This window comes from Lathyrus oleraceus, chromosome 7 (assembly GCF_024323335.1).
Source record: "Lathyrus oleraceus cultivar Zhongwan6 chromosome 7, CAAS_Psat_ZW6_1.0, whole genome shotgun sequence".
Classification (NCBI taxonomy): Eukaryota; Viridiplantae; Streptophyta; class Magnoliopsida; order Fabales; family Fabaceae; genus Lathyrus; species Lathyrus oleraceus.
This window is the reverse complement of record NC_066585.1, coordinates 32573736-32645824: the sequence shown is the minus strand read 5'-3', so window position 1 is coordinate 32645824 and position 72089 is coordinate 32573736. Positions and strand designations below refer to the sequence as shown.

Sequence of the window (72089 nt, the reverse complement as noted above, 5' to 3'; positions counted from 1 at the left end):
CAAATGCATATTCACGCGACATTTAATCATATTAAATCATTTTAACATTAAATCATCATTAAGTAAACACAACGATTCACGAAAATCATCCATACATCTCATCACATATATTTCTACAGTGAACATACGTCTATACATCAATTATTTCACCAAGCCCTACCATGAGATAACTATGCGTGTTAGCTCTCTAACACTTCAAACGACATCTCATTTGGATCTACAGAACTAAAGTTATGGTCAAAATCGTCGGGCAATGCAACATAGTTCAAAACATAAATTTTCAAATTTTGGTCTAAGTCAATCGATTGACATCAAAATTGTTTACATTTTGGCTTTCTCAAAATTTGCTTCAAGAGGCTGCACAATCGATTAATTGGGAATGACAATCGATTCTAATGTTATTATTTTTCAAAAATTGAACGTGTGCAATCGATTGACATATAGTGTCAATCGATTGACATAGTATTTTTTCTTCTTCTAGAAAACCCATTTTTTTACATGATCTTCATCTCTCTCCTTCACTAACCTCATCCATCATTCCAACTTATACTTTCCATATTCAATTGATCCAAAATACAAATTGCACACTACACCACATAATTACAACAACCAAACATCTTATAATACATACATCAATCATGGTTCATGGAAATTTATCATACAATTAAATCATCAATTTCACCAACATTCATACTCATGATCAAAACTTCATACATTCATCAATGATAAAAAGTTACATATGCATAAACATGATGATTCAAACATGGATTCAATCACAATAATCATAAAATCAACATAATCAACCATCAATCTTAGATTTTTAACACAACAAAAACACATCAACACAAAAATTACACAATCCTAATGAGAGCAATGACCTCTCTTCTCCACCCTATCATGCAATATATCCATAGAGAAAACCCTTTCTCCCCCTTACGTTAGATTCCTTGCAAAACTCAGATCAAGTATCTCATTCCTCCTTCAAGCCCTAGCCTTGACTTGCCTCTTTCTCCCAAAAATTTGTTTTCACGTATTGACAATTTTAGGCTTCTCTCTAATCCTTTTTATTCCAAACCTAATTATTCCAACTTTTCAGTAATTCTATTTTCCTCCCTCATATTATTGTTTCTCTCTCCTTGTTCCCTCTATTTTCTCATTATGCCAAAACAACTTCAACTCCTCTAATTCTCATTATTTCTCCTTTTATTTGATTGATTAAATCAAATAAGTATAATTCTAATTATTTTATTTAATCTAATTCTTCTACTACCCCACCACTGCTCCCACTACACCCAACTAATGCCCCACATACACACCTAATTCAATATATAATACACCATATACAAAGTCAATTGAATAAAAATCTAAATAATTTGATTAAATAAATTAATCAAATTCCAGGGTGTTACAACTCTCCCCCACTTACATAATTTTCGCCCTCGAAAATTACCTGAAGGAAACAGAGTCGGATACAAATCTCTCATCTGACTCTCAAACTCCTAAGTTATGTTTCCACCTGCTACTCCTCCCCACACTATCATCACCGGGGCAAACTCCTTACCTCATAACTGTTTCACTTTCCAATCCTCTACCCGCATGGGTGATGCCTCAACAGTCATGTTCTCTCTCGCCTGTACATCATCCACTTGAATCACATGAGAGGAATCTAGAATGTATCTCTTCAATTGAGACGCATGAAATACATCATAAAGATTAACAAGCGGAGGTGGCAAGGCAATCCGATAAGCCACCTCTCATATCCTCTACAAGATCTGATATGGACCAACAAAACGTGGTGTGAGCTGTAACACCCCGATAATAATAAAATAATTATTTGAATTGAGTTAATAATTTAATTACATAATTGGAAATTTTATTATTATTATTATTATTTTGAATTATTATTATTTTGGAATAATAATTATTGTTTGGAAAATATATATAAGTTGGAATTAAGGAAAAGTCCCATGGGGAGTAAAAACATTTCACGTGAAAACAGAGAAAATCGTGAAAAAGGGAAAAGGGCAGAGAAGAGGAGAAAGGAGCTGAAGAGCAAAGGTTGAAGAACGGAAAGGCTTGAAGCTCAAAGATTCGCCAGATTGTTAAGGTAAGGGGGGTTTATCGTCGATTAATGGGTATTTTGGGATAATATGTCATGGGTAGTGATAAGCCGTTAATTTGACCCTAATTGGGATTTGTAAAGGTTGAAATGTTGTGGGATGAACTGTGCTGAAAGTTGAAATTAAATCGGTATTTGTGTGAGTAATGTTTTCCCGATCGTATGGCTTTTTACGGAATCGGAATCGGAGGTCCGGAAGTCCTCCAACGGCGGAATTCTGCATTCTGCCGTGTGTTAGCGCAGGAATTGTTGTTTGGTCTGCGTTAACCGGTTAACCCAGGGTGTTAACCGGTTAACACTGTATTGAAATGTGAAAATACTGAGTTTTGCCTGCGTTAACCGGTTAACCCAGGGCGTTAACCGGTTAACGCTGTTGCGTTTTGCCAGAAAGTGAGTTTTGCCTGCGTTAACCGGTTAACCCAGGGCGTTAACCGGTTAACACTGTTGCAGAGTGAAAAATTATTGTTTTTAAATGTGGTGTACCTAATTGAGGGTTGGCCTATGTTGCCTATGGTGTAATAGGGATAAATTCCCGCTGTTTTGAGCAGTATATGCAATATTGAAATGTACTAATATTGTGGTTGTTGTTTGGCATAATCTGACATGCTTATGTGATGAAAGATTGATGATGTATAATGATGTACATGATGCTGTGAATGTATATATGATGCATGTATGTGTGAATGGACTGTTGTATGGCTCAGAGTGTGAGCATATGTTTATTCTTGAATTATTGTTGATGTTGCATTGCTAGATGATTAGCATGCATGGCATAGCCTTCGGGGCTGTAGCTAATTCCCATAGTGAGGAATTAGTGAGTGAACCATTGTGGGTTTGTTGTTGATGTTTGCATACCAGATGATTAGTGTGCATAGTCTAGCCTTCGGGGCTGTAGCTAATTCCCATGGTGAGGAATTAGTGAGTGAGTCACTAGGTCTCAAATGAGTGGGACTAGTGAGCTTAGTAGCCGTATCTGGAGGGATCGGTGAGCTTGAACTATATGTTCGAGAATAGTCGGTACCGCATGTGTAGAGTCTCATTGCATAAAATATGTATGGCGTATAATATGAATGGATGTGTTCCAATATTATACGTGTGTTGTGTTGTTGTTAAGTATGATTTGAGATTATACTGGTATTGTATATTGATGTTGAGTATGATGTTTAAGCCAATGAGCTATTACTGAATGTGTATTGCAATTAGGGTGATTGATGTGTTAATTACTTGGCATCACATGTTGTTTTATAATGCTTATTATATTGATTGAGGAACTCACCCTTACAACTGTTTTTCAGGTAACGAGAAATGAGTTGAGTAGAAGCAAATGCTTGGAGTCTAGTGTAGTCTCCCTAGTGGGTCATGCTCTGATAGATGTAACATCGGGCGGGAACACTTTGATTATTATTGTTGTTGTTATTGAACTAAATTACATGTGATGTTACATGTTTTGCATGATTGAGTTGATCTCTATCCGCTGCGTAATTGTGCAAATACTTTATATTTAAATTAAATAAAAGAGCATGATTGTTATATTGTTTAAATGGTGTGGAATGTTTGTGTGACACCCTTGGTGCACTATTACTCTGATTATATGTTTATTATTTAATAAATTTTTGGGGTATTTTAGAAGGGTGTTACATTAGTGGTATCAGAGCATAGTCGGTCGTGTCGAGTCGTAATTATTCTGTTTTCCCTGTACGGGATAGGTGTTGCGTAACCCTATCAGTACTTATTGTTTTAGTTTGTTGGGTTTTAAGAATAGAGATGGCTGGAAGAGGCAGAGATGATGCTGCGATTGCTGAGGCTCTGGGTATGCTGGCTGGAGTACTTGGAGGGAATCCAAATGTTGTAGGAATGGGAGCTGTTCGTCAACTGAGTGAGTTCCAGAAGAACAATCCTCCAATGTTCAAGGGAGCATACGATCCAGATGGTGCTCAGAAGTGGTTGAAGGAGATCGAGAGGATCTTCAGAGTAACTGAGTGTGCTGATAACCAGAAGGTCAGGTTCGGTACACATATGCTGTCAGAGGAAGCTGATGATTGGTGGGTTGCTACCCGCACTGAGTTGGAATCTGCTGGGAATACTGAGATCACTTGGGCTGTGTTCAGGGAAAGGTTCCTGAGAAAGTATTTTCCAGAAGATGTCAGAGGAAAGAAAGAGATAGAGTTTTTGGAATTGAAGCAGGGTAACAGGTCGGTTACGGAGTATGCTGCGAAGTTCACCGAGCTGTCAAAGTACTATACTCCCTATAATGAGGCTGCTGGAGAATTTTCGAAATGTGTGAAGTTTGAGAACGGGTTGCGTCCTAAGATCAAACAAGCTATTGGATATCAGAGGATCAGAGTGTTTTCTGACTTGGTTGACTGTTGCAGAATTTTTGAACAGGATTCCAAGGCTAGAGCAGAGAGCTATCAGCAGAGGGTTGATAGGAAGGGTAAGAATCAGATGGATCGTGGAAAACCGTATGCAGCTGGCAAAGGTTTTCAGAAGCAGAGTGGGATGAAGAGGCCTAGTGGGGGAGACTCTAGTGCTCCTGCTAAGTGTTATAGATGTGGTCGGGCTGGACATCGTGTTCATGAGTGTACCAGTGCTGAGATGAAGTGTTTCAAGTGTGGGAAAGGTGGTCACTTGGCTGCAGAGTGCCGATTGAAGACTGTAACTTGTTTCAACTGTGGAGAGTTGGGTCATATCAGTCCCCAGTGTCCTAAGCCGAAGAAGGAGAATCAGTCAGGAGGCAAGGTTTTTGCTCTATCAGGTTCTGAGACTTCTGCAGATGATCGTTTGATCAGAGGTACGTGTTATATTAATGGCTTTCCTCTTATAGCTATTATTGACACAGGTGCTACTCATTCTTTTATATCTGTGGATTGTGCTGTGAAGCTTAAGTTAGAGATATCTGAGATGCGTGGAAGTATGGTGATTGATACTCCTGCAAAGGGTTCAGTGACTACTACTTCGGTTTGTTTGAGTTGTCCTTTGAATATTTTTGGTAGAGATTTTGGGATAGACCTTGTGTGTCTTCCATTAGTGCAGATTGACGTTATCTTGGGTATGAACTGGTTGGTGTTTAACCGAGTTTATATCAACTGTTTTGATAAGACGGTGATATTTCCTGAGATTGAGGAAGGGCAGAGTCTGTTTCTATCAGCCAGGCAGGTGAATGAGGAAGTGGCAGATGGGGCAGAGTTGTTTATGCTGTTGGCAACTTTAGAGGCTAAAGATAAACTGGTGATTCGTGATCTAGCAGTGGTGTGTGACTTTCCTGATGTGTTTCCGGAAGAAGTGAATGAGTTACCGCCAGAGCGTGAAGTTGAGTTCTCGATTGAATTGGTACCTGGTACTAGACCGATATCGATGGCTCCGTACCGTATGTCTGCTGTTGAGTTAGCTGAATTGAAAAGTCAGTTGGAAGATTTGTTGGATAAGAGGTTTATTCGTCCAAGTGTGTCACCGTGGGGTGCACCAGTGTTGTTGGTTAAGAAGAAGGAAGGTACTATGAGGTTGTGTGTGGACTACAGGCAACTGAATAAAGTGACGATCAAGAATCGGTATCCTTTGCCGAGGATTGATGATTTGATGGATCAGTTGGTTGGTGCGAGTGTATTCAGCAAGATAGATTTGAGATCTGGGTATCATCAGATACGTGTGAAAACTGAGGATATTCAGAAGACTGCTTTCAGAACGAGGTATGGACATTATGAGTATTCTGTAATGCCTTTTGGTGTGACTAATGCGCCTGGAGTATTTATGGAGTACATGAATAGGATTTTCCATCCGTACTTGGATCAGTTTGTTGTGGTGTTTATTGATGACATTTTGGTGTATTCGAAATTTGAAGAAGAGCATGCTGAGCATTTGAGAGTGGTTTTAGGAGTGCTGCGAGAAAAGCAGTTATTTGCTAAACTGTCTAAGTGTGAATTTTGGTTAGAAGAAGTTAGTTTTCTTGGTCATGTGATTTCAAGAGGTGGTGTTGCTGTTGATCCTTCTAAGATAGAAGCGGTATCTAAGTGGGAGGCTCCGAAGTCTGTTGCTGAGATTCGAAGTTTCCTTGGTTTGGCTGGTTATTATAGGAAGTTCATTGAGGGATTTTCTAAGTTGGCGTTACCGTTGACGATGTTGACTAGAAAGGGGCAAGCGTTTGTTTGGGACTCAAAATGTGAAGAAGGGTTCCAAGAGCTAAAGAGAAGGTTGACTACTGCTCCTATTCTGATATTACCGAGTTCGTCGGAATCATTTGAAGTTTATTGCGATGCTTCATTGTTGGGTTTGGGTGGCGTGTTGATGCAGAATAAGCAGGTTATAGCTTATGCTTCAAGACAGCTGAGGGTTCATGAGAGGAACTATCCGACGCACGATTTAGAGTTGGCAGCTGTAGTGTTTGTTTTGAAGTTGTGGAGGCATTACTTGTATGGATCAAGATTTGAGGTTTTCAGTGACCATAAGAGTTTAAAGTATTTGTTTGATCAGAAAGAGCTGAATATGAGACAGAGGAGATGGTTAGAGTTTCTGAAGGATTATGATTTTGGTTTGAATTACCATCCGGGTAAAGCAAATGTAGTGGCTGATGCATTGAGTCGGAAATCATTACATATGTCTATGTTAATGGTTAAGGAATTGGATTTAATTGAGCAGTTTAGAGACTTGAGTTTGGTGTGTGAGAGTACTCACAATAGTGTTAAATTGGGAATGTTGAAGTTAACGAGTGGTATTCTGGAGGAGATCAGAGAGGGTCAGAAATCCGATATGCTTTTGGTTGATAAGTTGACTTTAGTGAATCAAGGTCGAGGTGGTGAATTCAGAGTTGATGAGAATGGTATTTTGAAATTTGGTAGTCGGGTGTGTATTCCGGATGTTACTGAGCTTAAGAAGAGTATTCTGGAGGAAGGACATCGTAGTGGCTTGAGTATTCATCCTGGAGCTACGAAGATGTATCATGATTTGAAAAAGTTATTTTGGTGGCCGGGAATGAAGAAAGAAATTGCGAGTTTTGTTTATTCCTGTTTGACTTGTCAGAAGTCAAAGATTGAGCATCAGAAGCCGTCTGGGCTAATGCAACCGTTGGCTATTCCAGAGTGGAAGTGGGACAGTATCAGTATGGATTTTGTTTCTGGTTTACCGAGGACAAGTAAGAATTTCGAAGCTATTTGGGTGATTGTGGACAGATTGACAAAGTCGGCTCATTTCATTCCGATCAGAACGGATTATCCGTTAGAGAGACTAGCCGAGTTGTATATTGAGAAGATTGTAAGTTTGCATGGTATTCCGTCTAGTATTGTTTCGGACCGAGATCCTAGATTTACATCGAAGTTCTGGGAAGGGTTGCAGAGGGCTTTGGGAACTAAGCTGAGATTGAGTTCTGCATATCATCCGCAGACTGATGGTCAGACTGAGAGGACGATTCAGTCACTAGAGGATCTTTTGAGGGCTTGTGTTTTGGAAAAAGGAGGTGCTTGGGATTGTTATTTACCTTTGATTGAGTTTACCTACAACAATAGTTTTCATTCGAGTATTGGTATGGCACCGTTTGAAGCTTTGTATGGTAGGAGATGTCGGACACCTTTATGTTGGTATGAGTCCGGTGAGAGTGCTGTGGTTGGACCGGAGATTGTTCAACAAACTACAGAAAAGATTAAGATGATTCAGGAGAAGATGAGAATTGCTCAGAGTCGTCAGAAGAATTATCACGACAAGAGGAGGAAGTCACTTGAGTTCCAAGAGGGAGATCATGTGTTTCTTCGTGTTACTCCGATAACTGGTGTTGGTCGAGCTTTGAAGTCAAAGAAGTTGACACCTCAATTTATTGGTCCTTATTAGATTTTGGAGAGGATAGGGGAGGTAGCCTATCGTGTCGCTTTACCGCCGTCGCTTGCGAATTTGCATGAGGTTTTTCATGTGTCTCAGTTGAGGAGGTACATTCATGATCCGTCGCATGTAGTCCAAATAGATGATGTACAGGTGAGAGATAACCTGACTGTTGAAACATCACCTATGAGGATCGAGGATCGAGAGTTGAAGCAGTTGCGGGGTAAAGAGATTGCCTTGGTGAAGGTAGCTTGGGGAGGACCAGCAGGTGGCAACGTGACTTGGGAACTGGAGAGTAAGATGAAGGAGTCTTATCCAGAGTTGTTCGCTTGAGGTATGTTTTCGAGGACGAAAACTCTTTTAGTGGGGGAGAGTTGTAACACCCCGATAATAATAAAATAATTATTTGAATTGAGTTAATAATTTAATTATTAATTTAATTACATAATTGGAAATTTTATTATTATTATTATTTTTTTGAATTATTATTATTTTGGAATAATAATTATTGTTTGGAAAATATATATAAGTTGGAATTAAGGAAAAGTCCCATGGGGAGTAAAAACATTTCACGTGAAAACAGAGAAAATCGTGAAAAAGGGAAAAGGGCAGAGAAGAGGAGAAAGGAGCTGAAGAGCAAAGGTTGAAGAACGGAAAGGCTTGAAGCTCAAAGATTCGCCGGATTGTTAAGGTAAGGGGGGTTTATCGTCGATTAATGGGTATTTTGGGATAATATGTCATGGGTAGTGATAAGCCGTTAATTTGACCCTAATTGGGATTTGTAAAGGTTGAAATGTTGTGGGATGAACTGTGCTGAAAGTTGAAATTAAATCGGTATTTGTGTGAGTAATGTTTTCCCGATCGTATGGCTTTTTACGGAATCGGAATCGGAGGTCCGGAAGTCCTCCAACGGCGGAATTCTGCATTCTGCCGTGTGTTAGCGCAGGAATTGTTGTTTGGTCTGCGTTAACCGGTTAACCCAGGGTGTTAACCGGTTAACACTGTATTGAAATGTGAAAATACTGAGTTTTGCCTGCGTTAACCGGTTAACCCAGGGCGTTAACCGGTTAACGCTGTTGCGTTTTGCCAGAAAGTGAGTTTTGCCTGCGTTAACCGGTTAACCCAGGGCGTTAACCGGTTAACACTGTTGCAGAGTGAAAAATTATTGTTTTTAAATGTGGTGTACCTAATTGAGGGTTGGCCTATGTTGCCTATGGTGTAATAGGGATAAATTCCCGCTGTTTTGAGCAGTATATGCAATATTGAAATGTACTAATATTGTGGTTGTTGTTTGGCATAATCTGACATGCTTATGTGATGAAAGATTGATGATGTATAATGATGTACATGATGCTGTGAATGTATATATGATGCATGTATGTGTGAATGGACTGTTGTATGGCTCAGAGTGTGAGCATATGTTTATTCTTGAATTATTGTTGATGTTGCATTGCTAGATGATTAGCATGCATGGCATAGCCTTCGGGGCTGTAGCTAATTCCCATAGTGAGGAATTAGTGAGTGAACCATTGTGGGTTTGTTGTTGATGTTTGCATACCAGATGATTAGTGTGCATAGTCTAGCCTTCGGGGCTGTAGCTAATTCCCATGGTGAGGAATTAGTGAGTGAGTCACTAGGTCTCAAATGAGTGGGACTAGTGAGCTTAGTAGCCGTATCTGGAGGGATCGGTGAGCTTGAACTATATGTTCGAGAATAGTCGGTACCGCATGTGTAGAGTCTCATTGCATAAAATATGTATGGCGTATAATATGAATGGATGTGTTCCAATATTATACGTGTGTTGTGTTGTTGTTAAGTATGATTTGAGATTATACTGGTATTGTATATTGATGTTGAGTATGATGTTTAAGCCAATGAGCTATTACTGAATGTGTATTGCAATTAGGGTGATTGATGTGTTAATTACTTGGCATCACATGTTGTTTTATAATGCTTATTATATTGATTGAGGAACTCACCCTTACAACTGTTTTTCAGGTAACGAGAAATGAGTTGAGTAGAAGCAAATGCTTGGAGTCTAGTGTAGTCTCCCTAGTGGGTCATGCTCTGATAGATGTAACATCGGGCGGGAACACTTTGATTATTATTGTTGTTGTTATTGAACTAAATTACATGTGATGTTACATGTTTTGCATGATTGAGTTGATCTCTATCCGCTGCGTAATTGTGCAAATACTTTATATTTAAATTAAATAAAAGAGCATGATTGTTATATTGTTTAAATGGTGTGGAATGTTTGTGTGACACCCTTGGTGCACTATTACTCTGATTATATGTTTATTATTTAATAAATTTTTGGGGTATTTTAGAAGGGTGTTACATGAGCTTCCAAGATTTTAAAGCTTGACAAACACCAATTGTCGAGGTAACTCGTAAGAACACTGATCACCTCCTGGAACTCAAATGATTTCCTCATCTTATCATGATAACTCTTATGGTGACTCTGCAAAAAGCTTTCATATTATTTTGGATCATCTTAATCTTCTCAGAGGTTTACTGCACAATTGCGGGTCAAGTACAACACACTCACTTGATTCATACCAACACAAAGGTGACTTACGCCCCCTACCATACAAAGCCTCAAACGGTGTCATTCCAATAATTCAATGGAAACTGTTATTGCAAGTCAATTCGATCAGCGGCAAGCACCTATTCCAAACACCTCCTTGTTCTAGCACACAAGCCCTCAACAGATCCTCCAATGATTGGATAATCCTCTCAGTATGACCATCCGCATGCAGATGATAAGCGAAGCTCATATTCAGTTTAGTACACAATGCTTCCTGCAAAATATTCCAAAACCTTGATGTAAACCTTAGGTCTCTATCCAAAATAATGCTCAATGAAATACCATGCAGACTAACAATCTTCTCAATATACAACTCAGCTAACTTCTGCAAAGGATAACTCGTCTTATAATGAGTTATATGCATATTTGTTGAGTTGTGATTGGTTGATGCGTATGGGTGTGAGAATGTATTTTGATATACTGTGTGAGATTGTGTAGAACATGTTGTGTTTGACATCCTTTCTTGCAGAATATGCCCGTTATTATTGTTTTTGATTTCTCACCCCATTGTTGTTGATGTGGTTTGTGTTCCTCTTCAGAGTACAAATAAGCAGATAACTGAGTAATTTCTTAGAGTTGGAGGATGGTGAGAGGTTGTTTCTTCTTTTTTCTTTCTGTGTTTTAGTTTACGTGCTCTAATATGTAACAATGGGGAAAATTTGTGAATTATTTTCTTGTATTTTCACTAGAGAGTTAATGTACATTCTCATGTTCAATATTTTGTGGTTTTTAGGAGATTCATTTATGAGTTTGATTATGGTATAAAGTGCATTTGAAGTTTAAATGATTTAACTAATGCATGCTTTATTATGAGAAATTCAGCTGCGATGATACCCTAAGTGAAGGTGAACATGCGATGACACCCTAAGAGAAGACGTTGATTGTTGTTTTATCTGATAAAGTGTTATAGAGGTTGTATGTTTAGAAAAGAGAATGTGTGACATCATATTTGATTGTGTGAATACTCTGATTTTAATGTATATTTATGCACGGGGAAAATATGGTGTTACATATTTTATGGAACGAAAGAGGCAACTGATGACAATAGCTGCCTTCGGTGGAATTAACCATGGGAAGAAAGAGATTTTGCGGTTGTATATCGACCATTTCATGCAGATAGTTATGAAACTAGAATTAGCTGAAGAGGGCCTCTCAAGTTCCGGATCTTCGAGAACACCCTGAGGCAGAATAGCTCTTCTAGGGAGAAATTATGATGTAGGGAGACCCATTGTGTAAAATATTTGTTGAATAGAGTGTAACCTTTCATTAACCTTGAGGAAAAGCTTATCGCCCGACTTGACAACCAGGAAGAGGAAGATGCAGGTTTTGGCCAATCATATGGAAAACATTCTAACATACGAAGGGGGGAATCCTATCGCGGCACGACAAGTGCACCCCTATGAACACTTCCCGAGAAAATATATACCAAGAGTTTGCCAACACGAAACTCCGAAAGGTTGGGATTAAAAATCCTTTTCTGTTAGGGAATCTTCTTGAACTGACAAGACGAAATATTGTCATTTTCACAAGAGCCGTGACCAAACACCAATGACTGCATCCAACTAAAGGATTCCATCGAGAGTCTGATAAAGAGGGGTCGCTTATTCAAGCATATCAAATGAGACAAGATGGGAAGAGAATAGTCGCCAAATAACAAGCCCCCTACAAAGCTATGGATGTCGTGACCAAAAGAGAGTGGACTAATAGGGAGGATAAATGAGCAAGTAAAGGGAAGCGTCAACATATTCATGTTTAAGTAAGATATTTTGATTAGTGAAATGTTGAAGTTATTATTTTTTTATTGCATGCTTTAAAAAAAAGAGAAAATGGATAATTTTGACTCAGTCAATATTTTATCAGTAGAATTTATAAATTTTAACTAAAATTTTCTAAAGCAAATGACTGTTTAGAAATATTGAAAACAAAGCCTTATGTTTACTAAAAATAACTTTGCACAAAGTTGTATCTTTGCAAGTGATGAACCCCTGTCATACCATAAGTAGTCTAATAAGTAGTTAATCTTTTAAATAGTTTTCATTATTTTCAATTATGGAATAAGTTTGGTCGTAGGATTTAGTTTAGGAGGGAAACACTAGTGATTGGAGCTATCTAAAGTGGGACTACTACATTTACTAATGCATGTGAATAAAAAAATAAAATAAAATGAAAATGCAAAAGAGTGTGATGAAACTGGATGAACGGTGGGTATTGAGCCCTAAGTAACAAGTTGGACTTTACAAGTGAGATCCCGTCAGGTGAAAACGTGGAGTACCTAGCAAAAGAAACTTAAAAAAACAATGCAAGTAGAATCCCCAAAAGCTCAAAAGAGAATAAAAAACTTGTGAAATAAAAGCTAGTAATTTCCCTTCTAAAACTGAAAGTAAAGTCTTAGACTGTAGGAGAAAATAACCAAACTAGAATTTAAAATAACTATCTTTAATGAAGACTCCTGACATGAGACTAGGCCTCAAATAAAATATGACTTGAAATGTTGAGTTTTGTTAATGTTTGAATACAGTCCATGTAAGGATTTTGAGTTAATGAATGTGTTGCGGGTAATTAGACTTTCTTAGTTATTTATCTTCTGTCTATCTATTACATCACCTGAGGACAGGTAATAGTTTAAGTTTGTGGATGTGATAACTCATTATTTGTGAGATACTCAATCCCTTAATTATTGATTTTAGTAAATATCATTAAGATAATTAGAAGTAATTAGTTAGGTTTTAATGCTTTTAGCTTGAATTGTAGCGGAGCACACTAGGTGCTCATTTTTATGTGTTTTATGTATTTTGTGCATGTGTAAGAAATCTCAGGTGACAATCTCTAGCACGTCAGGAACTTCATACCTCAAATTAGCAGGCCTTTGAGTCAGAAGATGCTGAAAGGGGTGGTTGATCTCAAAGTTAGAACCAACGTGACAAAACTATGAGGAAGGATGCAAAAGATTAGTTAAAAAGTTAAAGGGGTAAGAATGAGTACTACATGAAAAAACTATGCCAAAATTGAATAACATAATCGTTACACACTACTTATCACTCTACACAACAGACCTGTCAAGATACGAGTTGTCTCCTACGGGCAATATGTACTTCTCCCAATACTAGTACGAAATGATAAAATAAGAGAAATATTTTGAATTATATGGGTCAAACCAAAAGAAAATCAAGAGGCACATGATTCACTGTTGAGGAAAAACCTTAAATGCAATAAGTTTATAAAAGGATCATCTTGTAGAAAGAGAAAAAATGTTTAGAAGTTGAGAAAACTTGAGAAAAACATTAAGGATAATACGAAAAAAAGGTTGAACCAGAGTTTGAGACACCAAATCCTCCATTACCTTCGTTGAAGAATGTAATTCACTCAGGCGTGGCAGAACTTGCCTCTTGTTGATTGAAGATTGCAAGGAGTAGGGGTGTTACTCTTAGGTTTACATTTCTTTTTCAATATTGTTTAGAAATGTTTAACCTGAAAACTTGTGCTGTTATATTTGTTATATTTTCCTAGCTCACAATGAGTTAAACTCCATATGTTGAACAACGTGAAGTTTAATGCGAAGTAGTCTTTTGTGTGAAATATGTGATCTTTAGTGATGCTTTTTATCATGTGATTTATTGTCATATATTTATCATTTTAGCTTATCATATTAGAAATAAGTAAAATCTTGTTAATGTTGAGGAATCTTTTAACATGTGAAACTTATGATATAGTTGAAAATAGTATAATAAGAATATTTGCTAGATAGTTATTTTAGGCATGAAGAACTACAACCATAGGAGAAAGTATAGTTTAAGAAATACGTGCAATAATATAATGTGAGACATGAATTTTTGCCTTAATTAGTTGCATTTATTTGATGTTGTAGGCATACACCATTAGATAACCTGCTGATGAAAATCATTGAATGGAACGTTGCTCAACATGCCTTTTATCTTTGTTCAAACTTCTTTAATCTTATACTTTAGTGTTTATCCTTTGAAACTATGGCACAACAATCATTATTGTTTTTTGTTTATGACTATTCACAGGTTTACACTTTGAGGAATCAATTTAAGTTAATTTAATTTTTATGGGAACGATACTCTTACTCTTCTATCACTTACTACAAGTGGACCGCGTATTCCTGCACATGTGTCTAATAGAAGAATCAAAGTAAAACACAACTATCTGTCCTGCAAAAAGTGAGTGCGGGATGGGGCAGCTTCGCAGACACTGTACCTTTTAAGTTTAAAAATACAAAAAAATATATATTATTGCCCGCACCGCAAAAGCTTGTAAAAACGGGACGAGGTGGGACAAACACTTTAAAGGGTGCATGTCTAAAACCTTAATTCGTCCCGTGAAAAAGTGTGTGCAAAACGGATATGTCCGGCAGTTTGATTCTTTTTGTCACCCATAACTTAAACACTAAAAGTTAAGCAATCCGATAAATTAATGTAGGGGTGAAATTTCACCTATTTCAAAAAGGTCAAATAGAAGAGTAAAAATCGAATGGTGAATGGTTAGTGTGTAAAAAAGATAAAATTAGTTTTTTTTTTTGAAAAATTATAATTATGGAGGGATAGTAGGGCAACGTTTTGAAAGTATAACAGGTATGCAATTATAATTTTTTTTTACAATTATCTAAAATTACGTGAATGAGATGATAAAAGTCTCTTTCAATTTAATCAAAGATTTTAGGTGATAATTGAATTTTGGACACACATCAATATTAAATTTCTTAAACAAGAGTTTTGCTATCTATTACAGTTTCACGATTCGAGAAATTAATTTATCCAAAAAAAAAAATATTTGATTTATGATATACTAATATAAAACTTCATGGAAACTCATTTGAAAACAATATTAGAAAACAGACCCTAAAATTGACTGAGTTTTACATGTTGTCTAATTTCTAGAATTAGTTTACTTTTCAAACATCATGACAATTTTGAAGCCATCAACGCGTATATGACCAACGTGAAAGCATGACTTTGACTTGCGGCGACTCTAGGTCCACATAACTTATTAAATGCTTACTCTATAGTTATCTACTTCACTTGAGTCATTTTCCAAGTTCAAACAATTCCATCCCTGTCCACATTTGTGTTTCATTTTTCTAACATCTACATTGACCAAGTTATATACTTGGAAGTTAAATCTACCACTAAGTGAGTCATGGATAAGAAATTGAAACAAAAGCTCTAGTAGATGAATCAAAACTCTTTCAAATTCAAATCATTATCATAACGGACAAATCATAACAAAAGAATACATATTTCTCATGTAAGGTTGAGCTTTCCACATACATCTTATGGATGTGAAAAGGCAAAAAATAAACTAATCATGTATACATAATTTACAAGTTACTGTTACAACACAAGTTAGCAGCTAAAATGGTTAGACATAGTGATAAATACTCAACACAAAATGATTGTATGAACAATGCTCATCCTACAGATTAAATGAATCTTCCTCTTCTTTCATATTCTCTTCAACGACACTCTTAGCAATCAAAAAACTCGGTTGGTTTGTTGAAGATAAAAGCCTAGCCCACATTCGATCTGTGATCACTACCGTGTTCTGTCCTTCCGTGATTCTCTGCATTACACAGCAAAGACATTATCAAGTTTTAATAAATAATTCTTATCTATTATGCAGAAGTAGAAATAAATAATATCGCGAACTCTCACATTAAAAGGTATATAAGCTTGTCTTCCATGCACAAGCCCACTAGTAAAACCAGTGTAACCTGCCATTGCTCCATGAACGGCACTTTGACCAAGAAGTGTGCAGTACACGTTGTCAGAAGCATTGCTGGGAACAGCTCGAATCATATAGGTAGGATCTGTCAATTAGGAAAAGAAAGGGTGATTCTTGATATTTCGGTTATTGTTTCTTTCAATACATAGATATTTGTACTTATATGTGTGTGTGCCCGCATACACGCACGCAAATAAATCTATTTAGTTTTCGTTTTTACCAACCTATATATTTGAGAGTTATGCCCATTGTCTTCTGTTTAGCAAAATGATCCTGCAACATCGAAGATTCAAAATGGTTATTATAACCGGGGTAGAAAAAGCATTTATTTCAATTACAAAATATCTACAAACATGTCAGATTTCAATCTGTATTAGAGAAATAAATAATGGGAATAATACATTTTAAAGATCACATTGAGATAACCAGCACAAACAAATAAGAAATAATCAACACCTTCATTTTCTGGGATATCCATAGCCCGACATCTTGAAGAAGTTTGTTTCCGGAAGCATCTTGCTTGTGCATGGCTTGGATGCTCTCTGTAACAAGTTCCTGTCCTGCACCTTCAGCAATTACAATAACCATGTGACCGTTTTCTTTTAGTCTTCTCTCCGCAAACTCAAAAAGTCCACCCGGACCTTCAAGGTAAAAGGGTGTCTCTGGGATTAAGCAAAGGTCCACGTCCCGACTTGCAAGGGTGGCATACATTGCAATAAATCCTGCACCATGCATCCAAAATTAGCCAGCAAGATGTTAAGTGCAGGCATTAGAAGCAATCAGGAAACATACCACTGTACCGGCCCATCAACTTTACAACACCTACGCCGTTTTCAACACTTTCAGCTTCAACATGTGCTGCATTTATAGCACGCTGAGCCTCCTCAACAGCTGTGTCAAAGCCGAAGGACTTGTCAATAACCTATTAAGCCAGAGACAACAGAAAATCATCTACAAGTTAGCCATGCTAACTGTAGTAAGCAATAAACAGATTCAAACTACTTAAGTTGGAATAATAGCACGAGGAGGGGAGAGTAAAAAGATTTACCGGAATGTCATTATCTATGGTTTTAGGGATTCCTACAACTGCAACCTTGAGGCCACGCTTTCCAATTTCCTGTGTCGATAACCAGGAAAGTATTGTTAATAATTTCTATTTTGATATCACGATTGTTTAAGGAAAGTTCATTAATATTTCTAAGCCAAACAGCATCATACTAATTGTTATATGTATATACCTCAAGAATTTTATAAGCACCCCTCTGAGTTCCATCTCCTCCTATTATATAAACCTGAATTCGACCAGATTATAAGTCTGATATACTGCATAGTTAAGAACGTGATATTATACGTTCTGATAAATAGAAGGAAAGACAGACCTGGTTGATTCCCCTATCTTGAATACTATCAACTATCTTAATTGTGTCATGTCCACCTCGTGATGAACCAAGGATAGTTCCTCCACGCTTATGTATATCATTTACGGTTTTAGGAGTTAGAGGGATTGTATTGTGAGCATAGAAACCCTTGTATCCTCCCTGCACATCACAGCACCTTTTTATGTTTAGAGACTAATAAACTCAGAAAAGCTAAACTTTGAACATTTTCATTTATAATGATTGCGTTACTCTTTTTATGTTCATTTTCATGTTCATCATTGTATGAAATCCAAACAAGAAGATAAAAATGTTTTTATGAAGATTCACTTACACTGATTCCTAATACTTTCTTGACGCCGTACATATGGTATAGACCACATACTAACTCCCTAATAACGGTATTGAGACCAGGACATAAACCTCCACATGTTACGATGGCAGCCTGAACTTCATCTGATTCGAAATACACCTGAATATCCAATTTTTTACGGTCATAATTAAATAAACACGAGAAGGACCCTAAACAGATAAACTCACACGCGTGGAAACATACCTTTTGACGAGGTCCGGCCCGCCGAAAATGTATCCCTCTTGGACTATCTTTGTTAGCAATAATCTGTTAAAAATAAATTACATAAATTAAAATGCTTAAGTAAACTAGTGTATGGTTCCTTATCGCAATTGAAATTAATTAACACCTCCAAATCCAAATTTTACCACAATTCTGAGAAGTTAGATACTCTTGTCCGTCATAATAACATTTCATCGATACAATTTTCTTTATTAATGATAGATTGTGATCCGGTTGAACCTAGTGGTGTATAGTTGTTGTATATAAATTACCTTTAGTTTCGATTCTCAAACAATGTGTAACTATTTTGGTCAATCCTGAATAAATTGCTTTCATGGGAGATAATCATGTTCGAGGTAAGATCAAACACTAAACATGATCACCTTTCTCACAAGACAAACTTTACTTCCCCGCATTCATTAATACATTTTAAATGAATACAAATTCTATCTTAATGATATTAAGATTATATAGTACTTTCATTTACCTCACAACAAAAATTCTCCATATACACAGCGTTAGAGATAACATAAAGATTGCTACAACAGATAACCGAAAATTTACCCCAAAATAAAAGAAAATATAACCTTTTCAGGAACACTATCATCCACATGCACGAAATACTGCCTGGAAGAATAAAATCAAAACTAATTAAATTAAAATTATAAATTAAGTCAAAATGAAATTATAATAAAAGCAAATTATACAAACATGAAAAAGAAAAAGCTTACTTGACGACTGAATAAGCAGGATTATCTTGCAACGGATTAGAATACGTCTGGAAAACACAAATTAACAACAAAAATTTTATTATTTTTCTTTCCGAGTTGAATACAATGATGATAGAAAAATCTATACAGAGAAAAAGCATGATTTAACAGGACGCATGAGAAAAGCGTAAAGAGAAGAATTCGAAAAGGAAGTGGAACGACGACGTACTGGTAATTCAGGAATGTAATCGGACAAATGAGGGACGTCTTCGAGAACGTAACCGGCGGAGCCTCGAATGATTTTAGGCTTTGAATTTGGAGAAGAACCCATTAGTATAGTCAGTAACAACAGTAGCAGCAGGAAGAGGGAGAGAGAAAGAGATAATGGAGTTTGTATTGAATTGAAAATGTGGATTTGCGAGGATGGAAGAAGATGCGTGAATGTATCGTGTTCGAAGGTTTAACGAGTGGTTTAGAAGGGAATGGTGGTATTTATAGTAAACGTTGTTGAAGATTGCTGAACCCGAATCAAGGTTCTCGAAATTCACCGTTGCTTTGGTGTTTTCTTGCGGATTCTTTTTTTAATTTACGGTGGAAAAGAAAGTCAGGTTAGTAAATGAAACTAAAACAGGTGGCGCCAAAAATTTAATTGATATACGTATCTACACTTAATCATAAAGGTTTGAAGTTGATAAGAGTGATTTTAATTTTAATCATCTAAAATAATATAAACTAATGATGATGAAAAATTTTAGATGGATAGTGCATAATAATTAATCTCTTTTTTTTGATAAAATGCAATTGAAAACTAATTATGTTTCTTTTTATGTGGTTTTTTTTCACTTTTTATGCATATCAAAATCCTTAAAAATTAAGATTATTATAAATAAATTTACAATTAATATTTTATTGAATTTTGAAAATATTAAATTTATACTTTTTTGCCCTATCTTTACATCTACTTATTTATCATATTAGCGACAACGGTAAATTGTTTTTTCTATTTCGTGTCTGATATCTTGATGATGGGACCATCATAGGAGATTCAGAGGAGATAGCAAAAACCTTTGACATCATTCAGAACACTGGTACAGGATTATGCCTTGAATTGAATATTCATAAAAGTGAGATCTTTTATCCTTTTTGTGATGGTACTAAACTTTGCAGGGAGTTGTTTCCTTCAGGCATTGGGAGACTGATGTTGGGAATGAAGTTGCTTGGAGGGGTTGTTAGTCGATATGAAGGCTTTATCGAGGGGTTGTCCATGAAGAGAGCGACCAAGGTTGTTGAGTTAATTCATCTTCATTCACAACTAAGGGATCCTCAAAGTGAACTTCTTCTACTTCGTTCTTGCATGAGTGTCACCAAACTCTTTTTCTGGACTTAGAATGTGTCAACCTTATCATATGGAGAAAGAAACTATTTTGTTTGATAAAGAGCTACAAAAGGCAGTTGAAGACATCGTGGTTGGTGGATGTCTTTTTTTCGGGTACCTTCACTGGAGGGTGGCTTCTTTACCTATTAGAGTTGGGAGATTGAGTTTGTATTCTACAGTAAAGGCTGACAGATACGCGTTTGTGGCTTCTAGGGCCCAATCTTTTGTGTTACATGTTCATATATTGAGAGACAAAGGATATGTGGTGTGGACTTTGATCATTAAGAACAGATGAAGAAATGCTTAAGGAATTTGAATCTGAAGATCAAACTCTAGATCTGAAGATCACTTCTGAAGACTCTGCCTCTGATGGAGATCCAAACTCTGAAGAAGTCAACTCTAAAGAAAGTTAGCCTCTGGTAACCCATACTCTGAAGCTTCAGAAGCCAAGAGGAGAACTTTAATGTGATCAGCCTCTAAAGAGTGAAGTCTGAAGAAAAGTCAGCCTCTGAAGCAAAAGCTCTTCTACCAAGGAAACTCTGAAAGACTCAGAACCTTTTTTGATCACGTGAAGATTTAAGGAAATATTTATCTCTTGGTTGTCTGAGCTTCAACGGATCATTCCTCTTGCAGAAAGGTGTTTGTTTGATGTGTCTAATCAAGTACAAAGGTTAACCAACATTTTGGTAAAATTCTTTAACGTCTCTTTTCTCTCCTTTTTATATAAGGAGTTGCAGATCTAAAGAAGAAATCTACCACACATCAATATACCATACCATAAGACTCTGAACATTGACATTCAAAGAGAAGTTACTCTGCCAAATTTAGCATACCTAGAACATCATGATATTGTATATATTTTAGAAGTTCTTAAGTCTTAGAGTCTTCCTAAGTTGTATTTTGTCTACACCTCTGATTGTATATCAAGTGTAGTTGTTACCCAAATCTCTTAACAATTTATTATAGAGTCAGAAGTCTCTTGCTTTAGTGCTTGAGTATTTTAAGTCTTTAGCTTGTATGTTATAGCAAGGAAGTCTCATATTTGTGTGTTTGAGCAAGGATGTATTGAGTTTGTGGGCTTGAACAAGGATGTCTCAAACTTGTGTGTTTGAGAAAGAAAGTCTTATACATGTGTGTGTAAGCAAAAAAGTCTCTAGCTTATATGCTTTAGCATTTGTAATTAGTTTGTTATAGTGGAAATCCCTTGAAAGAACATGGGGATTGGACTACTCTCAAGTTGTGAGAGGAACCAAGATAAATTACTTGTGTTCTTGCTTTTACTTTCTTGCTTTTGTACTTACATATTCCGCTGTTGTCAACTCTAATTATCCGAATCAGATTCTGGTTTAGAATCTGATAAGGTTCATCATAAATAAAACTAGTTTTCTGAGTCAAACTCTGAACCTTGTGTTCAGACTCTAATAAAGAACCATTTGAAGCAGAAGTTAAAAAGGGTTAAAAAAAGAAAAATTCAACACAGTTCAACCCACGTTCTTGCGTTTTTCTCACCTTCAGATGGCATCAAAGCATGGTTTATTCTAAACATTTAACAATGGTGCATAAAAGATCATGGGAAAACACATTTTTTATTATGGCTGCTAGAGGTCCCACTAATCCTTTTGGTAGGGTTAATCATAATTACAGTACCTCTAAGAAAAATAATTATACAACATGACCTCATATTTTCAGTGGAGATTCCACTAAGTTTGAATGGTAGAAATACAAAATGTACACTCACATCATAGGTCTTGATGATGAGTTGTAGGACATTTTGAAAGATGGCATTGATATCCAAGTCAATGGTGTTGGAATGGCATCTGACAGAAAATCTCTCACACCTAAGCAGAAAAATATTTACAAAAAACACCATAGAGTTTGAGGCATATTGACTAATGCTCTACCTCATTATGAGTATATCAAAATAATTGGTAAATCTACTACTCAGGCCATCTTCGAATCCTTATGTGTTAACTATGAAGGAAACCAACAAGTCCAGAAAGCTAAAGCTAATCTTCTGGTTCAACAATATGAGATGTTGAGAGTGAATGAGGATGAGAACATTGAAATTATGTTCTCAAGGTTTCAATTACTTATGTATGGACTTCAAGTCTTGAACAAGAGTTACACTACCTCTGATCATGTCAAGAAGATTCTTAGGAGTCTTCCTGACAGATACAGACCCAAGGTAACAACAATCCAGAAGGCTAAATACTTAAGCATATTAAGTCTTAAATCTTATTAACAATCTCCAAAGAAATAAGATGGGGCTGAATGGAAATGAGCCTGTAAAAAAATTTAAATCATTGGCCTTGAAGTCAATGGTAGAGAAATCTAGTGATACTGTTGTTAGATCCTCAAAAGTATGTAAACCAAAAGAACCTTCTGATGAAGAAGATTTTGATGGTGACACTGATGATGAGGAAATGGCCTTTATCATCAAAAGGTTTCAACATCTGGTTAACAAGAACAAGATCTTCTCTAGCAGTGGATTTGGCCTCAGAGGAACAAGATCTAAAGTTAACAAGACTGATTAGAAATAGTGCTTCAACTGTCAGAAAAACTTCAGAAACAAGTTCAAGAAAATTCTCATGGCAACATGGGATGAACTTGATAATTAAGAAGAATCTGATGAGAATAAAGAAGAAGTCAGTCTTGCTTTGGTGGCTTCAACACTCTCAGACTCGGAATCAAAAGTTAATTCTCATTCAGATTCAGAGGATGTTGATGAGGTATTAGCTAAAATTACTAAATTTGATCTAATTATTTTTTGTCAAGATCTTATCACTATTAGAAAGATCACATTTAACACCGGACACAAAATGCATTTAACCTCGGCTAAGGAGGCGAGGTAACAAAGAGCGTCATGAAAAGTGCACACTTTACCTCTCGATTTTAAAATAATTGACGGGTATGTGAGAAGGTCATGGGTTCGATCCCCAAGGAGACCTTTTTAGAATTTTGAAATGACGAAAATATATGTCCACTCGGTTTTGTAATTTCACCGACGAATATACCATATTTTCACCTCGGTTATCTAATAAAATCGAAGGGTAAAACAGTTATGAGTTTACTATATCTAATGTGGGTTGTTTATTTCACTAAATCCTATACTGAACATATAACTTCTCAAAATTGGTTAGGAAAATAATTATATGAACCATTGTGTTATATTTGAAGAATAACTTGCATTGATTAGTGAGTTTGAAGCATCTTGCAACTCATAAATTATCTCAAGTTGTTTTATGGTTAAAATCTCTCAGATGTTTCAAGTTATTTATCCAACACTTCCTTTTCTACTAATTCATTCTTGAAAGCATAAAATTTGATGCTTTGGAAAATGAACAAATATGGAAGAAATTTGAACGAAAACTAGAAGTATTAGAGAGATTTTAGCAATAAAGCAACGTGAGATGAATGATGAGTTGCAGAATGCTAGAAAATTATTAATAAGTGTAAGATAAGTTTCAGATACAACATATTTTTTCATATGATTATTTTCAAAATCAATTTACTAGATTATATGTTCAAAGAGGAGTTAGTGAAACAAACAATCGACATTAGATATAATAAACTCAACTCGACAGAACAAGATGAGAGCTTCACAAATAATCACAAAAAACATAATCTCAATCTCAATATCAATCTCTACTGAAGCACAATAACAACGACTAAAATACAACATATATATTTAATAAAGTCAACTCAAAAACAACAACTTACATTAAACAACAGCACAAAAAATAATCAACAACATCAACAACAGTATCAAGAGCAACAACGTCAATAAACAACCTATAGGGTTTATGGTCTCAACAACATCGACAAAAACAACAACAATAATAATAAGAAAACCTTTAGGGTTTTAGATCTCAACAACACCATCGCCACCACAATAACAACAACAACAATAACAATATGACAATAATATTATTAGTGATGTGTGACGTACCAGATCTCTGAAGAATAAGTAAAAGAAAATGGTTTGGATTTCTGAAGAAGAAAGGATAGCACTAAACACATAACATATTCATATTGAAGATGATATATATTGATGGCTCTCGTTGTTTAGGGCTATTTTGTTAAGGGTTCTTCGTTAGGGTTTTGTTTGTGTTGGTTAGACAAGTGAAATTAAATGCTACAAGATAAATCTATATATATCATAGAAACATATTTACCTCGGTTGGAAAGAAAATCGAGGTGAAATATGGCATATTTTTAGATTAAAAATATAATACTCAAGAAAGTGTCACTTTTAATAAGATAAAAAACATAAACTGAGGCTGATGAGATTTGAAGCATGTATAGTGAATAGATTTACCCCTCGTTTTTCAAAATAACCGGCATAATATATTGTATTTTAAAAAAAGGGTGTGTCCAAGAATTATACCTTGTTTTTTAATACACGAGGTGAAATTGTTATCATGAAATGTATTATCTATAGTAGTGTATAGACAGATGCCAACAAAAATCCAAGCACATGAGAATATTGTACACTAGATCTTCAATGGTGCTTGGTTGCTAATTCTATTTTGTTTGTTACATTTTTTTGTCGTCATCGTCTCCATATATGGCGGGAGATGTTGTTAATTGTTATTCTGCTAGAATCCATGGGGTTGGTTCTCTAACGAGTTGTTCCACTCCGTCGATGTCATCTAAGACCCCACAACCTTATCAGGGTGGTAGTGGTTTTCTTCAGGTTTGGTTCTCCTAGGCAATGTAGCTCAGGTTTGGTTTGACCCCAAAAAACTCGTAAGGATATGTTTTAAATTGTTGGTTGTTGGTTGTATGTCTTGCCTATGATGTCTGGTTCTTTCTAGATTTGTGGATATTTGCAATTTTCAAGGTGTTTGGGTTTCTGCCACTACATTAATGCTTTTGTTTTATATCATGACCTCATCGTCATTATGCTGAGTGTTTCTCTTTTGGACTGAGTTAGGATTTCACGGGTATGGTTTGTGATGATCTAGGTTTGTTTACCTTGAATCTACTTATGCTTAATGTGATTTCTTGCAGGGATTTTTGGTACATGGTTCAGTTTGTGTTGATGACCGATTCATTTGTTGTTACTTAAATTTGTGAAGACTCGTACAACATTTTTTTCCTGTTATTTGGTTTTACGCTCAAACGTTGATTTGTGGATAATGTCTATTGTGTGCACATTTGTTTCATTTTCTTGTTAACCACTTTGTCGTAGTTTGAGTGTATCTAGTTCTTGTTTAGGCTGATTACTTTGTTTTGGTTAGGCTTGGAAATAAGTCAGGCAAGGCATTAAAAGGTCAGAGTCTAACCTATAATATACTTTTTAAGGTCTGAGTTTGTCCTATGGCCTATTATAGGCTTGTTTTTTTGCCTAAATATTAAGGAATGTAGTTTTACCTAACTCATCCTTACAAAACTGACATGTAGGTGTTGGCTCCTAATTTTGATGACCATTGTAAGAGCTAGAAAATGGGATTTTCTATGAAGATGCTTTCAACTGAATCTGATACTGGAATCTCTAGTCGAAAGTTCCTGGATGAGGAGAATCAGTATGCAGTAGGGACTTAGAAATTTTCTTTAGTGTTTGAAGACAGTTTCGACTAGAAATTCAAAATTCAAATTAAGGAGGGAACTTTCTTCTTATCTGAAATTGATAAAGGTACACGTGGAGCATAATGGATAGTTGCATCCATGCAAAACGCCATTTGTCTCAACATGATCAAGAGGCCGTTAGAAACGGTTATTTTGATTAGTATAAATATAGAGTCTTAGTGTTAGGATCATGTGTGTCAAAGTGTGTACAAAGCCTGTAAAATTTACTAAGTACCCGTGTGTAGAGAAACAATAAATTAAGAAAGGTATGTTCGTTTTACACCATTGTCATTTACTTTGAAATAATGCAATTTATCTTTATTTTCCAGAAATACTTCTTTATTTCAAATAGTCATCTTTGTTGCTAGTTATCTTCATTTTTTACAATGTTTCTCTTTAATTTGTGGTAGTCTTTTACCATCTAAGTATTTTCACTAATCACCATCATTACAATACTGTCGAAGTATTCACATTTACCAGAATTCACTTTAAACAATTAACACATGTCCTAGGATCAATCTCATTGATCCTGTAAGTGACCAAATTTGGTAATTTGGAAGATCAGCGGTTATTTACCAATTTTCACGGTAAAAAAATTGGCACACCCAGTGTGATAGTGCTAACGTTTTTAGAAAATTAAAATTGTTTTTCCTCATTATGGTTATTCATTCATCTTCTCCCTTTCGAAAAAATTTGTTGTATGTTATTAAGGAGTGGTAAAGTAGCCACAACCAACGAACACAGACCAAGGGGAAAATCCACTACGAGAATGGAAAATTTAAATGCGCCAAATAACCAAAATTCTCAAAATCCATTAACCAGCAATATACCATCCCTTTTATTCTTCGATAAGGGCGAACACGACCACAATACACGTGTCTGAACCGGTTCCATCTATGGCAAGTTCGATGCCTACGCATTCAATTCCCCATACTGAACCTATTTTAACTTACATTGGGCCTAGGGGGCCTCCTCCCCCCCCCCCCTTGCCCACACCGATTGGAAATGTTCTAAACAGGCCTTCGATACCCCCTGGTTTCTCTATACCCTTTGGTGGTCGAGAAAAGCCATATGGAATGCCAACTTCAGTGATGGCAAGTTTACATAATGCTGCTTTGACATTTTCAGAACCAGTAGTCAACATAAATTCCCCAGTACAAGGGTCAGGATTTGGGGTTAACATGGGTCAAAATAACCAATCTTCAGGTTTGAGACACCAAACACAAATACCCACCCTTACCAATAATTCTGCAGCAGTGTGGAGACAACAGATGGACGAAAGCAACCATGAGATGGTCCAAATGCTTACCCAGACATTGACCATCGTGTTGAATCCTTTGATTCAAAATATGGCTCAATCGAATCAATAGATGACAGTGCAAATAACGCGAATGTTTGATTTCCTGGGTGTACCACATCCTCATCGACACCCTCCGAGGGATTGGGTAAGGGAAAACCAGGGGGCAACCTTCGAAGAAGACCCTATTATCAACCAAATTCCACAAAATCAACTGCAACCAGAGATGGTAAATCGGGGAGTAGGAGTCGAACCCCCTAAGATCGAACCACAGATCCCCAGGGAAAGAGAGCCAAGGATAGTAATGGTAAATAGAAACCAAAATGTCGATAATGTCATACGGCAGATTCGACATGATGATATGGCAGCAGATAATAATCTAGCAGCCATGGTCGAAAGGATTATGGTTCGAAATGGGGTAAACTTTAGCCTTCGAAGGCCAGATTATACATCACCTTTGTCGGAATATATCCTACAAGCAGAAACACCCCCTGGAACAAAAATCCCCAAATTCACCAAGTTTTATAGGGATACTACTGAATCCATTGTCGAACATGTGGCTAGATATTTAATAGAGGCAGGAGACATTTCAAACAACGAAAGCCTTAGGATAAAATATTTCCCAAGATCTCTCACAAAGAATGCCTTCACGTGGTTAACCACCTTGCCATAAAATTTGATTCATACTTGGAATCAGTTTGAGAGAGTGTTCCATGAGAAGTTTTACATGGGGAAAACAAAGATAAGTCTGAAGGAATTGGCTAGTATTAAACGAAAGTTCACTGAGCTAATTGATGACTATCTAAATAGGTTTCGATTACTCAAAGTCGGATGTTTTACGCAAGTACCAGAGCATGAACTGGTCTAAATGGACGCTGGGGGCCTTGACTATTATATTAAGAAGTTAGATGCCCAATATTTGAGAGATATGGCCCAACTGAATGATAGGATTTGATAGTTAGAACGCTTGAAGGAAGAAAAGGCTAGAGCAAATAAGAATAAGAGAGTAGCTTATGTCAATTTCAGCAATGATGACGAAGGATCCTATAATGAGCCTTTAGACTTCGACGAAAATGAAATTGACCTTGTTGAGTTGAAGCAAGGGCCACCTTACGCGTGCAAGGTACTGGCCCCGTCGAATGGGAAAAACCCTATTGAACCATAAAAGAATGATAAATTTCCTAAGAAAACTTACACTTTCGACGTTACAAAATGTGACGAAATCTTCGATTTGTTAGTTAAAGATAGCCAAATGATAGTACCTTCGGGTGCTAAAGTACCTCCTTTAGAACAAATAAAGAAAAGAGGGTTTTGCAAGTACCATAGTTTTTGGGGTCATAAAACATCTCAATATTTTCTTTTCAGGGATCTTGTTCAAAATGCTATCTAAGAAGGGAGACTCAAGTTTAGAGACAAACCTAGGAGCCAGATGAAGATCGACTCTGATCCTTCGCAAATGGATGATGCCCACTATACATAACCAGAGGAATTAAACATGGTCGAAGTCACTGACGATTTCGACATGACCGACGTCACTGAGGACTTCATCAACGAACCCATCATGGTTAGGGTTTCTGAACATCTTGATCAGGAATTACTTAATGACTTCATTCAGGAAGCAGTGGGAAATACCACCAATAAAAGCACTGATGTTTTCGACACTGGAATCACTAAAGATTTCAACCTGATGATAGTGACCAAGGAAACTGTTGATGGTTTCGTGCAGATAGATAAGGCCACTGAGGGCCTTCAATTGCAATTCCAGAAGTTGGACATCACTGAAGATGTACACATGGAGGTTAATATGGTCGAAATATCCTAAGAGACCTCCATGGAAGTTGACAATGAAATGTCAACAAGAAGAGTATAATAAAATAGCCTTCCCCAAAGAAGACGAAACTTTGTTTGATTTCCTCCGGAGGTGCCAGAAGAAGCAATCAGAGGTTATGTTGTGCCCCCGATGCAACGCCGTATTCGACAAGAAAGCGGACCAAAACCTCGAGGGAGTAAGGAGGGTGAAACACCAAGGGGGTCAGAAAGCTTTTCAAGATCAGCAGGTTGTTCAACCCATAAGGGCTTTCGACCCAAGGAGGTATTATGATCCAAGAAGGCCGATGGTGAAGCTTAGTGAAGCAAAACGAAAGGGACTTGCTGCTAAACCCATCTCTTTCAAACCTAACATTGAAGCTTCAAATGGAAAGTGGGTGAAGCCAATCGATAGCAGGAAATGCGGCCAAGGAAAATGGCAGAACTACGAGGACGATAGAGGTTCGTCATTAGCATACCGTAGGGAGTTTCAGGCTGACCAAAAAACCTCCCATATCTCTGAAAACTACAAAGGAAAAAACTCCATTACAAGGTCTCAATAGAGAAGGGAAAAAAGAAGGAGGAAAGTGCAGAGGGATGCTGGCGAAAAGGAAAAAGCTAAGTCCAACTGTTCGCTGTGAAATTTGGCGAACAACCTCTGGTTTACCAAAACGTGTAGAATTGGGTTACTTGCAGGATCAACCACACAAATCCTAGGACATGTGCAAATCTAGATGGTCTTGAAGATGTCTAAAATCACTTCCATATCTTTCAGTTCTGTTTCTCTAAGTGTTTTACGTCGAAATGTGTTGATTACAATGTTACGTAGATGTAAATTTAACAAGATAGAGTAAATGGCAGAAATTAACTGACGAAATGTAAAGTGTCGAAAGGTATAAAATGCAGAAAAATAAATGACTGGAAAGCATAAAAGAGATTTGTAAAGACTTAAACTTTATAAAATAAACTTTGAAGGGATTGGTGTTTGTTTACACATACATTTTCCAAATATGACTCTTTTCTCTCACACGGGTACTTTGAGTGTTTTCAGGAATTTTGTATATAGTAATTCTTCACACACTCTTTTAGATAATAACTACCCTATATATACACAAATAACATAACTGTCATTAACGACTAAATCCTAAAACTATGACACATGGCTCTCCTCCTTTCGCCAGATGCTTCCACGCGTCTTCTGCCAAACGTCACAACCTTTTAAATTCAAATTTACTTTTAAGTCGAAGTGACGTCTTCTTTCAGGCTTTTGTCGAATTATCAACATACTGTAATGTCTTCCGTGTCTTGTCGAAAGTGTTTTTCCTAGGTGCAAACATCTTTGTCGAAATGACGAAACCTCCTCCTGGTCGAAGTGTCGAACCATACTAATCAAATCGTTTTAACCCATGTCATCATTTGTCGAAAACATCATTTCTTACACCAAATCTCATGGCGTCGAAAACGCACGTATACAAATTGCCCCCCAGCAAAGACGTTTCGACTGTTCGTTCTGGGAGAAACAGTCATTTGTTGTCAATCAGCGTTTTGATGCCACGTCACTTAAACCTCATTAAATGTAATTCTGATAATCTCAATTTCCAATGCAGATTCATCATTACACTTTCTCCAAAATGTCACGTCTTAGCCCACGTTCAGAGTTCACTTCCATCATTTCCTCACGTCATGGTTTCTTTTCAACTTCCAACTCTTCATTATTCCCATCAGAGATGGCCACGTGTCCCACTAACACCATTACCATCTAAAACTTTTCAACATCTTCTTCCTATAAATACCCATAAACCTTTTCTTTAAACCCTTTCACGTTTCAGATTTCCTTATTTCATACCCATTTCTCAAGCTTTTCATATTTTCTAAGAAATCTTCCTCAGTTGTTTTAGCAATGGCGCCTCAAAAACCCTCAAGCAGTAAACACTCCAAGAAGAAACAAGACTCATCTTTTCCTCCTGCGCATGATTTAAAAGGGCCAATGACCATTGGAAATCAACAGTATGTTCCGGAACCTCCAAACGAAAAGGAAAAAGACTGCATTTATAAATCTCAGGTACTAATCCCTGTTCTTATTTCTGGAAATTATCACGCTATGTTAGGTCCCCTTCCAAACCCAGAGATTAAACCAGAGCGTTTAAGAGAGTTTTTCCCATCTTACTTTCACACAAAACCCATAGGGGCTGGAAGAAAACCTCAGCCTAAAGAGAAAGTTGTAGAACAGAAAGATTCACCAAGTTCGACAGATGTTGGAGAGTTGGACTTAGCCTATTTGAATTTTCCCAGGATATTTAGAACCTGCCCATGGTCGAAAGATCCTTGTGACTACATATCTTGGTTAGATAAAATCGAAAAAGTTAAAGGGTCTTTTTGGAAAGAAGTAGGCATTTTCGACCTTATCCAGTTGTCAAGAGTAGGACCTAATATCTGTCCAAATATGCTTTTGGCTTCTCTCTACTTTTGGGATAGTACTTACAACACTTTTCACCTCCCTTGTGGGATGGTTACGCCTACTCTTTTCGACGCAGCAGCCATTGTTGGTCTTCACCCCAATGGTATAGATTTCGACCCTACTGTCTTAAGTGAAGATACCATCGCCTTCGAGACTAGCCTTGCACCCTACTCCTTATTTATGTCCCATTACCATGATAAGAGTACCACTGAAGTTTTAGATGTCGAACATATAGCCTTTTTGACATTATGGCTGTCCAAATATGTGTTCTGTTCTCGCTCTCTTCAAGTTGCTAAGAGATTTATCACCATAGCCAATCAGCTTCATGCAGGCACGAAACTATGTTTGAGCGAAATGATTCTGGCGAATCTCTATGAATCTTTGAGCGAGAGCGTACATTTCTTAAAGAACACTAAAACCCAAGGGAAAATCAACTTGTCAGGACCTTTTTGGCTCTTGCAACTATGGCTCAATGCCACCTTTGAAGCCAATCTGCCTGTAGCACCAGAAATAGATGAAGAAGAGGTAAGCGATAGGACTGTCGAATGGCCAAGATTAGTGCTACTAACGCCAACTGACGAAGGAATCAGCCTTCGACAAGCTTTTAAAAGCTATGTTATGATGTTTGCTAAAGGGTATCAATTTACTTCGACCATGGCACCTTTTGCTGATAGAAAGATTGGACCTAAATGGTTTACCCAACAACTGCCTCTGGAGATGCAAAAGGATGAAAATACATTTCTGAATGTTTGGGAATCATTCTTGACCCCTAGGCTCCTTTTTTCCTATCGTAACACCACAAAAAATCAGGTTGCTTTGATAGTTTATCAACCCAACCTTGTTTCTAGACAGTTTGGTCTAATCCAAATCAAACCTCAACCCATATTCCCCAAAAAGGGGTCCATCATTTTTTATAACTCCCTTCATACTGAAGACGAAGGCAAAGAACTGTCGAAGAAACTAGCTGATGCTTCTCTCGACATTCGACCAGTTATTTTTCGACCATCATTCTTATGCACTCCTGAGTTTGATGAATGGTGGAAGGAATATTATTCCAACAAATTTTTTGACGTAGCTGCTTTTGCCACGCATTTGACAAATGCTTTCGCTTTTGTGCAGGATCGGACCAAAAAAGGTATTCAACGACATATTAAGGAAATACAGAAATTTCAAAAGTATTTTGAAACTGCATATAGACCTGATGATCTTAGTCGAACCATATGTGAAGCAGCGGCTGAATTAAAACGCAAATTGACAGAGAAGTTTAAAAAACTGTCATTGCCTTCCAATCTTTCACCAGAAGCGCGCTATGACCTTGCTTTCAATTGTCATCCACCAAAGTTTCCTCCCTTGCCAACTGCTGACTTTGGGGTGGCGTTTGGTTTTCCACTTCCAGACTGGTTCCTTTGTGGGGATTTTATGAAAATTCTTCGTCAAAAGTATCAAAAGCCTGCTGAGCGTGTGGTTCCGACTAAGTATCATCTGGGCGAATATCCAGGACACCTTCATATTGGAATAGAACACGTTCGCGTGGAAGATACCATTCTTGAAGGTGTTCACAGAAAAAATATGATTTTTCTTTCTGTTATTCTAACTGTCTTATCATGTATCTCTTATATTTGTTTCTGAATTTTATTTCTTTCCTTAGCCGTGAAGATCCCTGCTAAGAAAGCTGCTGTCGAAACGTCGCCCAGTACTGCTAAAAAGCCTTCGACAAAGGTGCAAAACTTTTTCTCTTCTTATTATTTTCCTTCTATTATTTGGGACTAACTGGCTTTGGCCTGTATGACTAGGTAAGTCGAAGACCCCCAACAATCCAAAAGAAAAGGAATGAAGGGGAGAAAGAAGAGGATAAAGTCCCTAATGAAGAGTCTGGTGATGAATCTCCAGAGTTAATCCCTCCCCCTCAGAAGAAAAAGAAACTCGTGAAGGTCTCTTCCCAAAGGTCCATTGCTAACCCAACCAGGAAGGATCTTGCCAGTGCTTCCCCTGCCAAGCCTCAGTCGAAAGATATGGGGAGTGGGAAGTCCAGTTTTAATACTGAAATTCCTGAGGTAATTTTTATTTCGACAGCGTATGTTTTACCTTTCCTACATCTTTCCTTCTAAATCTTAGATTTTATTTTCAGGCACAGGTGGTTGTCAAAAAAACGCCTGAGAAAATTCTGGAGGAAATAGCCCCAGAGGCAGATGTCTCCACAAGTGACCGTGATATGCAAACCGTAGGAGAGTTCGACACCACTGTGGGTGAAGCCTCTGAAGATGAATCTCCTCCTCATCCAGGATTACATGCTGCACCTCAGGGTGATGATATTGAAATGGAGGTTGTGGTCGAAGATACTCCTAAAGATGAAGCTGTCAGAGATGGGGACAATCAGTCGAAACGAACAGAGGTCGACCATACTTCGACGCGAAACACTCCACCTGTTCCTGACCGGGTCCAAGGGAGTAGCAAATCGACTGGTTCGACCAGTTTCTCTCGCGAGGAGCTTGAAAACCTCAAAGTGCAAAGACCTTTGGAGTATCTGAAAGCCATGCTTAGCACCCGTTTCAATTTCCAGGATTCTTCTCAGAGTAGTTCGACCGCTTCTGGGGCAACTTCTGAAGCACCATCGCTTGGCAGCCTCCTGACCAAGATCAAAAAGAAAATCCTTGATGTCGATTTGTTTAAAGTCTTGGAAGAGAATTCCCTTGCTCAAATTAGTCTTAAGAAACTCTTGAAGCAAGTGAATGTTTTGGAAACTTCTGCTGAGATTGGCAGTTTTGTGATGGAGTTGATGACTCTTATTGATTTGGCCACTGCGGATCTCCACCGTCAAAGGGATCTTACCGCTCAAATCTCCTCCAAGTCTGACACTCAGACTGCTGAATGGGATGCCGTTTCGACTTCGACCGACAAAGTTTCAAAATTGCAAAAGCTTTCTGAAACGTACGTCGAAGAAGTTGCTGCTTGCAATGGCAATATTCAAAAATGGCAAACGCAGATAGCAGCACTTCAAGAAAAAATCTCTCAAGAGGAGAAACGTAAGGCATCTATTCAGCAGCCCCAACAGAGCGAGATTGACGAAGAATTGAGGGTGGGTATTCGACATGCGGAGAAAGCCCATCAGCTTAGCCAAGAGATTGAGACTCTCTCTACTCACAAAAGTCTTTGTGATCATCGACTCCAACTCCAGAGGCAGAAGTTTGCCACTTTGAAGGATACTTTTGCCAATTTAAATTTTTAGTCGAATTTATTTTAGCAACTCTCAGCCCTGTGAGGCTTTCTTTGTAATAACTTTTGAATGCCATTTTTATTTGGCCCATCTTATCACAATTATGTTTTGCACTTATTCTGTTACTATTTTTATTTCCTGCAATGTAGGCTTATATTTTTTCAAATACTTGCCATTTATTCTTAGGATTCTCTTATCCTTCTCTATTTCTTCTATTTCATATGCGCCGTTTGAGAATGTTCTTAAAACCTGGAAAGGTCCTTCCCATTTAGGAGACCACTTTCCCATTAATTTATCTTTTCGATCCATGGGAAGGATTACTTTCCACACAAGATCACCTATTAAGAAGGTCTTGGATCTTACTTTCTTGTTGTAAAATCTTTCGACTCTCCTCTTTGTCTTCTTATTAGGTCTAGCGTGCGCAACCTTTCTTCGTCTAAGTCAACTAGTTCGTCCATCATCATGCTCCAATATGTATCTGATGGGATTTCATGATGCCTTTGCACTCTAACTGACTGCAGATATATTTCGACTGGCAAAACTGCATCATGTCCGTAAGTCAACTTGAATGGGGTCGAATTCGTTGCCTCTTTGGGGGACGTTCGACAAGCCCACAAGGCTTGATCCAGAGTTTTATGCCAATTTCTAGGCTTTTTCCCCACATGCTTCTTAATCAAGTTTATCACTACCTTGTTGGCTGCTTCAACCTGCCCATTTGCTTGAGCGTAGTAAGGTGTCGAAGTAAGGAGCTTAAAACCTGTTTCTTGTGCAAACTTCTGCATGTTCTTACCAGTGAACACAGATCCTTGATCTGTTGTTATTGTCTCAGGTATCCCAAATCTGTAAATTATGTATTTTTGGATAAAGTCTATGACTGCTTCTTGATCCACATTCACCAATGGTATGGCTTCGGTCCATTTTGTGAAATAATCTATCCCAACCAAAATGTACCTTTGCCCTTTTGAGGAAGCTGGTCGAATCTCCCCGATCAAGTCCAACGCCCATCCTCTGAATGGCCAAGGTTTTATAATTGAGTGCAACTCACTTGCAGGGACATGAGGTATGCCTGCATGTACTTGACATTCCTGACAACCTTTTGCGAATTCGACACAATCTTTCAGCATTGTTGGCCAATACATCCCTTGTCGAAATAACAGCCACTTCATTTTGTGACCTGCTTGGTGCGCGCCACACGCTCCACTGTGTACATTTGACAAGGCTATGTAGGCTTCATCCTCACTCAGGCATTTCAACAAAACTCCTTCTGCAGTCTTTTTGAACAATTCATTTCCCAAAAGTACGTAACTCAACGCTCTGTATTTTACCTTTCTTTCTGCTTTCTGATTTGGGTCTTGTAGATAATCTTTGACAGGCTTTCTCCAGTCTGTTATTCCTGAATCGTCTATGTTGAATATCTCGAAGTTTTCTTCGTCACCGTATCCTAATCTTATTGACTCTAGATCTGATGGGGATAACCTGGTGGATACGACTCTTCTTCTGACTTCGATGGCTTCTTCTAACTTTTCCTTCGACACCTTGTATCCGGACGCTAGTTGAGCAAGATCATTCGCTTCTTGATTCTCCAACCTGGGGATGTGTCTGAAGACGACATTGTCGAACGCCTTGAGAAGTCTATTGGCTATTACGAAGTACATGATCAAATTTTCTTTCACGCACTTATACTCTTTCGTCAACTGTTTTATTACCAGTTCGGAGTCACCCATTATTTCGACTCTTGTTGCCCCCAATTTCAACAAGATTTCAAGTCCGGCGATCAAAGCTTCGTATTCTGCTTCATTGTTTGAACACAGACTTTCCACTTTGTACTTGAATTTTGTTGGAATTTTTTCAGGAGAAATAATCAACATCCCAACGCCTGTTCCGTTTTTATGACTGGAACCGTCGAAGTACAGTTTCCAAGGTTCCAGTTCGACGTATTCTACGTCTTCGTTTATAGAGTGGTCTGCTATGAAATCAGCGACCACTTGTCCTTTCACTGCTTTTAAAGGCAGATATTTCAAGGAGTATTCTGTTAAAGCTAAAGCCCACTTTCCAATTCGACTATGTAAAATAGATTTAGATAACATATACTTTATTACGTCGAAATGGGAAGAAATATATACATCGACAGGTTTTATATAATGCTTTAGTTTAATACAAGAGAAATATACACACAGGCATAACTTTTCTATAATGCTATATCTAGTTTCGGCATCGTTCAGGACTCTACTGAGATAATAAATGGCCCTTTCGACGCCATTCTCATCCTCTTGACACAACATACTTCCTAATGTTTTGTCTGATGCCGAAATGTACAATCTCATATTTCTTTTTCTGCAAGGAGACATCAGGATTGGGGGATTAGCCAGGTACTCCTTGATTTTGTCGAAAGCCGCTTGCTGTTCTTGCCCCCATGCGAAGTCTTCTTTCTTTAGTCGAAGTAGAGGAGAGAAAGCTTGTGTCTTCCCACTGAGGTTGGAGATGAATCTTCTGAGGAAGTTGATTTTCCCTACCAGAGACTGCAACCCCTTTTTGGTTGATGGCGCTTTCGCTTCCATTATGGCCTTGGCTTTGTTTTCGTTTATTTCGATCCCCTTCTTATGGACCACAAAGCCTAAGAAATCACCCGCCTGCACACCAAAAGCACATTTAAGTGGGTTCATTTTCAAACCAAACTTCCTCATCCTTTCAAAGGATTGTCGAAGATGATCTATATGATTTTTTCCTGAAACAGACTTAATCACGATGTCGTCAATATACACTTGCATGAAAGTTTCGATGAAATCATGAAAGATGGAATTCATGGCACGTTGGTAAGTCGCTCCAGCGTTCTTCAAACCAAAAGGCATTACTACCCATTCATACGTTCCTATGGCTCCAGGACAACGGAAAGCCGTTTTAGGAACGTCTTCTTCAGCGATAAAAATTTGGTTATAGCCAGAGTATCCGTCTAGCATACTTAAGTACTCATGGCCTGCTGCAGAATCTATGAGCATTTCTGCCACTGGCATAGGATATTCATCCTTTGGGGTAGCCGAGTTTAAGTCTCGAAAATCAATACATACCCTAAGTTTACCATTTTTCTTAATCACTGGAACAATATTTGCAATCCATTCGACATACCTGGTTGTGCGGATGAACTTGCATCTTAGAAGTCTTTCGACCTCTTCTTTTATCTTCGACAGGATTTCTGGTGCGAAGCGTCTCGGAGTCTGCTTTACTGGCTTCTTCCCTTCCATTATTGGCAACTGCATTTCGACCAGATTTCTATCGAGACCAGGCATTTCGTCATAATCCCATGCGAAGCAATCTTTGAATTCTTTCAGCAACTGGACTATTTCGACCTTGAACTGAGGGTCCATTTTTGCACTTATGTACGTTGGTCTCTGTTCTGCCCCCACTCCTAAGTTTATTTCTTCTAGAGGATCCTGCGCCACCATCTTCTCGTTTGTTGACACTGGATCTTTTTCGAACCCCAGAGGTTCGTCGTCGTAAATGGCGTCAAGCTTTTGATGTTGCCATCCGCCCATTTGGTTGGTAACATGATCTTCCGCAACGTCTTCTTGAGGACATTGTTTGTCGGAGTTCTCTTGGTTGGCTTCGACAGCCATATTTTTTACTTCAGCCTCAAGGGCCTCTTTTAATTTATTTTCGGCTATGTAAGCCGTAATCTTTTCGATCGCTGATTGTTCACTCGTCATCGTCAAATTCACTACCCCATCCCGTCGGCGCTATATGAGTGGTTCCCCATATGTAAGTTTCGCCAATCACTTCTTTATCCCACTGGAATCCATGCGTTGGATGCAGGTACATGGAGCAATAGGCATTGTCTGTCGTCTTCAAGTCGAATTCTGCCGGGCTGCAGGGAGGTATATGAGCCAAGTTTTTGTCGAAGCTCTGGCTGTTGACAGTGTTCACTTCGGTCATGAAGTAGCTTTGGTCAGCCTCGATGTTTTCGACGATTCCATCTGGCCTCCATATGGCTATCCGTTGGTGCATTGAAGAGGGTACCGCTCCTACGCCGTGAATCCATTCCCTACCAAGCAGCAGGTTGTAGTTGGCTTTCGAAGCGATGACTATGAACATCGTAGGTCTTGTTATGGTTCCTACAGTTAAGTTCACTTGGATGACTCCCATAGTTGTTCCTATCTTCCCTTCATAATTCGACAGCACCATGTTGTGGGGCTTCGCGTCCGAATCGTCTTTTCCAATCTTCTTCAGCATGTAGTGGGGCATCAAATTCACTGCCGCTCCTCCGTCCGCCAGTATCTTGTTCACGCCGACATTTTCCACCTTTCCTTTTATAAACAGAGGTTTCAAATGCGCTTTCATGGAGTCGTCTGGTCTTTCGAAAAAAGCGTTTTGCTCTTCGACGCATCCGTTGTTCATCACATAGTAGCAGACGGGCTTGTGTGCCATTGTTTCTTCCTCCATTTCGTCTCCTTCATCCTCAATTTCCATGACTCTATCGTAGTCTCTAGGGAGAACGGAGACAACGTTGCAAATCACGTTGAAGGATGCCTCTGAGTCAGAGTTAAAACTGTCGGTTACTTCATCATCTTCCTGCATCTTCTCTTTCGACGCCACTGATTCGACAACTCTGCAAGGTTTGATCTGGAGGGGAGTCTCTTTCCTGCTCCTTGTCTGATGATTGTTGCTAGATTCCGCTTCGTTTGGACCATTCATGTTCCTTTTCGCCATCTCCGTTTCTGCCCTCTTTTGCCTTTGGAACCTCCTCCATTGGGACCTGGACATGGGATTTTTGCCTTTGTAATTTTCTGATGGGTATGGTCGTGGCTTGTGTTTTTCCATTTCCTTCTTGCCTTCCATCGACGCACCTCTCTGAACCTCAAACTTTCCCCATTTCTTCTGCCCCTGGGCGTCCCTAATGGGTTGAACCCATTTGTCGTCTGTGGCCTTGTCAGATGGTTTATAGGTGTTCTGGCGTCTCTCTCCGTGCCTCCATTGGTGGGGATTACTTCTCCTTGGGTCGTATCTTACTGTTCCCCAACTTTCTTTCCTTTTGGTCTTATCCACCGCTTCCAAGTTGGTTGCTGCCTTCCTGTCGAAGACTGCGCTGCAGCGTGGGCACAACATTACTTCGGTTTTCATCCTTTGGCATCTCTTGATGAATTCCATTAAGTTTTCCTCCTCTCTAGGGTACGCCAACCTTTGGTATTCTTTCTGACGGCGATTTTCGCCCTCTTCGACCTGGTCCTTCTGAGATATTTCTACCATGTTTACCCCAACGTTTCGTTCGTCGGCGATGCTCAATTCGTTCATCTTCCTGATGAGCCTCTCTTCTTCGCCTTCGACGTCTTTTGGTGTCTGGTCGAACTCCTTCTCTGGGCAGCAGCACCAAGATATGGTCCTGGGACCATGTTTGCAACAGCATTTGTTCCAATTCCTTCTGGGGTCTTCCATTGTCCTGCGCAGAATCCCACTGATCACGGGCTTCGAAGGACCGTCAGCGGCTTCCGCTTTGATTTTTGTGACTTCTTTACTGAAAGGCCCCATAGTGTTGACGCAGTTGGCGATATCACCATCCTTCGTTTCGTCAGAACCAAGGCCTTCAGCAGCCTTGTTTTCGATCGTAAGGTCTTCAGTAACCTTTTCCTTCATATTGGGGGAATGCTCAATTTCGTCGACTATTTCCTCATTGTCTTCTGAAGAAGCCTCCCCCCAACCACTTGGTTGGATTGTGTTGATGTCGATCTGAGAACTTGCCGGCGCGTTGTACTTCACCAGATAATCATATTTTCCACTTGGCTGTCCCAAGCGGTCCCAATTCTCCTCTTGTCGAAACTTCACATTCTCGACAGCATTGTCACCATCCTCCTTGTCGAAACCTTCAGTAGTTTCTATTTCTCTCTGGCTTGCAAGATCATCAGCAATCTCGACCATGTTGACATTTGCGTCGAAGCTTTCAGGAGCTTCCACCTTTTCCATATTGCCATCAGGAGCAACTTTGGCCTCCACCATGTTTACGACGGATGGTTCAGCGTAGTGGGCTTCGACTGCTTGCATAGGATTCGAGTCGATCTTCATTTGTTGTTTTGGTTTGTCACCAAACTTGAGCCTTCCATCACGGATTGCATTTTGTACGAGATCCCTGAAAAGGAAACAACGAGACGTCTTATGGCCCAGAAAATTATGGTATTTACAAAAACCTCTCTTTTTCTGTTGTTCCACAGGCGGTTCTTTAGCGCCTGGTGGTTTTATTAATTGACCATCTTTAACCAACAGATCGAAGATTTCGTCACATTTAGTAATGTCGAACGTATAAGTCCTTTTGGGGAATTTATCGTTGGCTTCGACAGGGTTTCCGTTCGACGGCGTTAGTACTTTACACGAATAAGGTGGGCCTTGTTTTAGTTCGGCTAGGTCGATTTCTTGTTCGTCGAAGCTACTTGGTCCGTCTTCGTCGAACTCATCATCTTGGCGAACCCCTACGTAGGCTACCCTCTCTTTTTTATTCTTATTTGCCCTGAATTTTTCGTCCCTTAATCTTTCGACCTGTCTCACTCTATCCGCTAATTGTGCCATATCCCTCAGGTACTGGGTATCTAGTTTCTTCCTTATGGAATAATCTAGTCCCCCTGCGGCCATTTCGACCAACTCATGTTCTGGCACTGGGGTGAAACATCTAGCCTTTAGCAACCTGAACCTATTTAAATAATCATCTATTGGTTCGGAGTGTTTTCTCTTGACACTGGCCAATTCTTTCAGGCTTATTTTCGTTTGTCCCATGTAGAATTGTTCATGGAACAGTCTTTCTAATTGGGTCCACGTGTATACTGAGTTTGCAGGCAAGGATGTAAACCAAGTAAACGCATTTTTTGTTAAGGAACTAGGGAAATATTTTATTTTCAAATTTTCGTTACGGGCTATCTCCCCTGCCTCGATCAGATAACGTGCCACATGTTCTATAGTGGACTCGCTAGTGTCCCCTGAAAACTTTGTGAACTTAGGGACTTTCCACCTCGGTGGCAGTTCTTCTTGCAGAATGTACTCTGATAGTGGGGATGCGTAACTAGGCCTTTGTAAACCCATGTTCATCCCGTTTTGTGCCATTATCGTTTCGACCATGGCTGCCAAGTTGTTTTCGACAGGCGGATTATTATACCGTATCCGTTGTTGCAATACCGCATCCGCGTCCTGGCCTCTCTGGATTACTATCCTTCTAGGCTCTTGTGGAATGGGGATTTCAACACGAGGCTGTTCGACTATATCCTCTTGGTTTCTGACATTCGTTTGAGGATTGTCTAACGGTATCTGGTTTATCGTAGGCTCTTCCTGGACCGCTACCGCTGGGTTATGAACCACTTGCTCTCTGTGTCGAGTTTGAGGGACTCCAAAGAAATCAGCAATGCGCGTCATTTGCGCTGCCAATACTTGGTTTGTTTGAGTGGTGTTCTGTATCAGTGAATTAAACACTGCTCCCATTTGTTGCGTCAACATTTGGACCATATCGTGATTACTCTCGTCCATCTGCTGTCTAATCACTTGCGCCGAATTATTCGTTATTGGCGGCACGTAAAGTGGTTGTTGATTCAATCTACCCATGTTTCCGCCATATCCTGACCCTTGTAAGGGTGAAGACACGTTGGCCATCGAATCTGAATATATTAACGGGGAATTATGTAAACTTGCCATCACCGAAGTTGGCATTCCGAAGGGCTGTTCCCTACCAGGCGGAGGCAAGGTGAAATTCGTTACGAAAGGCCTAGAAGTGTTTCCCACAGGGGGGGTTGTCCCAATGGGCATTTGTTGTGCCCTGAAGGACGAACTAGGCGCGTTTTGCGACATCGAAACCGCTGGTATCGACCCTGCTGAGGAAGGTACAGCCTCTGACACAGGGACCGTTCCTATATTGCCTTCTGTCGAAGGGACAGGGTTAGATACTGGGATGGATTCGTTGGGATTATTTGGCTGGTTCGCCATTTTTCTTACTCTTGTTCTTTTAGGTATTTCTACTTCGGACACGGCTAATTTACCGCTTCTCAGTCTCATACAAATGAAGAACAGATTTTGATTAGTGATTATCTAAATTTCTAGATTTCTGCACAGTCCCACTGGGCGTGCCAATTTGTTCGCTGTGAAATTTGGCGAACAACCTCTGGTTTACCAAAACGTGTAGAATTGGGTTACTTGCAGGATCAACCACACAAATCCTAGGACATGTGCAAATCTAGATGGTCTTGAAGATGTCTAAAATCACTTCCATATCTTTCAGTTCTGTTTCTCTAAGTGTTTTACGTCGAAATGTGTTGATTACAATGTTACGTAGATGTAAATTTAACAAGATAGAGTAAATGGCAGAAATTAACTGACGAAATGTAAAGTGTCGAAAGGTATAAAATGCAGAAAAATAAATGACTGGAAAGCATAAAAGAGATTTGTAAAGACTTAAACTTTATAAAATAAACTTTGAAGGGATTGGTGTTTGTTTACACATACATTTTCCAAATATGACTCTTTTCTCTCACACGGGTACTTTGAGTGTTTTCAGGAATTTTGTATATAGTAATTCTTCACACACTCTTTTAGATAATAACTACCCTATATATACACAAATAACATAACTGTCATTAACGACTAAATCCTAAAACTATGACACATGGCTCTCCTCCTTTCGCCAGATGCTTCCACGCGTCTTCTGCCAAACGTCACAACCTTTTAAATTCAAATTTACTTTTAAGTCGAAGTGACGTCTTCTTTCAGGCTTTTGTCGAATTATCAACATACTGTAATGTCTTCCGTGTCTTGTCGAAAGTGTTTTTCCTAGGTGCAAACATCTTTGTCGAAATGACGAAACCTCCTCCTGGTCGAAGTGTCGAACCATACTAATCAAATCGTTTTAACCCATGTCATCATTTGTCGAAAACATCATTTCTTACACCAAATCTCATGGCGTCGAAAACGCACGTATACACCAACATCAATGTGCCTGCAAGGAAAAAGGAGGACTTAAGCTTTTACAAAAGAAAGTTTAATACTCCAGCAGAGACGGCTAGGGGAAAATATGATTGAATGGCTGCAGAAGACAAAATGTTGATAGACAATTTTGACTCAGGGTCAGATGCTTCTTTGGATATCTTAGTCAGTATGGTATATGTGATGCCCAGGGAGTTCGACCAAATCATAGAGGTCGAAGACACCGACAACAATACATAAAGAGAAATGGCTGCTTATAAGCCAATATGCTACTATGTGATGAACAATGGTTGCATGGAGGAGAAAAATGCCTTATTCGAGAGACCCGACGAGGATATAAAGAGTCATCTTAAGCCTCTCTTTATTACTAGGAAGATCGAAGATGTCCCCATTAATAAAATCTTAGTGGACTGCGACACAACGGTCAATTTGATATTGCACCACATACTGAGAAAAATTGCCAAGTACGACACAGATGCCAAACCCCACAATATGGTGCTTTCCAATTATGAGGGAAATGTGGGTTTCACCCTTGGTGTAATCCAGGTCAAGTTAACGGTAGGAACGGTCACCAGATCCATAATTTTTATGATTGTGGAGACGAAGGTAAACTATAATTTGTTACTTGGAAGAGAATGGATACATGGGGTCGGGGTTGTGCCATCCTCAATGTACCGGTGAATCATCCTATAACGTCCAGATGGTATTATAGAGATATAGAAGCTGATCAAGGTTACTTCAAGACTCCTATCAACCATATCGACAAACGCTAGTTCGACAAACATTTGGCCAACATTTCTCTGTGTGATCCGACCGATTTTGCATTTACTCCATACGACAATTCCTATTATTCCATATATTTGCACCCTAACAATGGCTTTCGTTGGGACAGATAAATGGTGGGTGAAGACGACTTTGGGTATCTAGGAGCGTCAGGAGTTGGACCCACAGGTTGGGGAAGCGAATTTAGTGTTGATGATTGAGTTTGAAGCGCTAAAAAGGATTTCGGCTTACATAACTGAAAACAAGCAGCAATCGGCATTGGAGGCTGAAGTAAAAAACATGGTTGTCGAAGCCAGTAAAGAGTTCCATCAAATAGGTCCTGGAAAGGACTTCGTTCCAGAGCCACCTGATAAGGTTCAAAACAAAGATCAAGGCCAGAGGCTCGACGCTATCTATGATGATGAGCCTTTAGGTTTCGAGTAGGATCCGCTAGCAACAAATGTTAAAATTATGGCTCAAGATCCACTTGAGGAAATAGACTTAGGAGAAGGATTGATAAAAAGACAAACTTACATTAGTGCCAATATCATCCCCCAACTCAAAGTCGAAGTAGTCCAGTTGTTAAAGAAGTTAAAGACTATTTCGCGTGGGACTATGATGAGATGCCTGGTTTGAGCAAAGATCTGGTCGAGTTGAAGCTTCCAATCAAGCCTGGAAAAAAGCATATCAAACAGAACCCAAGGCAATTTGCACTTGCAATTCTCTCGAAGATCAAAGAGGAGGTTGAAAGGCTTCTTCGCAGTAACTTCATCCGTACAGCCAGGTATGTCAAATGGTTAGCTAATATTGTGCCTGTTATTAAAAATAATGGTACTTTAAGGGTTTGCATAGACTTTAGAGATTTAAATACTGCAACCCCAAAGGATGAATATTCAATGCCGGTGGCGGAAATGCTAGTCAATTCTGTTGTAGGCCACGAGTATCTTAGCATGCTCGATGGGTATTCTGGATATAATCAGATATTTATTGCGGAAGAGGATGTCCCAAAAACGGAATTTCGATGCTCTGGAGCCTTGAGCACCTATGAATGAGTGGTAATGCCTTTTGGTTTGAAAAATGTTGGGGCAACATACCATAGATCAATGAATTCGATCTTCCATGATTTCATAGAGACTTTTATGCAAATTTACATAGATGATATTGACATTAAGTTTGTTTCAGGGAAGAGCCATATAGACCATCTTCGACGGTCCTTCAAAAGGATGAGAAGACATGGTCTGAAAATGAATCCTATCAAATGCGCTCTTTGTGTGTAGGTAGGGGATTTCTTAGGCTTTATGGTCCACAAAAAGGGAATTGAAATAAACCAGAGTAAGACCAAGGCCATAATGGAGGCGAAAGCGCCATCAACAAAGAAAGAGTTGCAGTCACTACTGGGCAAGATCAATTTCCTGAGGAGATTCATCTCAAACCTTAGTGGAAAAACGCAAGCTTTTTCGCCTTTACTTCGACTCAACAAGGAAGGATTCAAATAGCGACAGGCTCAACAAGAAGCGTTCGACAAAATTAAAGAATACTTGAGTCATCCACCAATTCTGACACCACCTTGCAGAAATAGGAGTATGAGATTGTACATATCTGCATCTGGAAAGGCTTTAGGGAGCATGTTGGCTCAAGAGGATGATAATGGCGTCGAAAGAGCCATCTACTACCTCAGTGAGGTCTTAAATGATGCAGAAACTAGGTATAACATAGTTGAAAAATTGTGTTTATGCTTGTATTTCTCTTGTACAAAGTTGAAACATTATATAAAACCTGTTGATGTTTATGTTTCATCTCACTTCGATATCATTAAACATATGTTGTCCAAACCAATTTTGCACAATCGATTTGGAAAATGGGCATTAGCTTTAACCGAATATTCCTTAATGTATATGCCATTAAAAGATGTTAAGGGATAAGTGGTAGCAGATTTTACAGTCGACCACTCCATAGCTGAGAACGCACTGGACTATCTCGAATTAGAACCCTGGAAGTTGTACTTCGATGGGTCTAGTCACAAAGATGGAACATACATATGAGTTCTAATCATTTCTCCTAATAAAATTCCAACGAATCTCAAATATAAAGTGGAGGGCCTCTGCTCGAACAATAAAGTTGAATATGAAGCCCTCATAGCCGGACTTGAGATATTGTTGGAATTGGGGGCAACTCGAGTCGAAATAATGGGTAACTCGGAGTTGGTTATAAAATAGATCACAAAAGAGTACAAATGCATTAAAGAGAATTTAATCATGTACTTCATAATAGCCAGTCGATTACTAAAAAGGTTCGAGATGGCTAATATTCAACACATACCTCGATTGGAAAATCAAGTGGCTAATAATTTGACTCAAATTGTATCTGGATATAAAATTTCAAAAGAAAAACTGCAAAAAGTCATTGAAGTCAGAGGAAAATTTGTGTCAACTAGATTAGCCCCATCAGACTTATAAAAGACAAAGTCGGGATACGCTAATAAAGAAAACTTCAAAATATTGGCAATAGACAATCTGCCAGACGGAGATTGGAGGAAACCAATAGTGGAATATCTACAGAATTCAACAACATCTGCTGATAGAAAAACCAGGTATCGAGCTTTAAGTTATTTTGTTTTGGGGATGAAGTTGTTCAAAAAGACTTCTAATGGAGTTTTGCTTAAGTGCCTTAGTGAGTCAAAGGCATATTTAGCCCTTTCGACTGTCCATAGTGGGGCATGTGGAGCACACCAAGTTGGCCATAAGATGAAATGACTTTTATTTCGCCAAGGGATGTATTGACCTACCATGCTGAAAGATTGCGTCAAATTTGCCAAAGGATGCCAAGAATGTTAGGCACATGTAGGCATACAACATGTTCCTGCGAGCGAATTGCACTCTATAATTAAACATTGGCCATTTAGAGGTTGGGCTTTGGATCTAATTGGGGAAATTCGACCACCATCATCTAAGAATCAGAGGTATATCTTGGTGGACATTGATTATTTTACGAAATGGATCGAAGCTATACCTTTACCAAATGTAAGCCAAGAAGATGTGGTCGATTTTATCCAGAAACATATTATTTATAGATTTGGAATTCCAGAGACTGTCACAACAGATCAAGGATCAGTATTTACTGGTCGAAAGATGCAAGAATTTGCTAAGGAAATGAGTTTCAAATTGTTAACTTCTATGCCATATTATGCTCAGGCTAATGGTCAGGTCGAGGCCGCTAATAAGGTGATTATTGGTTTGATTAAGAAGCATGTGGGGAAGAAGCCTATAAATTGGCACAAAACTTTAGATCAGAGAGTAGAGAACTCTTATAATAAGAAGGTAAAAATTAAAACATTTTCGCTTGAAGTCTTGGTCTGGAAAGTTGTCCTTCCAATGGATCGAAAGGATAGGACCTTAGGGAAATGGTCTCCCAAGTGGGAAGACCCTTTTCAAATTTTGCAGGTGTTCTCTAATGGTGCATATGAGATTGAGGAACTTAGCAAAGACAAAAGAATCTTGAGAGTGAATGGAAAATATATGAAAAGATATAGGCCAACACTCTAAGAAATAAAAATAAAAAATGAGTAATTGTGTATAAGTTAAGCAGAGCCAATATGGTAAAAGGTGCCAAAATGGTTTAGATTTGCTTTAAAGGCCCAAAGGGCTAATATTCATTACAATCAAGACTTATATTCATTACATCAAATAGGAAAAAATGGAAAAGGAGACTAGAACTAAAAAGGGAGATTGGCCTTTATGTGGAAGTACTTTGTTTTGAGAAGTTCCAGGCGTTTCTCACATAAAGACTGTTTCGACCGGAGAAGTTTAATTTTTGATTCAAGTTTTCGCGCTTTTTCGATGAACTCCCTGCCAAATTCTAGTTCTTTAGCCATCAAGGCATCATCGAACTCCAGAAGTTCACTTTTGCGTTTTTTGGCTTCAGAGATTTTTGCCTGTAGTTCCTCTATTTGTCTTCTCCATGAAGCAATGTCACAATCATGGCCTTTGATCTTCTCTTTATTCTTTTGTTTCTTATGCTCTAGTTCTATTGCCTTGTTGGTCGAATCAGTGGCGGCATCCCAAGCAGCTGCTTCAGAACCAGCTTTCTTTTCGATCTCCCCGGTTAGCTAGGGTAGTAGCTTATGATCTTCGATAGCTTGGTCGATCATAGTGCCTATGTCCAGGATGACATTGGCCACTTTAGGGGAATCTTATAGCAGATTTACTTGGTTAAGAAGAACCTTCAATGTTAAGGGGGCAGAAGGATCAGCCAGTAGGAGCAGGAACAACTCACCCTTAAAGACTTTTTCTTAATTTTTGAAAGCACTTCATCTGTAGGCGTGCTCGAAGGTTGATCATCAGATGCTGAAGCAGCGCTAAGGCTTTTCTCATAAGAGCTTTCCCTATAGCTTAGCATAGCTTTCAGATATTCAAGGGGTTGGTTTCGTTTCAGAATAGCTAGTTCTTCTGCAGAGAGACCCCCAATGCTTCCTGTCAAAACTTTTCCTTATGGAATAGCTGCAATGGTTGGAGTAGCAAGAGTTTGACTCTGAGTCTGTCATTCGTTTATGTCCTGGTTCCCTTCATCATTATTGTCCTCTTCTTAGAAGCTTCCATCACCATCACCAACGTTGAGTGGGGTCTAGTTACCTTCGTCTTCCTCCTCAATTACTGTATCTTCACCATTGTTACCCTCTTGTTGGGGATCGATTGTGCGTTCGACGTTGGGCGAACCGTCTCCAGGATTGTCTTCAGCTTGAACTTCTTCCTCCATCACCATGGTATCTTGGTTCACTCCAGCTTGGTCCTCTTCGTTCGAATTAGCTTCGTGATCGAAACCGCTGGTATGTGAATGTTGGGTAGTGGTATTTGGTGGTGAAGTATCAAGCTCACCAATAATGGGTTGATTGATTTCACTCATGGAGCTTTTCTCATATGATAGTCGATAGGTAGGTTCGCCAGTGCTATTGAGGACATATACTATGGAAACTGGCGTGGAGGAAATTGTAGTTATTGTTCGAGCGACAGTACCTGGTTGTTGTTTTCTCTTTCTGGAAGTTAGGTCGAGCACATGTGACATATCCTCTTCGTCAGAATCTTGATAGGGGTTTCTGTTGTTTTGTTTTGGATTTTTATTGGGGTTAGAGGAGGTTTTCGAGCAACGTGAACTTGATATTGAAGTATTAGTACCATTAGACATAACAAAGAATAAAAAAGGATAAGACAAAGATATACCTTTGTAGGCTTGCTGCATCCATCAGTCTTCGATTCGACTGACCTTCTGATTGTTGCTTTCTTGGGTGGAACCCTGGTGGCTAAAAGAAAAGATAACATAGAGCCGTTAGTGAAAGCTAAGGGTAAATATCCTAATAGAGGGGTATGATTCGAGAAAAACCTCCCATGTCACACCTTCATATATGTCCGATTCGATGCGAACATCTTCGATCCCTATATGAAGATGCCCTTTGAAACTGTCTAGAGTATGCTTAGTCGCAACCACCCGCTTGGCTTTTTTCTGTGATTGCCGTCGAAGAATTTTAATGGAGTCCCAATAGATAAACCAGTATGGAAATGGAGGGGCAATGGCCACTCCAAAGTCAGCATTAGGCAGTGGAGGAAATTTTAGGGGAAACAATTCGAAAGCCATTTCGTAGCATTTCTCATGAGGAACGTACAAAGGGATTTTCAGAGTTTCCATTTTCTTTAAAAAGTTTTCCTTGAGTGTGACATCTGCTTCGCAGATGGTTCGGCTAAGATCATCAGACCTATAGGAAGTTTCAAACTAATTTTGGAACGCTCGAATTTCTTTGATGAGCGTGTAAGTACCTTTTTTGGTTCTTTCTTGCACAAGAAGAAAAGCTTTATCAAAATGTTGGATAAAGGTGGGGACATCATAAAACTCTTCAGTATAGTACGTGTTCCACCATCTCCCAAAATCTCGAGTACAAAGGAAGTTAGCCTCGAAGTTGATAGGGGTGAGTTGGGTCTTGCCAATGTATCTAGCTATCTATTTAAGGACGGTAGCTTCATTATGGAATGCGTTGTAGAGGAGGAGGTTACCCTTTTTGTCATATAGGCACTTCGGGAGATCCTGAATTAATCCATACTGTCAAGCTACAAGCTTGGTGTCATACCCCAAAATTTGCCCGTTGGCATTACCAAGCGTTTTCCAAGACCCTCTGACTTGTTCTGCAAGGCACTGATATCAAATGGACAAAAACCCACTCACAACAGGCCCAATCCACAGGCGGCCCAAAACAGCTGGCTCGCTAGGCGAGCAGCTCCTTCGCCTAGCGAACATTTCATCATGCCACTCGCCCAGCGAAGCATTGGATCCAGGAAAAAGCCCAGACCTAGTTTGCTCGCTAGGCGAGCAATTCCTTCGCCTAGCGAAGCTTGCGAGAATTTGAGGTTTTGGACCTCATTTTAAGCCCATTAGGTCACCATTACCTCTACTATAAATACCTGCTCCTCTGCCACGAAAAAGGACAGACAGAGACGGACTCATCCACACGGAGACACTCACACAGAGACCCAGAGGAAACCCTAGCACCGAAACCCTGCTGATCCAAAGAATTCAGAAGGCGGAAACCCTGAAAGCCGCTTATCCGCTCCGAAGCTACCGCCGCCCAACTCGATCCGGCTCGCCAATTCAAGGTTGCAACTCGATTTGCAAACAGGTTTGCATCACTATTATCGCTTTAGTTTCTTAATTGGCATATGATATCGCTCTAGGATCCTTAATCGGCATGTGATCATCACTTTGTATTCTCATTTTGCATGCGGTACCGCTTTAGTTTATTAATCGGCATGTGATCATCACTTTGTATTCTCATTTGGCATATGGTACCGCTTCATGTTCTTAATTTGTGGATGATATTATAATTGAATTCATAAACATTTTGAAGTTTTGCATATTGTGAAGCTGAATCATATAATTATGTGTTGGATGCCATAAGCCATGCTGCAGGTTGAGGTCATAATGTTCTCAAATTTCAAACCCGTGGTAGCTCGCTAGCTCATCGCTAGGCGAGCCCGCAGCGAGCCTTCGCTGAGCCTTCGCTAGGCGAAGCAGAGGCGAACGGGACAGGGGCTGCTTTGTCTTTTATTTTTACCTAATGATGATTCTGCATTATTTGGCTTAAATTCCTGGCTGTTATATTTATTTTATGGTGCAATTTCCAATTGTATTTTACCTCGATGCTTTAATTCGTGTGTTCATGGTGTAAGGGCTAGCATACTTCCGAAGAAATAGCCGGCTAGGTACTCCGCTTTATGCATGGGAAGCCTTCATGGAGAGGGATTCTAAATTATTTCACTTTAATGTGAAGATTCATATTGATTGCCTAATGAATTTTAATGTAGTGATCCTTAATGTGTTGATTTTAATGTATCGATTTAATGCGGTATCACCATAATTACCTAATGAACTTAAAACATGGACTTTAAATAAATGATATCGGACCTCTCTTTATTACCCCACGATTACAATATTACGGTCATGTCCCGCGAATATGGGGATATCCTTAGCAAAGACCCTTCGGTAAAATCATCATAGTCCCTCGGACGTTGCCTTCGAAAACACGATTTTGTCCCTCGATGACCCTTCGGTGTAGCCTACAGTTAAATGATGATAGTCCCTTCGAATGCTAAGGTATCCTCACAACTGTTGCCTTCAATGACCAGCCGATGACCCTACGATGACCCTTCTACATCCCAAGGATAAACTACTTACTTCTCAATAGTAAGGACAGTTTTACCCTCACAAGGATAGGAAATAACGGTAAAGACCTCGGACAAGTATAACCTTAATTGCTCATTCATAACCAAAAAATGCTTTTCACACCTCACACCTTTCAAACATCTTTTTTTGGAAAATCACCACTTAGCATACATCCGCACTAGGATCATTGCCGAGTTATATTTTTCTAAACTGCTTCCGAAAAACCTAACGAGATAACCACTTTGTATACATTCATGCAAGAATCATTACAAAGTTAAATTCTCATTTTCAAAACATTTTTCTACACATTTCTCAACCACCTTTTTCAAACAAGGAAAACATAAATGATTGAGCAATTAAGAGCCCATGGATAACCATGGATACAAAGGGTGCTAACACCTTCCCTTTGTATAATGTACCTCCCGAACCTAAGAATCTGAATTAAGGTCTTTCCTGTTCTTTTCCACCTTTCCTTATGGGATAAAAGAAAAGTCGGTGGCGACTCTTGCTAACCGCGACATTGCGATTAAAAATCCAATATAGTCCAGTTCACCGTATGACAGAACTGGCGACTCTGCTGGGGAATACAAAGAGAGGTCACCTTAAAAAATCATTTATGTTTTCAAATTATTCCTTCTTTTAAGGGTATTGTTGAGTGAAAGATCCTACACCCGGATCTAGTGTACCTTAGGTAAGTAGCAATAGATCATCGCGACTATCCGGCGTATACTGGAATGGTTAAAATGATGGCTACGGTTAATGTGACACTTTGGTTGTCCTGATGGTCCTCATGTTATTTGAGGAAAAATTTGGCTTCCGCGTGGTGTCATCAAAGCATTAACCAGACCTTTAGAACCCTAATTGACTCATCCTGGCCATTAGAAAGTAGTGAGCTAACTGACTTCGGTTCCGACTGGGGCTTGGTTGAGACTCGATACTACACTCCTTGAGATTGGACTTTAGGGAAGCTTCGGTCAACCACTTGGTGTTGCACTGAAGTGGACTTAAGGAAAGGTCAATGATTGGAGATCCTTCTAGAACCCGGTTACTATTCTAGGACAGGTTGAACCAACCAAACTTCAGTGGGGAGGGTACTTACCTATGGAACTCATGCAAGCCTTAAAACCTAGGAATGATTGTTGTGTGACATGTCTGTGCTTGCATAACATCATAACATCATAACATCATAACATCATAATATCATAACATCATGGCATCATACTAACCATTTCAAGGACTTAGGAATTTAGCTTTGCTCTGTTGAACAGGTTATGGCTTCCAGGAAGACTATCCGGATCAATCTTGTAACGATCTCTCCTCAACTCAAGGATTTGGTGTCAGAACTCCCCGATCATGCTCAATTCAACAAGAAACATGGTCATCTCCTCAATTTGATTACCGATGGTTTCAAAGAAGACATGGTGAGAGTCCTATTCCAGTTCTTCGATCCTAAGCATCACTGCTTCACTTTCCCAGATTATCAGTTGGTACCCACATTAGAAGAGTTTTCCAAGCTGCTTGGGATACCTATCCTTGATCAAATACCTTTTAGTGGTCTGGAAAAGATGCCAAAGTCTGAAGAAGTTGCCGCAGCTTTACACATGACGAAGTCCGACATTGAAGCTAATTGGGTAACAAGGAGTGGAGTTAAGGGCGTACTTACCAAATTTCTGGTAGGTAAGGCCCGAGAATTCCTAAAAGTTATGAATGTCCGTGCTTTCGAAGACATCCTGGCATTGCTAGTCTATGGCTTGGTGTTATTCCCTAATCCAGACCAATTCATAGACATGAATGCTATTAAGATATTTCTCACTCATAACCCTGTACCTACCTTGCTGGGAGACATTTTGCATTCCCTCCACACTCGTACCATGAAGAGGCAAGGGACTCTCATGTGCTGCATACCTCTATTGTCTAGGTGGTTTATTTCGCACCTTCCTCAATCAGTTTTAAAGAATGATCAAAATCTGAAATGGTCTCAAAGGATAATGACACTCTCTCATTCAGACATCCAGTGGTGTTCTAACCTCAGAGAAAATGTTATCATCATCGACCGCTGTGGAGAATTCCCTAATGTACCACTCATGGGGATAAGAGGAGGTATTACTTATAATCCTGCCTTAGCCCTACGTCAGTTTGGGTATGCTCGAAGAGACGGTCCACATGAAATGATTATTCAAGGTACAGTGTTCGACTATGACAATGACCCTCAAAATCTCCGTCAAAAGTTTGTACGAGCTTGGGGCATGGGGAAGAGAAGCACTTTAGGAAAGAAAAATTCTATTCCTATGGAGCCTTATCTCAGATGGGTACGCGCCAGAGCTCGTGAACTTGTCATGCCATATCCTGCAGTCGGACCATTGATGGTTGAATCAGAGGTCGAAGGAGGTACTTCCCAGATCATTTCTTACCCAGATATGCCTACCGATATTGAGGAATTGAAAAGATCCTGGACCCAGTTGAGAGAGGAGAGAGATACTTTTGAGACTCAGTTCGTCGCAGAAAGGAAGAAAGTATTAGAGCTCACCAGCCAGCTTGATGAGGAACGAAGACTCAATGCATATCTTCGCCCAAAAAGAAGTCGCCCCTGGGAGACTTGAGCTTTCATTGTATTTTTATTATTCCTGTTGTAATGAACATGAAAAAAGTAGCAATAAACATTTCTCTCTTGTTGGTGATTTACGCAAAGTTAAATTCCAAAAGTCCTTGAAAACATTTCATACATTGCATCGCATAACATAACATTGCATAACAGGTGTTCTAAAGGACCATATTCTCACGGTCTGCCTCTTAAACAGAAAAATGGATCTCGAACAAACTGTCAAAGATCTCCAGACTCAGAATGCTCAGTTCAAGGAGATGATGCTAAGCTTATCCAAGGGGCAGGAGGAACTGAAGGCTCTTTTGGTTGAAAAGAAGAAAGACAAGAAAGTTGTGAGTTTCATTAACCCGGGAAGAAGGCGTAAAGGACAGGCTACGGGAATCAAATTTGGAATCCCGAATGGTCCAGAAGAGGGGGCGGAAAATGATTCAGAGGAGGAGAATGTTGATTTCTCTAACCCTGAGGATAACGATGAAGAGTATGAAAATGAACAGTACTCTCCAAGGGAAGATAAGTATAAATTGCTGGAGGAACGCATGCTAGCCATGGAGGGTCAGAAGACACCTGGTATGGATTTCGAAAGTTTGGGTCTGGTCTCCGATGTGACCATTCCTCGCAAATTCAAAATCCCCACTTTCACTAAGTACGACGGTGCATCCTGTCCTCAGATGCATTTAAGGGCTTATGTGAGAAAGATTCAGCCGCATACCACTGATAAGAAACTGTGGATCCACTTCTTCCAAGAAAGTCTGTCTGGCACTCAGTTGGAATGGTATTACCAGCTCGAGAGCTCTGACATCCGCACCTGGACTGATTTAGCAACAGCATTTTATAAACAGTACCAGTATAATTCTGAGCTAGCACCTACTCGGTTACAGTTGCAGAATATGGCTATGGGATCCAAAGAAAGCTTCAAAGAGTATGCTCAGAAATGGAGAGATTTGGCTGGCAGAGTCAAACCCCCTATGACTGACCGAGAATTAGTAGACCTGTTCATGGGTACCCTGACTGGCCCATTCTACAGCCACTTACTGGGAAGTTCTTCATCAGGCTTCACTGAACTTATACTGACAGGTGAACGGGTGGAGAGCGGCATTCGAAGTGGAAAGTTACAGGCAGCTACTTCTACAAGCAGTAAAAAGTCCTATCATGGGAAGAATGAGTCAAATGCTGTGTACGATCAAAAGAATCACAATAAGAAAAATGGTGACCACGCCGTTGGAGCAGTGACAATCGCAGCCCCGCCAGCTCAAAACTTCCAGCAAAGACAAGACAGACCAAGAAGGCAGTTTACCAAGCTCAATATGACTTTAGCACAAGCACTGCAAAGCATGCTAAAGGTAAATTTAATCACTCTCAGAGGTCCTCCTGCAAATGTCAACACTGCTTCGCCTCGTTATAATCCCAATGCCAGGTGTGCATATCACTCCGATAGCCCCGGGCATGATACAAACGATTGTTGGCTGTTGAAAAATAAGATTCAGGACATGATCGATGCTGGGGAAATTGAGTTCGAGCCTCCGGAGACTCCTAATGTCATCAATGCACCTATGCCTAATCATGACAAGGCTGTTAATGCTCTCGATGACGATTCTCTCATCACTACTGTGGCGGACTTAACATCTCCTCTCCCGATCATAAAGAGGAATTTATTGCAAGCTGGTTTATTTCCAGGTTGTACTGAAGATTGCAAGCTCTGCATACTCCGGCCCGAAGACTGTTTGAAATTGAAGAATGGTATCCAACGACTGATGGACGATCGTACAATCCTCTTTGAAAGGGTTTCTAAGGCGGAAAACCCTATTGAAGAAGTATCTGTGATTGCAAGGTCCAAAGGTCCAGTAAAGATTACTGTTCCCAGAGTACCTGTGAAGATCATTGCTGAGCCCAAGGTAGCCCCCCTGATCATTACTGCACCTGGCCCAATACCGTACTCCTCAAGCCAGGCCATTCCGTGGAATTATGGAGGTGAAGTTTACATCCATGGCGTAAAGCAAGTCGGTGATTCTGCTAATCCAAATGACATCGTTGGGACTAGTAAAGTTACTCGAAGCGGAAGGATCTTCTCTCCAGAGATCTCACCCCCAGCTCCTGAAACTCGAGGAAAGGAACCAGTCAATCCTTCTCAGTCAGAGATACCAATCGAAGCTACTACTGAGGACGTTGCCAAACGAGAAATGGAAGAGGTGTTGAAAATCATCCGCAAGAGTGATTTTGATGTGGTAGAGCAGTTGGGGCACACTCCTTCCAAAATCTCGATGTTGTCCTTGTTGTTGTCTTCTGAATCTCATGCCAATGCCTTGATAAAATTCCTGAAGACTGCCCATGTACCTCAGGAGACCTCCGTCGATCAGTTCGAAAACTATGTTGCTAATCTGACTGTCGACGGTGGCCTAGGTTTTTCCAATGCTAACCTGACACCAGCGGGAAAGAACCATAATAAGGCCCTGCATATATCCATTGAGTGTAAAGGGATCACCCTGTCTCATGTGTTGATCGACAATGGCTCTTCTTTGAATGTGTTACCAAAAGCCGTGCTCGAGAAACTTGACTGCAAGAGCGTGGGACTGAAGCCTAGTGACATTGTGGTGCGAGCTTACGATGGTGCAAAGAGTGTTGTCCACGGTGAAGTTGTTCTCCCTATCAAGATAGGACCTCAAGTCTTCAACACTACCTTTTATGTAATGAACATTCGTCCTGCTTACTCCTGCTTACTGGGACGCCCTTGGATTCATGAGGCAGGTGCGGTAGCCTCGTCTCTCCATCAAAAGCTAAGGTATCCAATAGAGGGTAAGATCGTCACTGTGTGTGGGGAAGAAGAATACATTGTCAGTAGTGTGCATACCTTCAGATACGTCGAAATGGATGGTGAATTCTTCGAGACTCCAACTCAGTCATTTGAAGTGGTTTCTCCGCCCGATCCTGTCCTTAAGCCAACTCCCTGTATGCCCAAGGTTGTTCACACTCCTCCTGCCATGATTTCTCTGAAAGATGCTCAAGCTGTAGTTGAAGATGGTGGTCGTGCTGGCTGGGGTCAACTGATCAGCATACCCTACAAGTCTGATAAATCTGGTCTGGGATTTAGCTCTGAAAAGATGGTCAAAGATCAAATCAATGTTGTAGAAGATGCTGACAGTGATTGCGACCTGGATAGCTGGATCTACCCAACAATTGGCGACAGACTCAATAATTGGAAGGCTGAAGACACTATCCCGATTTCCTTTAGTCGAGAGTAATTGTTATTGCTATTTTAGTATTTCAAAAGCATTGTGTCTATACCCGGGGCATAATAGCTAATTTTAAGGGTTTGTCATTTTCATAAGCATATTCATATTCAATAAATCAATGGACTTTTTCGCATTCGAATATTGCGCTCTTTATTTTTCCTGTCGTCTTTCAAACAAGTTATGCTTTCTTACACACACTCACGTAACAAATTGCAGATCCGTACTCACTCTGGATCCTATTGATAATAATTCCGCTACTGTTCATTATGACTTTGAAAATCCAATCTACCAAGCCGAAGATGGAAGTGAGGAAGATTGCGAAGTCCCTGGAGAGCTTGCCAGATTGTTACTGCAAGAGGAAAGGACTATACAGCCGCATGAAGAGTCCCTCGAAATCGTAAACCTGGGTACTGAGGTAGACAGAAAAGAAGTCAAAATAGGAGCAGATTTGGAAAGCAGTGTGAAAGTAAGGTTGATCCAGATGTTGCACGACTATGTAGAGGTTTTTGCTTGGTCTTATGAAGACATGCCCGGGTTGGATACTGATATAGTGGTGCATCGGCTGCCTACGAAGGAAGACTGCCGTCCTGTCAAGCAAAAGGTTCGCCGCATGCGTCCCGAAATGTCTGAGAAAATCAAAGCCGAGGTTATGAAACAATTCAATGCCGGTTTCCTAGCCGTTACTTCTTATCCTCAATGGGTTGCTAATGTGGTGCCTGTGCCAAAGAAGGATGGTAAGGTGCGAATGTGCGTAGATTACCGAGACCTGAATAAAGCAAGTCCTAAAGACGACTTTCCACTCCCGCACATTGATGTTCTGGTAGATAACACCGCTCAACACAAAGTATTCTCATTCATGGATGGATTCTCGGGTTATAACCAGATTAAGATGGCACCTGAGGACATGGAGAAAACTACGTTTGTGACGCAATGGGGCACTTTCTGTTACAAAGTAATGCCGTTCGGTCTAAAGAACGCCGGGGCAACATACCAGCGTGCTATGGTGGTTTTGTTCCATGATATGATTCATCATGAGATAGAAGTATATGTGGATGACATGATAGCTAGATCTCATACTGAAGGAGAACATCTCGATCATTTATACAAACTGTTCGAGAGGTTGAAAAAGTACAAGTTGAGATTGAATCCGAACAAATGCACTTTTGGAGTAAGATCCGGTAAACTCTTAGGCTTTATTGTCAGTGGTAAAGGAATTGAGGTTGACCCTGCTAAAGTGCGAGCTATTCAGGAAATGCCAGTTCCCCGTACGGAGAAAGAAGTCAGAGGTTTCTTGGGACGCTTGAACTACCTTGCTCGATTTATCTCCCACTTGACCGCTACCTGCAAACCCATCTTCAAATTACTGAGGAAAAATCAAGAAATGATATGGGATGACGAATGCCAAGAAGCTTTTGACAAAATCAAGAACTACCTCCAGGAACCTCCGATTCTGATACCACCGGTTGAAGGAAGACCTCTAATCATGTATTTGACCGTGTTAGAAAATTCAATGGGGTGCGTATTGGGGCAACATGACGAGTCTGGTCGAAAAGAGCATGCCATATACTACCTGAGCAAAAAGTTTACCGACTGTGAAACAAGATACTCACTGCTCGAGAGAACTTGCTGTGCTTTGGCCTGGGCTGCTCGCCGACTAAGACAGTATATGTTGAATCACACCACTTTGTTGATTTCTAGGATGGATCCCATCAAATACATGTTCGAGAAGCCTGCCCTCTCCGGAAGAATAGCGAGATGGCAGATGATCTTAACAGAGTACGATATCCAGTACACTACCCAGAAAGCAATCAAAGGAAGCGTGCTGGCTGATCATTTGGCTCATCAAGCGGTGGATGATTACCAATCTATGAATTTTGAGTTCCCAGATGAGGATGTCATGTTTGTTACTGATAATGAAAAACCTAAACCAGATGAAGGACCCGAGTGGGGATCCCGATGGACTATGGTCTTTGATGGATCTTCTAATGCATTGGGCCATGGTGTTGGGGTTGTACTCATTTCTCCCGGAGGTTACCATACACCTCTCACTGCTAGACTATGTTTTCATTGTACCAATAATATGGCTGAGTATGAAGCATGTATTTTTGGACTCAAAGCTGCTATAGATTGGCGAATCAAGTTTTTGAGTGTGTACGGAGATTCGGCCTTGGTAATCAGTCAGATCAAAGGGGAATGGGATACTAAACATCCAAATCTCATCCCTTATCGAGAGCAGGTGATGACATTAATCCCATACTTTGAAGAGATAACATTTGAACATATTCCACGAGAGGAGAACCAGTTGGCAGACGCATTAGCTACCATGTCATCTATGTTCAGAGTCAGATGGGGCAGCGAAGCTCCCATGATTACCATTGGACGGTTAGATGAACCAGCATACTGTTATGGACTTAACACTGAGAAGGTACAGGAGAAACCTTGGTTCCACGACGTAAGAAGATATTTAGAAGCTCAGGAATACCCTGAAGGGGCATCCATCAAGGACAGGAAATTCCTGAGGAAGTTCTCCGCTAAATTCTTTCTGAGTAATGGAGTGTTATACAAACGTAATCATGACTCGACTCTGCTTCGCTGTGTGGATAAAAAGGAAGCAGAAAAGATTATGGGAGACATGCATGACGGTATTTTTGGGACTCATTCTAATGGACATACAATGGCCAAGAAGATTCTGAGATCGGGGTATTATTGGTCTACCATGGAAGCGGATTGCCACCATCACTCCAGAACCTGTCACAAGTGTCAGATCTATGCGGACAAAGTACATGTGCCTCCTGCTCCATTGAACGTGTTGACAGCTCCTTGGCCCTTTGCAATGTGGGGCATCAATATGATCGGAGAGATTAAACCTACGGCTTCTAATGGACATCGCTTCATTCTCGTCGCTATTGACTACTTCACGAAGTGGGTAGAGGCAGCCTCCTTCGCTTCTGTCACCAAGAATGTGGTGGCACGGTTCATCAAGAATAGTCTTATTTGTCGGTATGGCATCCCGGAAAGAATTATCACTGACAATGGTACTAATTTGAATAACAAGATGATTACTGAACTCTGCACGCAGTTCAAAATTAAGCATCACAATTCTTCTCCGTACCGGCCAAAGATGAATGGCGCCGTGGAGGCTGCTAATAAGAACATCAAGAAGATCATACAAAAGATGACAGTAACGTACAAAGACTGGCATGAGATGTTACCATTTGCTCTCCATGGTTATCGCACTTCAGTACGCACTTCGACAGGGGCAACTCCTTTCTCTTTAGTCTACGGAGCGGAAGCTGTTTTACCAGTGGAAGTCCAGATTCCCTCTCTAAGAATCATGAAAGAGGCGGGCTTAGACGAAGATGAATGGATTCAGACTCGACTCGACCAAATAAACTTGATTGATGAGAAGAGACTTGCGGCTGTTTGTCACGGGCAGATATATCAGAAGCGCATGACCCAGGTATTTAACAAAAGAGTCAAGAGACAGGTGTATCAGGTAGGCGACTTGGTGATCAAGCGTATCACTCTACCACAAGGGGACCCCAGAGGCAAGTGGACTCCCACATACGAAGGGCCATTTGTGGTTAAGAAGGTATTCTCTGGTGGAGCCATGATACTTGCTACAATGGATGGCGAAGACTTCCCGCATCCTGTGAACGCGGACATAGTTAAAAAATACTACGCATAAAAGAGACCCGCTAGGTCGACGTACCTAGGCAAAAGTAAGGGCATCCCGGCGAACCAAAAGGGTTCGGGCAAAAATTAGGGATAAACATATAAAGACGTACACCCGGCAAGTCGAAAACCTGAAAAGGCGGCTTGAGCAAAAAAAGGGTATCCCGGTGGATTGAAAACCTGAAAAGGCGGTCCAGGCAAAAATTAGGGATTAAAGCGTATGACTATGTCCCGTTCTCTGTCAGCTTTAACCAAGTTCAAAGGACTGAACAAGCTAATTACTTCTATCCGACAGCAGGAGATGAGATGCTTGAAGACATAATGACAGTGGTGGAATTAGAATCGATAGGACTTTTGCTGCATAGCTTTCTCTTTTTCTTGACAATTTCCTCTTACTAGGATTTCCGTCTCCTTGTACTCAAATTGCCTATTTATAGGCCCTCTTTCAAAATCAATACAATCTCATTTCCAAAAAGATGCTTTTGTCTTACTTTCTCTGTTTTGTTTACGTAAACGTCCATTGATTTAACTTGGATTGACTTATGCACTTGAATATGACCAATGTTTACGAAAATGCATGCCTAAAATAGCAATAGCAATTACTACACGACTTCAGGATCGAGGAGAAGGTCTAACCACGCCTTCAAAGGAGGCTGTTACTAATTCGAATCCCCGGCAACGCCAATTATTCCCCAGAAGAGGTCGGCACCACCAGACAGACAGGTCATCCCTTCCATCCCCAGCCAGGCTCTGTTGGGTGTTCCCATCGCCAGACAAAAACCAAGTATCCCCCCAGCTAAGGAAGGGCCATCAATACCGATGTCTCCGACCAGCAGACTGAGATCTATCTCCCCAGTAGTGTCCCCTGGAAGAATGTTTCAGACGCCTAATGCGTTCATTACCTCATTTCATACTACATACCTGCATACAACGCTCACATTTACTTCATTCCGCATCATACACTTTACACCATTTCATGCATACCAGGTTCGCAGGCATAAAACATCTCATGCATCATGACATTGCATGAAACTAACGTTATTTTTCAGGTTAATTATCCTCTTGATACAATCAACACAAAGGTCCATTCAGACGGACATCTGTATCAATTACATTCAGGATTCAACTACACCTTTCAGATATACTCCATGTCAACATTCATTCTGACGTTCTCCCAATGGTGGCATCTCTAAGCCCACCTCAGATATTTGCTGCAAATACAACAAATAGTATCAGATACAGCCTAACGTACGGTTCATTCTGATTCAGCCCAACATATGACTCTTTCAACTCAGATACGGTCTAGCGTACGATCCCTTCTGACTCTCAACAACTCCAATACGGTCTAACGTACGACCCATTTGGACCTCCAGCTCAGATACGATCTAACGTACGATCCAGTCTGATCTTCAACAACTCAAGTATGGTTTAATGTACGACCAAGTTAAACCTCCATCTTCTCAGGTGCTACCTTCGGACAGGTACATTCCTGAATGGTAGTCTAGTATGCGGCTACTCCCTTTCTCAGGTGCTACCTTCGGACAGGTACATTCCTGAATGGTAGTCTAGTATACGACTACTCCCTTTCTCAGGTGCTACCTTCGGACAGGTACATTCCTGAATGGTAGTCTGGTATACGGCTACTCCCTTTCTCAGGTGCTACCTTCGGACAGGTACGTTCCTGAATGGTAGTCTGGTATACGGCTACTCCCCTTGCTCAGATGCTACCTTCGGACAGGTACATTTCTGAATGGTAGTCTAGTATACGACTACTCCCTTTCTCAGGTGCTACCTTCGGACAGGTACATTCCTGAATGGTAGTCTGGTATACGGCTACTCCCTTTCTCAGGTGCTACCTTCGGACAGGTACATTCCTGAATGGTAGTCTGGTATACGGCTACTCCCCTTGCTCAGGTGCTACCTTCGGACAGGTACATTCCTGAATGGTAGCCTGGTATACGGCTACTCCCCTTTCTCAGGTGCTACCTTCGGACAGGTACATTCCTGAATGGTAGTCTGGTATACGGCTACTCCCCTTGCTCAGGTGCTACCTTCGGACAGGTACATTCCTGAATGGTAGCCTGGTATACGGCTACTCCCCTTGCTCAGGTGCTACCTTCGGACAGGTACATTCCTGAATGGTAGTCTGGTATACGGCTACTCCCTTACTCAGATGCTACCTTCGGACAGGTACACTTCTGAATGGTAGTCTAGTGTACGACTACTCCCTCTTCAGCAGATTCAGCTTAATGGACGGCTCATTCTGCTCAGATATGGTTTAATGTACGACCAAGTTAAACCTTCGTCTTCTCAGATGCTACCTCCGGACAGGTACACTTCTGAATGGTAGTCTAGTGTACGACTACTCCCTCTTCAGCAGATTCAGCTTAATGGACGGCTCATTCTGTTCAGATACGGTCTAATGTACGACCCAATTAGACATTCGTCTCCTCAGATGCTACCTAGTGTACGGTACAGTTCTGAAGTGTAGTCTAGTGTACGACTACCCCCTTTCATCATCAGACACAGCCTAACAGACGGCTCATTCTGCAACTCAGATCTGATCCAGCATATGATCCATTCTGATCCTTTATCCCCAGCAGCATATGGCATACTCCGACTCCCCAGCGAAGTCTACAGCCTAATGGATGACTCATTATCCGGTCTAACGTACGACCCAGTGTGGCGCCCATGTCTTCAAATTGGCCTAATGTACGGCGCAATCTGAAGCTTTCATCATCAAACCTCCCGGATGGCATCTTTAAGCCCATCTCCATCAAGACCAACTGCCGATTTACAAGTGCAAATTTTTGGGGCATTCTAGTGTTCAATATTCTTTCACCTCCAGACCACGAATGGCATACACGCCATCCTAACTCTCTCGGTTCAAGAATATTGAACAGGGGCAGCTGTCATACCCCAAAATTTGCCCGTTGGCATTACCAAGCGTTTTCCAAGACCCTCTGACTTGTTCTGCAAGGCACTGATATCAAATGGACAAAAACCCACTCACAACAGGCCCAATCCACAGGCGGCCCAAAACAGCTGGCTCGCTAGGCGAGCAGCTCCTTCGCCTAGCGAACATTTCATCATGCCACTCGCCCAGCGAAGCATTGGATCCAGGAAAAAGCCCAGACCTAGTTTGCTCGCTAGGCGAGCAATTCCTTCGCCTAGCGAAGCTTGCGAGAATTTGAGGTTTTGGACCTCATTTTAAGCCCATTAGGTCACCATTACCTCTACTATAAATACCTGCTCCTCTGCCACGAAAAAGGACAGACAGAGACGGACTCATCCACACGGAGACACTCACACAGAGACCCAGAGGAAACCCTAGCACCGAAACCCTGCTGATCCAAAGAATTCAGAAGGCGGAAACCCTGAAAGCCGCTTATCCGCTCCGAAGCTACCGCCGCCCAACTCGATCCGGCTCGCCAATTCAAGGTTGCAACTCGATTTGCAAACAGGTTTGCATCACTATTATCGCTTTAGTTTCTTAATTGGCATATGATATCGCTCTAGGATCCTTAATCGGCATGTGATCATCACTTTGTATTCTCATTTTGCATGCGGTACCGCTTTAGTTTATTAATCGGCATGTGATCATCACTTTGTATTCTCATTTGGCATATGGTACCGCTTCATGTTCTTAATTTGTGGATGATATTATAATTGAATTCATAAACATTTTGAAGTTTTGCATATTGTGAAGCTGAATCATATAATTATGTGTTGGATGCCATAAGCCATGCTGCAGGTTGAGGTCATAATGTTCTCAAATTTCAAACCCGTGGTAGCTCGCTAGCTCATCGCTAGGCGAGCCCGCAGCGAGCCTTCGCTGAGCCTTCGCTAGGCGAAGCAGAGGCGAACGGGACAGGGGCTGCTTTGTCTTTTATTTTTACCTAATGATGATTCTGCATTATTTGGCTTAAATTCCTGGTTGTTATATTTATTTTATGGTGCAATTTCCAATTGTATTTTACCTCGATGCTTTAATTCGTGTGTTCATGGTGTAAGAGCTAGCATACTTCCGAAGAAATAGCCGGCTAGGTACTCCGCTTTATGCATGGGAAGCCTTCATGGAGAGGGATTCTAAATTATTTCACTTTAATGTGAAGATTCATATTGATTGCCTAATGAATTTTAATGTAGTGATCCTTAATGTGTTGATTTTAATGTATCGATTTAATGCGGTATCACCATAATTACCTAATGAACTTAAAACATGGACTTTAAATAAATGATATCGGACCTCTCTTTATTACCCCACGATTACAATATTACGGTCATGTCCCGCGAATATGGGGATATCCTTAGCAAAGACCCTTCGGTAAAATCATCATAGTCCCTCGGACGTTGCCTTCGAAAACACGATTTTGTCCCTCGATGACCCTTCGGTGTAGCCTACAGTTAAATGATGATAGTCCCTTCGAATGCTAAGGTATCCTCACAACTGTTGCCTTCAATGACCAGCCGATGACCCTACGATGACCCTTCTACATCCCAAGGATAAACTACTTACTTCTCAATAGTAAGGACAGTTTTACCCTCACAAGGATAGGAAATGACGGTAAAGACCTCGGACAAGTATAACCTTAATTGCTCATTCATAACCAAAAAATGCTTTTCACACCTCACACCTTTCAAACATCTTTTTTTGGAAAATCACCACTTAGCATACATCCGCACTAGGATCATTGCCGAGTTATATTTTTCTAAACTGCTTCCGAAAAACCTAACGAGATAACCACTTTGTATACATTCATGCAAGAATCATTACAAAGTTAATTCTCATTTTCAAAACATTTTTCTACACATTTCTCAACCACCTTTTTCAAACAAGGAAAACATAAATGATTGAGCAATTAAGAGCCCATGGATAACCATGGATACAAAGGGTGCTAACACCTTCCCTTTGTATAATGTACCTCCCGAACCTAAGAATCTGAATTAAGGTCTTTCCTGTTCTTTTCCACCTTTCCTTATGGGATAAAAGAAAAGTCGGTGGCGACTCTTGCTAACCGCGACATTGCGATTAAAAATCCAATATAGTCCAGTTCACCGTATGACACTTGGGTTGATAGGCGATCAAAGTAACCCGAACCTTCGAGGGGTTTAGTCGAAGGGTTAAGACCATGGGAATAAAAAAGGCTTCCCATATCAGCAGAGATTCTGTCTCACATTTTTTGGAGGGAGATGGGAAAAGCCCTGTAAACCATTCTGGACCACACTTCCTGGTAGCAGAGGGGGCGATGCTCTAAGTAAATACATGACACTTGGTGAACATCATGATATAGCCCATGAAAGTTGGTCGAAGAGCTTGTCCTTCGTCGTTGGGGGTTAATTGGGCCAATCGAATTCCTTCGATTCCTCTATTTTTTACTTCCTCAACTTCTTCATTTGACGAGGCCTTTATTCGGTAGACTGGCCTCGAACATGGCGTTAAGCTAGAGTTGTAATAGCCAAAAGGGACCAGAAAGGAGGAGATTTCCTTTTCCCCCCAAGTTCTTCAATTGAGTGACTTCATCACTCAGTGATTCATAAAGGCTTGCCAGTATCATTTCGCTTAATCAAACATCATGTCCAACATACAATTGGTTCACCGGGGTAAGGTACTTCTTGGCGACTTGTAGAGATTTCGAGCAGAACACGGAATGAAATAGCCACAGAACTAAGAAAGTTATGTGTTCCACATCAGAGACGGTGTCAGTGTCTTTGTCATGATAGTGTGTAATGTGAGTCGAATACGCTGCTTTAGAGGTCGAAAATGCTATAGTATCTTCAAAATCAATCTTAGGTTCATGTGTGTGTCCAGTGGCTTTTAGACCTGTGATAGAGGCTAGGTCAAAAAGTGTTGGTGTGACCATGCCACATGGAAGGTGGAAAGTGTAATGTGTGATATCCCAAAAATACAGTGAAGAAACCAACATGGATGCACAATACTCCAAGCCTACTTTCCACAACATTATCAGGTCGTAAATTCCCATGTCTTTCCAGTTTTAGGATTTGGTTTTTTCTATTTTGTTTAGCCATTCCAAATAATCTGTTGGGTCTTTGAATGAGGGAGTAGCATGAAAAACCTTAAATTTATTGTTCATAAATCTCAAATCTATGGTTTCATTTGTTTTTGGGTTTTCAGCAGCGGTTACTTCAATCCTAGGTTTCTTCGCTTGCCTTATGGGTTTACATTTATGGTAAGAGGGGAAATATTCCTTAAGTTTGCTAAAATCAGTGTCCAAATCAGTCAAAGATCCAGATAATGCATGAGTTTTACCAGAGACAGAAACATGGATAAGTACCTGGGAAGCGTAGGTCCTGCGTTGTTCCTCAGTTTTGGGTTTCGGGATGTCTTGTTGATTACCCACCATTACTGGACCAGGTAATGTGGTGAAAGGAGGGAGTTCCGAAATCTTCTTAGGAGCTTTTGATTTGACAGATGTTGTCTTAGTAGCTTTGCTTATTTCTTTGGAGGTTTTGCTTGAGGTTGCCATCGTTGTTGAACGTTGGAAGAAGAGAAGATAATCTGGGTTTTTTGATTGAAGATTGTTTGAGGATGAATAGTTAGAGTGCTTGAAAGTTTAGAAAGCGTAAAGAGTGAAATTGGTGAGTTTGTGGCTTTTATAAGCGTGCTTGAAAGAAAAAACGTTTCAAATCAACATTAATGGTTGACAAGTTAGTGGGACACATGTCTTCCTTGAATAGTGTGATGGAGATGTGGTAATTAATGCCAAAACCCACGATTTCCCAGGGTCTAGGAAACATAATGATTAAGAAGATTCAGTTGTGGGCTGAAGAGACGTGGTTAGGAAAAAGGTAATGATGACTCTGACGTCACCAGACAGCTGGGAGAAACTGAAAAGTTTTGCAACATTGGAACATTTGGCAACATGCCAGAGTTATCCAAGACGTCGAAGCATGTTCTAAAAAAAATGCCTTTTCTTCTATGTGTCGAAAATAACATTTTTTTTGGGGGGAAATTTATTGGCTCCTAATTTCGACACCCAATGTAAGAGTTGGAAAATGGGATTTCTTATGAAGATGCTTTCGACTGAATCTGATACTGGAATCTCTAGTCAAAAGTTCCTGGATGAGGAAGATCAGTATGCAGTAGGAACTTAGAAATTTTCTTTAGTGTTTAAAGACAATTTCGACTAGAAATTCAAAATTCAAATTAAGGAGTGAACTTTGTTCTTATCTGAAATTGATAAAGGTACACGTGGAGCATAATGGATAGTTGCATCTATACAAAGCGCCATTTGTCTCGACGTGATTAAGAGGCCGTTAGAAACAATTATTTCGATTAGTATAAATAAAGGGTCTTAGTGCTAGGATCATGTGTGTCAAAGTGTGTAAAATTTACTAAGTACCTATGTGTAGAGAAACAGTAAATTAAGAAATGTATGTTCGTTTTACACCATTGTCATTTACTTTGAAGTAATGTAATTATCTTTATTTTCCAGAAATACTTCTTTATTTCAAATATTCATCTTTGTTGCTAGTTATTTTCATTTTTTACAATATTTCTCTTGAATTTGTGGTAGTCTTTTATCGTCTAAGTATTTTCACTAATCATCATCATTACAATACTGTCGAAGTATTCACATTTATCAGAATTCACTTTAAACAATTAACATATGTCCTAGGATCAATCTGATCGATCCTGTAAGTGACCAAATTTGGTAATTTGGAAGATCAGCAGTTGCTTACCAATTTTCACGGTAAATAGTAGGGTGATGATTGTCCATAATTATAAGCACATGTTTAAGACATGTATTATCCGATGTAGGACTCTTAACACCCCCCTCACATCATGATTGAATATATGGAGCATGTAAATAAATAGTTGATGACCCAATAGCAGAAACCTGATAGCATGTGACTCACCAGATCTTAAACGAGACTTTGATACAATGTTAAGAAATGCGGTTTGACGTAACTCATTCTTGCAAAATCGACTTGTAGGATGAAGATTGCCTCCACTTATAAGCACATGTTCAAACCATATATTATTATAGGGTGATGATTGCCCAAACTTATAAACATGTGTTTAAGCCATATATTATGCGATGTGAGACTCTTAAGAATGACCTAACATTTTTAAAATTTTGGTATAATCTAAAAATCTATTTAAAAGCGTATTTCACATCAAGTCTTTCGAATAGTCAATTTCAATATTTTTTAAAATAGACAACATGACATTTTATATATTATTTACGCTATTTTTTAATATATATATATATATATATATATATATATATATATATATATATATATATATATTATATATATATATATATATATATTATATATATATATATATATATATATATATATATATATATATATATATATATATATATATATATATATATATATATATATATATATATATAATTTTATAGATTTTTTTAATAGCAAAGATCTGACCTGTTTAATTAAATAGGTTATTAAAATTTATTATTCAGTTCAATTTTATATAAATTATTTTACATTCAACTTATTCTTAATGTGAATAAATTTTATAAAATTAATTTTCTTCCCCTACAAATCGATTATAGGCTTACAGTGTTGCACAGGTACCCCCAATTTGCTTAAAGAAAACTAACATTATAAAGGCATGCCCACTCACTTTATTAGTTTGATAGATATAATTCACGAAAAGAGTTACGAAGCCACATTCAACATCGGCGGCGCAAACATTGAATCACGCGTACTATGCATCCAGAAAATGGAGAAAACGATGCTTTTACAACAGACAAAACAATGTAGTAACGGATGAAACAGCCACTAAGGTCACATGAGAATAACAACAGTGCCATAAACAGGTTCAATTCTACCATTTGAATTTGTCAAACCTATGGCCAACAAAAGAAAAATTCATTCAAAAATAGTGATGGGCTCTCCAATGAACACATTCAAATACAACACATAATGACAACATAAAATAGTTAAAGGCAATAATACAATTAAAAATATTCATTTCAACAGTGAACCTTGGACTTCAAGTTAGTGACATGCCTAGTAATAACTCTCGTGGTATGACATGCATAAATCTAGAAAGGATTACTTTTCCATATCAAGCATATTCTAGTGAAAAAGCAAAACAATATCTAGAATACGAAAATATATTTTTTGTCGCATTTATTCGCACAGTTTATTTGTAAGAGAGTAAGAATTTAATTTTATATAAAAAATTAATAGGAAAATGTATATCCGTATAATTTATAGAAATGCACGTCCGAAGGATTTTATTTTAATCAAAAATACGTTAGACTCTCCCATTCCTCATCTTCACAATACTTGTTAGTGAAGTGATATCGCCAATAACAAAACAAAGTTATGAGATAAAGTTTGAGTTTCTTGAACAAACACAAGAAACCCTATTAGATTTGTGAAAGAAAGAGAAGAGGGAAAAATAAAAAAATTTGGTTAAAACTATTTTACTATCCACTTACTCAATAAGGGTTAAAGATTACAAATGAATACCAACAATTAACATTTCTCAACAACCTGAGAGAACTAGTATATTCATAGTTTACTAAGCTAACTTAACTAACAAGCTGACATAAACAATTGGTCTTAAACAAAGGTCCAGTTCGACATATTAACTTAGAATACAAGTTAAAATATTTCGACAACATGCTTGAATAGACTTCGACTACAACATTCATAACTCATGTAGAAATATCAAGTAATCCCTGTCGAGATTATAGTTCGATCTAAATTCTCACAAATCTTCACCTTGGAATAAACTCTACAAACATCAAGGGAACAAACTAGCTTTCTTCATACATTTTTGTCAATTGCATATAGTAGAAAAACTTGCAACTTGGCAATGTTTTGGTGATCATATCAGCGACATTGTCTTTAGTCGAAACCTTCAACACTTAGACTTCTGCACGCTCGACTATCCCTCTAACGAAATACAATCTCACAATCAACGTGTTTGGTTCAGTCATAACAGGCTGAATTATTTGACAGGTGTATTGCACTTTCACTATCACATTTAACAGTGATAACTCGACCTTGCAGTTTCAGCTCCTTAGCAAAACTTTCAAGCCACAATGCTTCTTTCATAACTTCAATGGGGATAATATACTCCACTTCAGTGGTTGATAAGACAACAACCTTTTGAAGTAATGGTTTACAAACTCCGCAATGTTGTTGATGAGTTGAATATATAAGGAAAATAAATAACGAGAAATATAGTAATGTAACAAAAATATTAGTTATATATTCAAAATAATGACTTACAAACTCCACAATGTTGTTGATGGTTCCTCTATGTGATTCACCCATGGTTAAAAGAGCCAAAATTTGGAATGTTTTTGTGTGTCTGTTGCTGATAAAAGGATTATAAATAGTGTGTTTGTTGATTGCTTATGATGGAAATGTGTTTAGATAAAGTGTTATTTATAGAGACTTTATGTATTCATATGAAAGTGTTTATGCATGCAAGGCATCACTCATGCACCAATGGGGGTATGAACCATGCATAAAAGATTTTGCATTATGAAAACCTATTATTCAAATTGTTGGAACGTGGTTGTACGA

General features: G+C 39.4%; 3 protein-coding genes across 3 annotated transcripts; 2 read left to right on the top strand and 1 right to left on the bottom strand.

Annotated features, from left to right (window-relative positions):
• Positions 1-15702: 15702 nt before the first annotated feature.
• LOC127108395 (ATP-dependent 6-phosphofructokinase 3) lies at positions 15703-19517 on the bottom strand. Its single transcript, XM_051045856.1, has 13 exons — positions 19143-19517; positions 18935-18981; positions 18791-18830; positions 18186-18248; positions 17964-18101; positions 17633-17791; positions 17492-17545; positions 17302-17370; positions 17046-17175; positions 16710-16975; positions 16478-16526; positions 16184-16338; positions 15703-16091 (listed from the first exon to the last, which is right to left on the bottom strand). Exons 1-13 carry the CDS (start codon positions 19242-19244, stop codon positions 15945-15947), a joined length of 1419 nt encoding a protein of 472 aa, XP_050901813.1. The 5' UTR covers positions 19245-19517; the 3' UTR covers positions 15703-15944.
• Positions 19518-43817: 24300 nt separating this feature from the next.
• On the top strand, positions 43818-45385 carry LOC127101860 (uncharacterized). The gene is made up of 3 exons (XM_051039294.1): positions 43818-44177; positions 44499-44773; positions 44899-45385. The coding sequence occupies exons 1-3, from the start codon at positions 43818-43820 to the stop codon at positions 45383-45385; spliced, it is 1122 nt and encodes a 373-aa protein (XP_050895251.1).
• Positions 45386-45916: 531 nt separating this feature from the next.
• On the top strand, positions 45917-47875 carry LOC127101859 (uncharacterized). The gene is made up of 2 exons (XM_051039293.1): positions 45917-46038; positions 47236-47875. The coding sequence occupies exons 1-2, from the start codon at positions 45917-45919 to the stop codon at positions 47873-47875; spliced, it is 762 nt and encodes a 253-aa protein (XP_050895250.1).
• The last annotated feature ends 24214 nt before the right edge of the window (positions 47876-72089 follow it).

What these genes read in the sequence shown, in the direction of transcription:
- LOC127108395 (XM_051045856.1), bottom strand. Translation starts at nt 19,244, where the DNA reads ATGGGTTCTTCTCCAAATTCAAAGCCTAAAATCATTCGAGGCTCCGCC. An exon ending in ATTACATTCCTGAATTACCA is followed by an intron (nt 18,982 to 19,142) that starts GTACGTCGTCGT and finishes TGTGTTTTCCAG; the next exon opens with ACGTATTCTAATCCGTTGCA. An exon ending in GGATATCCCAGAAAATGAAG is followed by an intron (nt 16,527 to 16,709) that starts GTGTTGATTATT and finishes TCGATGTTGCAG; the next exon opens with GATCATTTTGCTAAACAGAA.
- LOC127101860 (XM_051039294.1), top strand. Translation starts at nt 43,818, where the DNA reads ATGGCTGCTTATAAGCCAATATGCTACTATGTGATGAACAATGGTTGC. An exon ending in TTATGATTGTGGAGACGAAG is followed by an intron (nt 44,178 to 44,498) that starts GTAAACTATAAT and finishes TTGGGTATCTAG; the next exon opens with GAGCGTCAGGAGTTGGACCC. An exon ending in GATGAGCCTTTAGGTTTCGA is followed by an intron (nt 44,774 to 44,898) that starts GTAGGATCCGCT and finishes CCCAACTCAAAG; the next exon opens with TCGAAGTAGTCCAGTTGTTA.
- LOC127101859 (XM_051039293.1), top strand. Translation starts at nt 45,917, where the DNA reads ATGAGATTGTACATATCTGCATCTGGAAAGGCTTTAGGGAGCATGTTG. An exon ending in TTAAATGATGCAGAAACTAG is followed by an intron (nt 46,039 to 47,235) that starts GTATAACATAGT and finishes TTGGCCATTTAG; the next exon opens with AGGTTGGGCTTTGGATCTAA.